Genomic DNA, 72,089 nt, shown 5'->3' on the forward strand with positions numbered 1-72,089 from the left:
TTTTCAGCTGATTTGGCAGCACTGCCACTTCTGCCAAATCTTTGAACAATAGAAAAAAATGTGTACTGACCAGTTCACTCGAAAGGAGTGCATGATGTTTCATGATGTTGATGCAGATATGCAGTTTTATGTTTCATGATGATCATGCATTATGATTCAGATTCGATCAGGGGACATGTTTGTCGATAGATGTAAAAGAATAATATTTTCATATTCTGAATCATCCAGAAACACAGGAAATTTGAGAGACAGAATCAGGTCAGTTAAATCTAGGTGAAAATCTTCTCTTTGTACAGGTACAGGTACAGGTTAAGGCCAGAGAATGTAGGTTACTTCCTCAGACTACTGATGTGGTAATGTTGCTGTGCATGAGGCTATCAGTATTGCTGCATTTGTTTTCAGTGAGTTCAGAAATGTATGCCATTTGATATCCTCTAGATATCAAATGTAGAGGTGAACTTACTTTTCCTTCAGCCTGAAGTCTATTTATTTAACTTTTGGTATGAAAGGGCTTTTACCGTCTGCCAAAAACAGTACTTTTTAAATTGAATACACATACAAGCATGCCCTGCCGATATTTAAAAAGTAGCGCAAAAGTAACGTAATGCATTTATTTCTATAAAAAGAAACCGAGTAACGTAATTAGCCACTTTTTTAGGGAGTAATGCATAACTTTTTTGAAGAAAAGACAACACTGATACATTTAATAAAAATAGTTTGAAAAGGTTCAGAAATGTTTTTTTTTTATCAAATCCAGATGACAAATATAGCTCCTTTGCATTTATCCAGCTGATCGTAGGTCCAATTTGAATCATGATTATGTTTTCTTTGACGTTCAATTCAATTCAAGTTTATTTGTATAGCGCTTTTCACAATACAAATCGTTGCAAAGAAGCTGTACAGGAAATTTAGGTTTCTGCCATACATTTAGTAGCTTACTAGTGGTGAGTTTTTGGTGAGTCGTGAGTTTTGTTCTTGTAGATTGATACAGCAGCTATATAAAGTATATATATAATTATTTATTTTATTTTTTTGCTGTATTTTCTTGCTGTCATTTTTTTGTAAAAATTAAATGTTTTTATTTGTTGTATTTCTTTTAGGCAGGAGAGCATGTGAACAGCTCTATGGCTGCACTTCAGGCAGAAAAGGAGAGGCTAACACAGTCTGTAAATAAGAAAGATGCCGAGCTATCCTCACTGGTGAAGGAAGCTCAGCTGAAAGAATATACTTTACAGCAGGAACGAGAAAGGACCATCAAGGAGCTGGGAGAACTACAAGGAAAACTCAAAGAGAAGGTATGGGCAGATCTAAATCTACAAACAGTAGTGGGGAAAAACTGTGAAATAAATTAAGCTATTGTCCAGACACTCTTGAAACCACCTACAATAGTAACCACCCAGAAAATCCTGGCCACTGCATCTATCTATTTATCTACTTGTTGAATGGAGGTGAAAAATGGTCCAGTCTTCCGTCCTGATTCTTTCTTTAACAATTGTAAATCAACCCATTGAACAACGGGAGTTTATTTTACCCACGACATGTACAGTATATGAGTTGTTGGCTCATGGGAGACCCAGGTTCAGTTACAATCTGCAGTATTGTTACTCTTTACTGTCCTGTTTGCAATTTAAAAAATTATTGGTCAAGCAGAAACAACTTAAAATATGTGACCAAATTGATGGGTTTTTTTTTGGTCTGGGGTGGCAATATCACACTCATTTTCAATAAGAGTAAGCATTGCAGAAATGCAACATCAAAATCAGTTTGGCATTATTTCATCACATTTGTTAATGCGTTGAATGGTAACGGTCTATTGTAATAATGCAAAATATATCCCTTTTTTGCTTGTATGGCCTACGGAATTTTTTAGTCAAAGTTGATGAAAATCAAACCAACAGTCTAGGACAAGCAAGAAAAAAACATTACGACATTACGGCCAAATATGGCATAAATGCTATTACTGTTCTCAGCATGACCAGTGGAATCTATTAAGACCAATGTCATGACAATAGGCAAAATTAACCAAAAGTTATTAGCATTTTTTTTCATAGTAATAGTGAGTCATAAAAAACTTTGAGTACCTGACAGAATCTGATCAGTCTCCTGATATTTGATCATACTTTATAGAAGTTATAAGCAAGAAATTTAATCATTGTGTGTGTTGTACTGAAAGCCCTTTATCCATTTGTTTTGGTGCATGGATACATGTATTGTTGCAGCCGTCGCTATTACTTGTATTTTATTTTCTCCACATGTACACTGCCACTCAAACGTTTAAAAAAAGAGTCTCTTATGCTCATCAAGGCTGTATTTATTTGATCACAAATACAGAAAAAGAAACAGTAATATTGCTAAATGTTATTACAATATGTTTTTTTCTAATGTACTTATATAATAATAATATAATTTATTCCTGTGATGCAAAGCTGAATTTTCATCAGCTGGTACTCCAGTCGTCACTCTCACATGATCCTAAATCATTCTAATATACTCATTTATGCTTAGAATTATCTAAGTTGGCAACAGTTGTGTTGCCAAATATTTTTTTGAAACTTGTGATACTTTTTTCAGGATTCTTTGATAAATAAAAAGTTAAAGAGAACAGCATATATTCAAAATAGAAAACTTTTGTAACAATATAAGTCTTTGCCATCTCTTTTTATCCATTTAACACATCCTTGCTGAATAAAAGTATTGATTTCTTTCAAAAAAAAAGAACCCACAACATTTGAGCGGTAGTGTATATTGTTAAAAAAGATTTCTATTTTAAATAAATGCTGTTATTTTTGAACTTTTTATTCATCAAAGAATCCCGAAAAAAATCACAGTCCAAAAAATGTTAAGCCTCACAACTGTTTCTAGCACTGAAAATAAATGGGCATATTAGAATGATTTCTGAAGGATCATGTGACACTGAAGACTGGAGTAATGATGCTGAAAACATTAAAATTGATTTTAATGTATGTTAAAAAACTAAACATTATTTTTTATCGTAATAATATTTTACAATATTCATTTTTTTCCTGTATTTTTGGCAGAATAAATGCAGACTTGATGAGCATAAACAAAACATGAAATGTCTTACTGATCTCAAACCTTTGAACGGTATATCTGCAGTACTATTGTTACTAAGTGCAAATAGCAATAGATTCTATTTACATTGTTAAAACATTTCAGCTATTTATATCTGCAGCTCAGCATTGTAGTACATTATAAAACAGTATGCAGTAATAACATATTGAGTGTAAATTACAATTTTCAAATTGTTAAATGGATGCCACCTTATTGGGACAATATAGCCCTCCCTACACCTGTCCTAATAGATACTACCAGTGTCCTACCAGGTACTTTATTTTCAACTTTTTGATTATTTCCTGTATTTGTATTGAAAATAAAGGCTTTTCCGATGTGATATGAGATTTGAAAAGGGAGAAAAAAAATTCAAACTTAGGTCGTTAACTTCAAAAAAAGGCTAACGCTTTACCATCTACACCACTGAAGCTCATGTTTGACAGTTGTCTTTTTTGTAATATTGACTAAGCCAATCACATGTTGTTCGATGTGTTTGTAGTTAAGTCATGAAGAGCAGCTGCAGCAGAAGCTGCTGGATGAGCAGTTTGCACTACTGCAGGCGACAGTCACTGAGGCTGAGAACATCATTCAAGATGCTGTTTCTACAATAGATGACCCACTGCACCTCAGCTGTTCCAGCTCCCCAGGTAATGCCACTCTTAAAAATAAAATTATAATTATTTAACAATTTTTTTCTTTTTATTAACTGGATGATCTGCATGATTTTAGTTAAATATTCTCTACTTGACTGTCACTAGATTACCTTATTAGCCGAGCAGAGGCTACGCTCGTCTCCATTGATAAGGTGCAAGCGGGCCACTCCGAGTATGCGAAGACTATGAGAGGTATGCTCTGTCTCTTCCTCTCTCTCTCCTTCAGCGTTTTGTTTGTGCGTATGTATGCATATTCTTTTTATGCTTGTATTCAATATGCTTATTTCCTTTTTTTTTCTATGTTTTTGCTTCAGATGCTGGGAGTCTCGTTAGGGCTCTTACTAAGTTTTCACATCTTACTGCTGACACAATAATCAGTGGAAGTGCGACAGCACACATGGCCCCTACTGATGACGCTGACCGTAAGAGCACATACTTATAAAGCTACTTTGTAAGCACTTTGTAGAAAGATTATGTGCTTCTTTTGCACAAGTCTTACAAAACCTGTCAAGAACGTGTTCAAGTGACATTTTACTCCAAAATAAAAATATTCGATTTTATTTGATTTTCGTTTATAATACAGGGCTCTACAGTGTGACCGTTTCACTTGCATTTGCGACTGAACACTACTACGTGCGACTATGAAAAAATATTTAGGAGCACCATGTGTGACTGACCCGATCAGCATATTTGTGTTTGTGCTAAGGGAGCTTCAAAGGTTTCTACGTGTTTTTGCAAGGTTGAGTAATGTATCACAGACATATCTCACAAATCCTTTCATAAACAAAGTGTAGAGAGAGTGTAAATAAGAGACTGATTGTGCAGTACAGAGAGCTTCGTTGATTATAATAGAGCTTTGTGAGATCACAAACTAAGATGAGTGACAGCTTTTAATCATTTTTAAGGTTTGTAAATGAGATATTGATTTAATACAGTAGTTAAATAAATAAAAAGTTATTATTAAGTGACTTGATTCGCCTGATTTCATTGTCAAAAGTAGTCTGAAGCAAGTCACAACTGAGCCACTGCACATCTCCATTCAAACACAGCGGTGTTTAATTTATGAATGTAGGGTGACCATATTCTGAGAATCCAAAAAGAGGACACCCTCCCCAGGATGCACCCCCCCCCCCCAATAATAGAAATCACACATTTATTTAAATTCTTATTTAAATTGATTTGCCTTTATTGAGAATTGGCAACAGACACATACTGCCCTCCAAAGGCAAAGTGCAGTAACTACGCATTTGGTCAAAATTGAGGCTTAAAATGGACTTTATGAAAACTGTTTTGTCTTGTGGCAAAGTCTCCTGATCAATTTTGTCCCAAAGAAACGAGAGTGTTTCCGAGAAACAAGAGTGTCAACATGTTTGACTAGCTGGCCTAAAAACTTTAAAAGGCATTTTTCTCTGTTTCAGTGTTGGTGTAGTTACTGCACTTTGCCTTTGGATGGCAGCATAGGTGCAGATGGTGCACAATGCTTCCCATTTATCATGACCACGAATGAACATCGGGGTTTTTTTTTTTTTTTTTTTTGCAATTCGTCTGTGAAACTAGTAAACTACATTTGCGTTTTGGCATGTTAGTGACACACAGCACTTGCAGCGCAGCTCCTCGTTTGTTTTGTTTTGACAACTGGGTCTTTCACGTCATCATACAGGTACCTCAGAATAATGCCGGTGGGCAGTGGCTGCATTTAAAGTGTTCAATTAATGACGGTCAGTGAAAATGAGGTAAAAAAAAAAAAAAACCCGGACATTTTATGATATTTTACAAAATCCCCCCGGACATAATTTTATAGCCAAAAAGGAGGACATGTCCGGGTAAAAGAGGACGTATGGTCACCCTAATGAATGAGCATGCGTTTTTAAACAAATCTAGTGAAATGATTCAATTTCCCATTCATAAAGTCAGTCACTTGCTTTATTCCTGAATGAACCAACTGTTCAAACGAATCAAATTAATGATATGATTCAGTAATTAAATCAGTGTCTTGCCGCCACCTGCTGGCAGTTTTTCAGATATTTAAATCATTTAATATTTCTGTATTCAAAATTTTATATTTAAAACATTAATCTCAACATTAATTTGCCCTCATTAAACATATGAAAAGGTACAAACATGGGTAAAAACTAAATTCCCCTGTAAGTCACAAGTGCTCCTAACAATATTATTAATTCTAAAATAATTCAATAATTAATTGAGTGGTGTTTAGTTCATGCAGCATTCCATTATTTCATGATGATTCACATAAATTCCTACACATTTGCCATCGATATGGATTTAATAATGTTTTTGTAAGGCATTGAGCTATATTGATTCATCATAAAATAATGATGCATGTCAAGCTTAAAACTGGCTCTCTATGAGTCAACAGCTCCTATGTGTCTCCTATGTGTAACAGAAATAACAAGCTTCATTGGTTAATGTGTGATGTGTTTGTGTGTGTGTGTGTGTGTTTTTTTTCCCTTTTTGGGTGAAATGTGAACTTGAACATTTTCATGAGCTTCCCACTTATAGACCTGCCTAAGGTGTATATTTTTATATTTGTGTCAGCATATCTTTATATGCATGTCTATTTATAGGTTTGACAGACCAATGTAAGAGTTGTGCCACCCAGAGCCTGCAGTATCTTAGGAATCTTAAATCAAAAGCATCTCTAAAGGGCGCTGATCCTACCGCGATTCAAGCAGCAGTTCAGAAGATTCTTAGAATAGGAAAGGTGAGGAAATGCAAGCAGATACACAAGCTTAATTCCAAAACTTAGTGAGCTGTTTTGCTGTCTACTGTCTATGTAGGCAGCTACTTTAGGCTGCATTTTGTTGCTGTTTTTTACTGGCCCTTCTCATTGGGAAAAATAAATAAACCATTTCAGAGTACATATATATATTATATACCAATATGCAGTACTTTTATGTTTATTTCTCTGTTTTGTTTTGTTTTCCACCTTTTCCCCTTGTCTAGGATCTGAGGCCAAAAGGCTTAGATGTTGGTAAGGATGAGCTGGGTGACATGGTGGATAAAGAAATGGCTGCTACCTCTGCTGCTATTGAGGAGGCTGTTAGGAGAATTGACGTGAGTAGAAAGGGTACAAAGTAATTTATTAGGTCAGCACCTGACTAGATACTAGCACTAACCTATTTTATTCTATTCTTTTTTTTTCCTAATATTATTATTAATATATATATATAAACTTTCTATGTGTACTGTGCTAGACTAAGATTTGTCACAGCACCGTTTGCCACTGTTACCCTTCTGCTGGCGTGATTGTTTCTACTGTTCTCATTTGTAAGTCACTTTGAATAAAAGTGTCTGCTAAATGGTTAAATGTAAATGTAATGTAAATCTTTTTAGACACAGAAAAACAGCTGGTGTGAAACCTTTGTGGAATAGGGTACCTATTGTTCAGGTTTCCTCATATTCTATTGAAAATTTAAACCATGTTCACAAATCTCTGCCTACAGTGATGTTTTAGTCTTTTGTCACTGGTCATGTTTAAGTTTGAATTAAAAATGCAAAATATGCAATCTAACAGATTCGATTTCGAGCAGCAAGAGAACTATTTACGCCTGAAATACACCACTTTTTCTAAAGTAAAATGTATCAATCAGCCTTCATTAATCAAAGGTTGTTGTTATACCAATGAGCAGAATGGGTCTATATTATATATTTTGGCTTTTGCTGTTGTGTTGATCTTGGTCTTAATTTTTTGGCTCTATAGGAAATGATGAATCAGACCAGGAAGGACAAAACAGGAGTCCAACTGGAGGTCAATGAGAGGTCAGTGTTTTTTTAATCCTCTAACCAGTTGACATCGTGAGACCAATTTTTAATTAATTTTTGATTGTGTTTACAGAATTTACACAGCATTTAGTATACAGAATGCAGTCTTGTTTTAATTTATATGCATTTCTCTTGTAATATTTTTTCTTCAAGAATCCTGAATAGCTGCACTGACCTTATGAAGGTAAGCCTAACACATAGTGAATTTACTTTACTATTTACTAATTACTTTATTGACATTATTATTCAATGAATTTAACAACTTCTATCTGTGTCAGGATATGTTTAATTTTAAAACTTTATTTGGTAGCTTTGTTTGTTATGTTGTAATTAGAGTAAATACTAAGTAATATCACTTAGAAAATATACTTAGAGAAAGATTACAATTAGGGTTAGGTTCAGTTTAGTTGCTTGTAATTATGTGTGTATTTATATATATTGTTAATGTCTTGCAGGCCATTCGTCTTCTGGTGTTGGCATCAACAGACTTGCAGAAGGAGATTGTGGAGGGTGGAAGGGTAAAGCCTTTTTAAAATTTATCCTTGTCATCTTGGTAACAACAATTTGTACGTTAAAATCAGTTTGTTTCTGATATGTATTTTTTGCTTGTGTAATTTCTAAACACAAATACTCAACATGCATTGCCCTTATTTATCTTTGTAGGGCGCAGCATCGGTGAGAGAGTTTTATGCTCGTAACTCTCGCTGGACAGAGGGTCTTATTTCTGCTTCCAAAGCTGTGGGATGGGGTGCAACGCAGATGGTGTATGTATCTTTGCTGCTGTTTATCAGCCTCAGTCCAAACTAAAAATTGTTTGTTAGCTGCGTTATCTAATATTTCAAAAACATTATTTGTGTTTAAAAGCAAAATTTGCATATCAACTTGAGGGAATGCATTAGAGTTATGTTGTTGTTGTTAATGGATCTATACTTTCCCTTTACAACAGTGATTCTGCTGATAAAGTGGTGTTGCACACTGGAAAGTATGAGGAGTTGATCGTCTGCTCTCACGAGATTGCTGCCAGCACTGCACAGCTTGTTGCAGCCTCTAAGGTTTTACTTTTATATCATAATATCTATTCTAATATCAGAACAGATGCTGCATTCAGTTCATAATTCTTTTTAATGTGTTTCAAAAAGATAAGCTGTTCAAAAGTTATACATCTGAGCTATGAATTACAAATCAGTAAATTGTGCCAGAATAAAAAGATATAAATAAGAGTACAAAAATATTAAATGCCCATGAGAAATACTCAAAACTAATGCAATACAGAACCTGCTAAATTAAATCATGACCATTGGACAGTGAAATGCTCATTGGGTCAGCAGGGTCAGAAAAAAGGTGGAGAAGAAAAGATGCATGTTAACACCAAAAGACATAAGGAAAGGAATTAAGGTGAAGATTTAGGTGTGAAACCTCCAGGACAGTTTTAATTTAGACTTTAATTTAGTCTTCTGACTAAAATGCCATTTAGTTTTAGTCATATATTAGTCATCTGAATTGTTTTTAGTCAGTTTAGTGGGTTTAGTTAGCCTGGAAAAATCCAGACCCTAATCTATTAAGATTAAGGGTCTGGCATCGAGCAATGAAAAGGGCCTAACACGCAATTGGATAACACCACGACCAATCACAACAATACATGGTGTGACGTATCCAGAGCGACGGTGAACATATAAGAGTGGATTTCAATGTTATGACATAAACAATGTGACAAGATTAATAACTATTAATTACGACAGCCGAATCAACCTCATAAAACAATTAGGTCCGATCAAACTATTCATTAACTATCAACTAATATGTGGATGGACGCTAGCTTTTCATTCAGCAGTGAGACATATCGTCCTGTTCAAGTTAGGCTACTGTATTACTATTGAATAGTTCGTTTTTTTGTTACAGTAAGTTTACCAAGTGACTCTTACCATTTGTAAATGAGATGGACCTCATCCACCACAATCCCGATCAGATTGTCCCGGTAGACCTTGTTCGTTAACATTTATCGCCACTTCTTTTTTAACAGGCAGGACTCGGGGCTGCCTAATGCTATCTGGCATTGCCCGCTTCGGATCTGTTCCTCTTCGTGGTCGCCCCATACGCTTAACTACCAGCGGAGCTAACTGATAAATTAAACTCTTGCCGTATCCAGTCGGCAAAACAGCAAAAACGTCCTTGCAAAGGAACGATTCGAGCGCGGTTTTCTGTCCCTCTTTTATATGAAAAGCCAAGTCTAACTCGTTCATTGTAGCGGCCAAAGCCGTTTCAAACAACTGGTGTTTATCTGTAGCCATCTTTCAATGTTTACTAAATGATCCGGACGTCGCAGTGCTGTCGTCATCAGCTTAGCTCGCCTCTGGCCCGCCTACATCAGATACACCGATTTGATTGGTTCCCAGAACTGCTTACGTATTGCGGTAACCTGCATCATTGCTCGATGCCAGAGTGTCTTGCAGAGACAATTCAAATTGTGCTCTCGCGAGACCTCTGGATTTACAGGGTAGGGTTTAGTTACAGTACACTAAAATTACCAAACTCATTGTAGATGAAGATAGGTGTGACATGCGTTCTTTTCGGTTCATTAAAGGTTGTATCAGCGATTTCTAGCCTAAAACATAAAGTGTCAATTTCAGCTGACCTTTCTTCACGATCCGCTCGCTGCCTGCCCCATAAATTGTCTGTGAAAAAATCGCGTCTCTCTGGTCAGCCTAGGGTCCGAGATATGCAAAAAAAACAATCAGCGCTATCAACTATTCCACAGATAAACAAACAGTGTTCCAACCAATCAGCGTCAGGGGTTTGGTGTTGTGGACTTTCCTACTGGTGCAGGGATGTGAGGGAGGCGGAGCGAAAGTCCACAACACCAAACCCCTGACGCTGATTGGTTGGAACACTGTTTGTTTATCTGTGGAAAGGTTGGTAGTGCCGATTGTTTTTTTGGCATATCTCGGACCCTAGGCTGACCAGAGACAATTTATGGGGCAGGCAGCGAGCGGATCGTGAAGAAAGGTCAGCTGAAATTGACACTTTATGTTTCAGGCTAGAAATCGCTGATACAACCTTTAAAAATTTATCTTGCAGTCATTTTCTGGATTAATTGTAAAGGTTTGATAGAACTGGCTAGAAGACCTGCCAAAAGAGCATTGCAATAGTCCAGCCTGAACAGAACAAGAGCTTGAAAAACGAGTTGTGAAGCATATTCCGAAAGAAAGCGCCTGATTTTCCTGATGTTGAATAAAGTAATCTGCAGCACCGGCAGTTTTAGAAATGTGGTCTGAGAAAGTCAGTCGATCATCAATTACAACTCCAAGGTTTCTGGCTGTTTTTGAAGGAGTGCCTAACTGGATGGTAAAAACTGGAACAATCTGGTTTGGTGAAAACATTCCAAACCTGGATAAGTATAATGATCTACTGTATACTGCATTGTCTTAACCAGTCTTGCGAACTATTTTGTAATATTTGCTTTGGTTTACCTGTGTAATTCCTCACATTGTTACCTTTCCATTTAAAGGTGAAAGCTGACCGTGGCAGTAAGAGGCTCGGTGTTCTTCAGCAGGCCTCACGCCATGTTAATGAGATGGCTGCTAACGTGGTGGCTTCCACCAAGACTGGACAGGACCAGATTGAGGATAAGGGTCAGTGTCATATTACAGGGCCTTTTCGGTCAGAGTCCAGATGATTTTTTTCTTCAATAAGAAATTGGTAGTGATGCTATTTATTGACAAGATGACACTGCTTTTTGTGTTTGTTTTTCTTCTCGTTTGCATATTAAGACACCATGGACTTCTCTGGCATGTCTCTTATTAAGCTCAAAAGAGAAGAAATGGAGTCACAGGTTTGTTTCTTTTTTTGTCACATCCATACAGTAATTAAAAATGTAAAGTAAATGTGTTTATGCATGTATAACTTGAAATACTTTTTCTGTGTTGGGGAAATAAGAGATGAAAAGTTATGACTATGTTTGGTTAAAAAGATTTGTCTTTAACAAGAACAAAACCTCTAGAAAATCTGCCCTTGATAGACCGGACTCTGTGGAAGTGCTCGGACAATGCTCCATTCTCCTGGGCCTTCATTGTTAAGCTGCACTAGATTTTATCACCTGCAAGGTGCCCCAGCTCAAGACCATTACTCATAACAGGAAGAAGCTTCTGCTTTTTCCCATTCTCCCAGCTGCCGTACTGAAACAACATGCTCACTTTATTAGAGCCAAAGAATTACTTAGAAGCTTATTTTGTTCTCTATCCTTGCTATTATTGAATTTCTTTTACCTACTTACCTCAATGGTGTGATGTTCACATTGTGTAATACTAGTTCGCTCCATAATCTGAGTTGCGTAAAAGATGAAGCTGTCTGTTTATTCTACAAATTACCTACAACATTCAGAGGACTTACCTCCGGTCAATTGAACAATCAGTTCTTAACTTAAAGCTTAATATAAAAGGGTTGATGGCTTATCTTAAAGGAGTAGTTCACTTTCAGAACATGATTTACAGATAATGTACTCACCCCCTTGTCACCCAAGATGTTCATGTCTTTCTTTCTTCAGTCATGAAGAAATTATGTTTTTTGAGGAAAACATTTCAGGATTTCTTTCCATAAAATGGACTTCTATGGTGCCCCCAAGTTTGAACTTTGCAGCTGAGGAAAGAAGAGTCTTATCTAGCAAAACAATCAGATATTTTCTAAAAAAAAAAAAAAAAAAAAAAGTTACTATTTATATACTTTATAACCTCAAATGCTCATCTTGTCTAGTGCTGTGTGTACTCTGTGTAGAGATTAAAGAGTATATAAATTGTAAATGATTTTAGAAAATAACCGATTGTTTTGCTAAGACCCTTCTTCCTCGACTGGGATTTAGGGCCCTTTAATGCTGCATTTAAACTGCATTTTGGAAGTTCTATGGTGGCACCATAGAAGTCCATTATATGGAGAGAAATCCCGAAATGAAAGAAAGTCATGAACATCTTGGATGACATGGGGGTGAGGTCCACATTTATGAATGTGGTCATAAAACAGCATGCAATAATAACGTATTAAGTGTAAATTACCATTTTAATTCAAATCATTAAATGGATGCCACCTTTTTAGGACAATATAAGCCCTCCCTACACCTACCCTAACCTATCCCGACACTTTATGTTCAACTTTTTTATTTCCTTCATTTCTATTGAAAATAAATACCTTTCCGATGCGATATGAGATTTGAACCCGGTCGATTGCATCAAAAAGGACTATGGCACACATTTTATCGTCTACACTGGAGATGTTGTTTTACTAACGTCTTTTGTAGTGTTGATTAGCCCAATCACATGTTGGTGGGCGGAGTTTGTGTAAATGGCCTCTGCCAACAAGGCAAGCTATTTGTACTTAGTATAAGGAGACACTCTGTATAATATAACTTTGTTTTTTATTTCTTCTTTCAGGTGAAGGTTCTAGAGCTTGAATCCATGTTGGGTAATGAGCGTCTGCGTTTAGGTGAACTCAGGAAGAAACACTATGAGATAGCAGGTGTTCCTCTAGAGCAACCGTCTCAGGACAACGGCCTGAGAGCCTCTCCACTAATGACCGCTGCCCCGTCCTCTCCCAAACCTTCTAAACCCTCTCTAATGAAGAAACCAGCTCTTGCACAAAAACCCAACATCCCACCTAAAAGCACGGTAACACTTTTTTTCTTTCTAAATGTTGCACCACTTTTCGTCTATTTAGGTTTTTGACTGGAAGTTGTTTTCATGTTGCATGGAGTCACCAATAGCATGGTTAGTTTGATTTCAAATAAGTAAAATTAAAAAAAAAAAAATCGTAAAATAGCTTCATTTATTTTAGTAATCATTTTGCAATAAAGCATAGCTATGTTTAAAATCATCACAGACATTCTAAATTTCTATATACTTATACTTCTATGAAGAAGTTCCAAATATGCTGGTCATTCATTTGCATTACACTTGCAAATACAGACAAATTATTTCAAATTGTCCTGTGAAATTTTTTTTTTTTTTAAATGAAGCCATTCTCATATCTAAATATCAAATGTGACCCTGGACCACAAAACCAGTCATAAGGTTAAATTTTACAAAACTGAGATGTATATATCATATGAAAGCTCAATAAATAAGCTTTCTATTGATATATGGTTAGGATAGGACAATATTTGTCCGAGATAAATCTATTTGAAAATCTGGAATCTGAGGGTGCAAAAAAATCGAAATACTGAGAAAATCACCTTTAAAGTTCAAATTAAGTTCTTAACAATGCATATTACTAATCAAAACTTACATTTTGATATATTTATAGTAGGAATTTTACAAAAAAATCTTCATGGAACATGATCTTTACTTAATATCCTAATGATTTTTGGCATAAAAGAAAAATCTATAATTTTGACCCATACAATGTATTTTTGGCTATTGCTACAAATATACCCCAGCGACTTAAGACTGGTTTTGTGGTCCAGGGTCACATATGTGAAAGTCACGAATGGTCATTTTCTTGAAGCTATACAGTCAAGTTGCTATTTAGAATTCTTAGACGCTTCAAAAATGAATGCACACTCAATAAGTAATAGATTTTTTCGCGCGGTTATTTTTGCTCTGCCATAAAAAAATGTGGTTTGTTTTTATAACATATCATCTACTAAAGCTGTCCTTTTTTTACAGTTGAGGTGAGCACATCTGGATGAAGATATCTGAAGACTTATTGAATCTCAAATCATCACACATCCTTGTTAAATCTTCCTATTATCTTTCTTTTTTTCCACATTCTATGTTTGATCACTCAAATGTTTTTTCCATATCTTCCATGTAAGACCTTTGCCTTTTTTCCATTTGAGAGTGCCTTAGAGGCTACAGATTATTTTTAAATTATATCTTAGATATAGAGCTATAGTACTGGGTGTTCATCATTTGTGTACAATTTCAAATCATTTCCTTTTTAAATTACAGATATTTCGTTTTATTTACATAACACATAATATGTAATAGGGCAAATAATGAATAACGTCTGGCTTTAAGAGACAGTTCGCCCAAAACAGTGAAAATTCCAACATAAGCGTACTGAAAAATAACGTATCTGTACATACAGTTTACTGCAGTTTCCAGCTGAAATGCACACTAGAGGCAGCAAACCCATTTTGATTTCTTTTTACACAATTTATGATTGCAGGGGCAGATTATTGATCAATAAAATCAAATATATGGGCAGTTTCTTGCACAATACTATGTTATTATTACCTCAGTGGTACCATAGTTAATAAATAGATTTAGGTGAACTATCCCTTGAAGGTAAGAGATGACGTTATTGTAATGGATTTTTTCCTGTTCATTCACAAACATTTTATGTGTGATTCTTTTAAAATATATTTCAAATGTACTCCATTTTATGATAAACAAAAGGGTATTATCATGGTGGAAAATAATTGTGCAATGTTGTGCATATCTGTCACGTACTGTATAAGCAGAATCTATTTAATTGGGTTTTTTTCTTTAAATGATTGTCTTACAAAATGTCTTTTGCTTTTTCAGTCCGTCTGTCTTAAAATGTGTCAATGTCATCTATATATTAATAACATATTTTAGTCATGTTTGACTCTCCCTTGTGATATATATTAAAAAAGAACAATACATATTTTAAAGAAAAGATTTTAAGTTTGAAATTAAATTAAATTACATTTCTTGGTCATTTATTATTTATATTGTATGATTCATCAGTGATGGTTTGTCTGAAGGCAGGAGAGGAGGCAATAAGGCTGGAACTAGTCTACTTTGTGCGGTATAAATATTTTTGTGAATGTCCCACAATGACCTGAAATCAGCTACTGTACTGTAAATTTAAATATCAAAAAAGTACTCTTGGAATTATTAAAGACAAGTCTCTAACAGTCTGTAAGTTAAAAAAAAAAACTAGGGAAGTGTGTGCAGCCAGACTGAAGAAAGAAGTAAACTGAATAAACTAATAAACCCGTTGCCTGCTATCTGCAACCAATTAGATAAAAGGAATGTAACGGAACGCCACTGGACTGGAGAAGTGGAATCATGTTCTGGGGAGTGACAAATTACGCTTCTCTGTTTGGCAGACTAAGGGGCGAGTCTGGCAGATACCAGGAGACTGATACCTGCCTGACTGCATTGTTCCAACTGTAAAGTTTGGTGGAGGAATTCCATACACCATAATGGTGAAGCAAAAACGGGTTTTTAACATCTTTGCAGATTTATTAAAAATAAAAAACTTAAATGATTCCATTGCAAAAGTATTCACACCCTTATATGGGAGAGTTCAAATTTAGCTCAGGAGCATTCATATTGCTTGTAGATGTTACCACACTTCAAATGAAGTTAACATGTGGCAAATTCAAATGAAGGGGTATGATTTGGAAAGGAACACACGTCTGAGGTTCACTGAAGGTTCACAGAAGCATGTAGTCTCCATTACCCTTAATGGAAGAAGTTTGAAACCACCACAACTCTTCCTAGAGCTGGCCTCCTGGCCAAACTGAGCAATTGATGGAGAAAGGCCTTGGCTTGAGTCGTGACCAAGAAACTAGTTGAGCTTCATGATCATGCAAACAACAAACAAGACGACACTGCAAAACTCCACCGATCTGGGTTTTATGGTGGTGTGGCAAGACCTCTCTTTAGTGAAGACACATGAAAACACATTTGGAATTTGAACCTCAATTCCAAGCATCATGTTTGAATGAAACCAGGCACTGCTCATCAACTGCAGAGTACCATCCCAAAGGTAAAATGTCTTGGTAGCAGCCTCATGCTGTGGGGCTGTTTTTCAGTGGCAGGGACTGAGGGACTCGAGTAGAAGAAAAGCTCAATGCACCAAAATATTGAGAGAGCCTTAAAGGAACACTCCACTTTTTTCGTAAATAGGCTCATTCTCCAACTCCCCCCCCCCCCGAGTTAATAAGTTGAGTTTTACCGTTTTGAAATCCATTCAGCCGTTCTCCTGTTCTGGCGATATCACTTTTAGCATAGCTTAGCATAGATCATTGAATCCTATTAGACCAATAGCATCACGTTCAAAAATGACCAACGAGTTTTGATATTTGTCCTATTTAAAACTTGACTCTTCTGTAGTTATATCGTGTACTAAGACCGGTGGAAATGCAAAGCTTCAATTTTCTAGGCTGATAAGATTAGGAACTACACTCCCATTCCGGCGTAATAGTCAAGGAAGTTTGCTGCCGTAATAAGGCCGGAGCAGGAGCAGTAATACCACGCAGCACATGTGCAAATGCTAAACTAGCTGGGAACTAATTTCTGATAATACTCCGCCTGCTTCGGCCATATTACGGCAGCAAACTTTCTTGACTATTACGCCGGAATGGAAGTAGTTCCTAATCTTATCAGCCTAGAAACTCGCAGCTTTGCATTTCCACCGCTCTTAGTACACGATATAACTACAGAAGAGTGAAGTTGGAAATACAACAAATATGGAAACTCGTTGGTCATTTTTGAAGGTGATGCTATTGGTCTAATAGGATTCAATGATCTATGCTAAGCTATGCTAAAAGTGATATCGCCAGAACAGGAGAACGGCTGAATGGATTTAAAAACGGTAAAACCCAACTTATTAACTCGGGGGGAGTTGGAGAATGAGCCTATTTCCAAAAAAAGTGGAGTGTTCCTTTAATGAAAACCCAGTCCAGAGCATCAGAACCTCAGACTGGGCAGAAGGTTTACCTTCCAACAGGACAATGACCCTAAGCACACATCAAGAATGGCCTCTGTACAATTCTGTAAATGTCCTTGAGTGGACCAGCCAGAACCTGGGCTTAACCCAATCGAAACCTAAAAAATGTCTGCCAGACCCCATTCAAGCTGAAAGAGCTTTACAGGTGAAGAGGTGAGGTGAAGAATGGCAGATGATTGCCAAATGTTGATGTGCAAATATTGTTGCATCATACCCAAAAAGACTTGAGGCTGTGAAGGTGTTTCAGCTAAGTATTAGGTAAGGGTATGAATACTTATGCAATGTACTTATTTCAGTTTATTTTTATTTTTTTTAAATAAATGTATGAAGTCGTAACAGTTCTTTTTTTTCTTTGTCATTATGGTGCATGGAGTGTAGATTGTTGTGGGGGAAAAACTAATTTAAAACCATTTAACATAAGGCAGCAACATAAAACGTGAAAAAAATGAAGGGGTATGAATACTTTTGCAAGGCACTGTTCTCTTGACTTTAAAGCTTTAGGAAAATGTATTTTGTCTAAAAATAAAATTAAATCAATAAAAAATTAAAAATTAACAGATTAAAATTTAAACAATCATTACACTTTCCAAATCATAGAACAATTGTTCACCAGTTTCTACATCCAGTTTGCATATTTGACAAAGATATGATTTCTCCCACATTAAATTTTATTATTACAAATGTTTTCCTCAGCTAGCCCCATGCATAAATGTTTTAAAAGTGAATCTCTCTAAACATACAGCGGCAATAGGAAATCAGTTTACTCTCAATTTCATTATTTTCACCCCATTTTACTCCCTTTTTCTACAAACTTTGTAAGTGCATTTTTTTTTGTTTCTCTGTAAAGTTTATCTATTATGATTAGTAGATTTTAAGTTTTAGGGGATATTTAAGTTGTATTTACTTCAAAATGATCTTGAGCTCATACATTTACACAGGTATTCATATGCAACTGACCATATTTAAAAAATTTTAAAGATTTGTTCAATTTTGCATGGATTTGTTTTTCCTTTTTCACTTCACTCTCCATCCAGTTGGTGGCAGAAAAGCAACATTGAATAGTTGGCCAAGCCCTATTTAATCAAAAAGACATTTCACTAGCTGCTATTATACTATAAAAAGATTTTCAAACACAACTTTAGCAACTAATAATAAATGTGTATTAGTGAACAGAAAATCTTTATTACTTGCAGAATGGTGGCAGATAATGATTTGGTCAGATGCATCTGTTGAAGTTGTTTAGAGCAAAAACAAACAAACAAACATACAAAAATTAAAGTATATTGATGCACTCAATGTAATGAAAAGTCCAAAAGCAAAACTATTTGTTTGTATTTTGTTTGTATATTGGTTTATTATTATATTATTCTGGACAAACACAAACTGCAAACCAGGAATCATGTTGCAGACTAAAAAAATAGCTGATTTGCACACAAATATGCTTTGAAAGATTGTGGTGAATCTGGTTTATTAGAAGTTCGTCATCAAGACATTTCTCTCTGATAATCAAAGTCTAGCAGGGATACTGACACAGGCCTCATTTACTGATACTATAAATACATGAGCCACATACACTACAAACTGTCTTACCTTACACACACACACACACACACACACACACACACACACACACACACACACACACACACACACTCCCACTCTTTTTTGCCTTTCTATTTCATTGTCACACACTCTTACATGTTTCAAATAATCATGTCATACAAATCAACATGACAGGGTTCTGCTTTTCAAATCACAATAATTGATACCACAGAAAATGTATGTATTTAACAGAACATTAATCTTAAAATAATGAAGATACTTCTACCTCGGTCTCTATATTCTTCTCCCTTCACTGTTTCTTTTGTTATTGTTTGTCAGCTAAAGCACAGATGTTTGGAGTTTTTGTAGGTCACAGTTTGAAATAGTAGTTTATTGATTGTGAGCGCTCATGTGCATCCACATGGACACAGATGCAGTGATTGTACTTGTGGAAAAGCCCAACTATCCATCTGTTGGGACAAGGTGGAGTAAAAGCTAATGGGCCTGATTAAACAATTTAAACAGAAAAAAAAAAAGATTCAATTTGAATAAATTTTTGGTTAGTTATATTACATTTTATCCTATTACAGTGTCTTGGGCAATAGGCATTTATAATTAATTTTAAATATAATTTCAAATAGTGTATTTTTTTAGGCTATAACCATATTTTTAGCTTTTTAAACTAGTTCCTCTATGACCCAGATCTGTAGTGTGGATCACAGCTGGTGTCGGGTAGGTTGGCCCACAGTGAATGTAATGCAAGGCGAAAATTGGCATCTGGCATTGCACTGGACACAGAATTCCATTAAAAATTTAAAGGCCAGGGACAACTGATGGGTCTGTGATCAGACATACGATCCAGTCTACTACTGTTCTCTGCCTTACTGATAATGCAGTTTCACATTTACTGTAAATATAGCCAAATTTAATAGAATTAAATATGCATACTGGTAGTTCTGACATCACTTCTTTTTCACTTTTTTCAGCCGCTCAATACTTCTGAACTTAGACTATGAAAAATCAGGCAAACCTGATAAAGCAGAAAATAAATAAACAATAAGTAAAAATATAATGGACTTTACTGCTGTCACACCCCATTCGACTGTCTGTGTCTGGTTGTCCACCTGGAACTTCCGTCTCCGGCTGCCCAGTAAGAAGCTACTCCCCTCCGTCCATCCATGTCCTCTTTTCCACGGCGCGAGGTCGCGCCTTCCGGGAGGGGGAGTAATGTCACGCCCCGTTGGACTGTCTGTGTTGGTTTTGCTCATTGCCACACCCCCTGGACTGTTCATGTTGGTTTCTCCCTCTTATGCCCATTTTTGGTTGTTCCTGTCTTTATAAGTTATCACCCACACCTGTCTGTCTGATTACCCTGTCTACATTAGTTGTTCTCTGTTCAGTGTTTCTTTTTCCGATCACAAGGTTATTTTGATGTGTGTTCACCTGCCGTACTTTACCTATTTGGATTCATTAAAAGACCTGTTTTTGCATTCTTCCTTTACACACACATCAGTGAAAACTGCAGAACCTATTGCCTCTATCTTGAGATTAGCTTCTTATCCCATCCCACATAACTGGAAACTGGCAATTAAAGGATAACCCTCTAAAGTGAATAACTACCCTACTGAAAAAACAGTATATGCTGGTTAAGTATGTTTTGGTGCTGGGATGCTTGTTTTAGCTGTTTTATGCTGGTTTATGCTGGTCCTTTGATGGTTTATGCTGGTCCTTTGCTGGTTTATGCTGGTCCTTGCCAGCAACATGACCAGCATAAACCAGCAAAGGACCAGCATAAAACAGCTAAAACCAGCATCCCAGCACCAAAACATACTTAACCAGCATATGCTGTTTTTTTCAGCAGGGTATCGTCCCATTTCCAAATGTTTTGGAGTCGCTTGTGAGAAATCAATTAAAAGACTATTTTTTCTCAGCATAAGTGAATTCAGATTTTAGATCAGGTCATTCCATCATAAAATCATTTGATAGGAAACAGCCCTGTCCAGCTTTATTTGTTAGTTTGTCTGAACCATTCGACTCTGTAGATCTTAAACTGTTATTGCATAGACTTTGCAGAGAGAAAAGGGTTTGAACTGGTTTAATAACTTACTCACTTAAGATCTCACTGAAACAACCAAATGAGTATCAGTATTTTCAATTTTGTAAACGATCTAGTATAAGGCAGAGTTACATTTATATGATGAGGACATATTTATTTATACAGCTGCACCTACTTTGAATCAAGCCATAGCACTTCTTAATGATTTTGGTTGTGTTGGTTCTCACTTTGCTCCCAAAACAGCCCTGACTCGTTGAGGCATGGACTCCACTGAAGGTGTGCTATTGTTGTTATCTCGCACCAAATATTAGCAGCAGATCCTTTAAGTCCTGTAAGTTGCGAGGTGGAGCCTTCATGGAGTGGACTTGTTCAGCACATCCCACAGATCCTCCATTGGATTGAGATCTTTGTTGTGCTCCTCAAACCATTCCTGAACCATTTTTGCTTTCTAGCAGGGCGCATTATCCTTCTGAAAGAGGCCACAGTCACAGGGTAATTACGTTTCCAAGAAAGGGTGTACATACTCTACAACAATGCTTATGTACACTCTTAAAAATAAAGGTACTTTAAAAGGTTCCCCACAGCGATGCCATAGAAGAACCATTTTTGGTTCCACAAAGAACCATTCAGTCAAAGGTTCTTTAAAGAACAATCTCTTTCTTACCTTTTTATAATCTGAAGAACCTTCTTTCGCCACAAAGAACCTTTTGTGAAACAGAGAGGTTCTTCAGATGTTAAAGGTTCTTTATGTTTCTTTAAGACGAACCATTTAGACAAAAAAGGTTCTTCTATGGCACCGTGAAGTACCTTTATTTGTAAGAGTGTAGGTGGTACATGTCAAAGTAACATCCACATGGATGTCAGGACATGGCCGGTTTTCCAGCAGAACATTGTCCAAAGCATCACACTGCCTCTGCCAGCTTGCCTTCCTCCCATAGTGGATCCTGGTGCCATGTGTTCCCCAGGTTAGCAATGCACATGCACCTGGCCATCCAAGTGAAGTAAAAGAAAGCATGTTGATGTAGTGACAATGAGAATTGGTGAGTGGAATTTGCACCTGCATCTCTCATACATGCATGTATAAAAAGAGATAGCATGCTCCACTCATTCAGGTTTGTGCAGAGGAGACGAGATCTCGGCCATTTCAGGAGGCAGTCTTGTGGCAGAAGGGACACAACATCCTGTTCTCTTCATCAGGGAATGGAGGTTACCGCAGTAAACAAAATGTTTTCTTATCTGTTACTCACTCAGCGTTTTGCCTTTCGGGGTTTCTATTCCAATACAGTTTTGGTGGTGCAGATGCTGTTTGCTGTGTGCCTAGTAGCAATTGCACTCATGCCATGTTGTAACCCTCCCAATGCCTATAGTAAGTTAACTATAGTCCCTGTATTGCAGGGGCTTGAACTCACAGATGGAATGGTTCACCTTAGGCATGTCTTGACCTTTTCTTGAGTTTTTTTTTTTTTTAAATCAAAAACAAACAGCAATGCAGACCCAGAGTTTTCACTGGGTAATTGCTATTTTCCCTGTACAAGGAAAAGGACACTGTAGAGATAACATTCTACATAGAGGGGAGATAGTATGTGGAGAACACATGGACTTGCCAAGACTTATGACTATATGCCCTTGTTGTATGACAAACTGCAGCAACTTTCAAAAATCATATGTGTTTGGAGTGACATGAGGGTCAGTGAGTAATGTCAGTATTTTCTTTTGTGGTTGAACTGTCTCTTTAACTAATGAAAATATACCCTTATGAAATAGAGCCAAGAACTGCACCACTGAACCACTAACCCCACACTATAAATGTTTCAGATGCCTTTGCCCATGGAGGAGAATTCCATTTTCATAAGATAAGCAGAGTGAACAGTGTTCAGCTGGGCCCAGGCTAAAATGCAGATTTAAACACTTGAGTCTCATTGTAGAATATGGCCTTACCCAACCTCAAAGTTTTATTTCCACCCTCCATCTACCTTATTTACTTTTCATTGCTCTCATTCTGTCTTTTACTTGCATGTTTTATTTATTTTCTTTCACTGTGTATTGTTCTTTTTTTCATTCCTAACTCAAGATTGCCTGACTCCCAGCCTAGTTGTGTGAATGACATTATTGTTTTTCTTAACCATGTGAATATGTATGGAGATAATTTTAAACCAGCCTCCGGTCTCAGTGAAACCAACTGAAGTCTGTGAATGAGAAAGTGAGGGAAACACTGTCTGTGAAACCACAGGAACCACATCCCTAGTGAGACATTTTATTCCGTACGGAAAACTCTAGCACCAGCCCAGTCACACATCAACCATCACAGGCCTGACGGCACATTACATGTGACTAATAATGGTACATTTAGCTTTCTTTTTTCCCCTTTGCCACAAAATTGTTTATCACTGTAGACAAATATAAACTTTGGGTGTGGTCGACTTTTTAGACTCCTGAATCCTTGCAGAGTCCAACAATACCAAACATGCCAAGTTTTACCTTATTGTTTGTGCAATGTTGCATTTTAGAGCTTAAAAAACATTTGCCAATATCTTAGAAACCATTACTCCGATCGACACAAAACCACTGTAGGAAATTCAGAAACATAGTGTGCCAGGTCAACACTAATGCCCAATTGCCAAAATTTATATTAATAATAGTAAGTGGTATAAAAATGCAAGCAAGTCAACTGTCGGCCATTTTTTCCTCTGTTCATGTATAAAAATGTCTATAACTCCAAAACAAAATGAGATATTTTCACCAAATTTCACACACATATGTATGGGCACACTCTAAGGACACACACAAAATTAGGTGGGATTGTGCCTCTTGGTGGCGCTATAATTGAACAAAACATAAATTTTCCATTGACTACAATAGAGTATTATGATATAAAATGTTACATTTTTACCAATGCATTGCTGTATAATTACAAAACTTTGTATGTACCATTGAGACCATGACCTGAAAGCATTCAAAAACGTTTTGAGACAGTGCCACCTTGTAGTCGAAAGTGATAACCAATTAAATCGTATTACTAGTGGTTGTTTTTCACCCATTTTGACTAAAATCACCTTAAAATAGCTTCAATTACTCATTGCTGCACTTTGTCTGATGCTTCCCCTGCCTAGTGCTTGGCCCCGTAATTGCTGCTTGCAGCTACGGTATATTTATTATTATTCAGGCACATGGAGAGGGGTGTGCTTTGGGGGATCAAGCCCCTGCCGTTTTTCCAAAATTAATCAAAATGCCCCTCTCTCAACAATTATCAACAATAATATTGTGGTCAATAAAACAAAATGCATTTGAATAATTATGAATTATGTATACAAAACAGTAACGAATGGTTCAAAATTCTTAAAATGTACCACAGTAAAAACATTTAATTTACTGTTACATTCTGCCCATAATAATAATACTTTTGATCCAGCTGCTTGTGCTTTGAGAAGCACTATAATAGAAGTGCTGTTGGAAGGCTGGGAAAGCATCAATATCTTTTCTTACCAAGAAATAGAAGAAGAAAAATATAAGAGGAAAACAGTATAAGCTATTTTGTTATTTTAGATGAATCACATCATCTCCCCAACACATGCTATATAAATGGCCCTATTGGAGTCTTACATTCTTACATTCCTTTAACAGTGGCTATTTTGGGATAGAGAACCAGTGGTGGGGGAGGGGTGGTGGCAAAAGTGCTTGACTTTCTAGAGCAGTGCTTTTGAAACCTGTCCAGGGATCCCCAACTAGTGCACATTTTGGATGTCACCTCACATCATCTAACACATCTCATTTATTCTCTGCCAACTCAGGGTTTGATCCAGAGTTAATTCTTAATGTAAGTATTTTACTCGATTTCGAGACCCCCTAGTCCACAAATCCTGGTGCGGTCACAGAGTTTACAGGTGGCAATGCATATAAGCGTAGGCTTAAACCAAATGCTCTACCATCGATTTTCCCAACAAAGAGTCTAAACACACCCGGATATCCAGTGAAATCCGTGCTGAGAAACTTCTTCAATGGCTGCAGGTCTTAAGAGAGTTTTATTCGTCCATAGGCATCTTCCCCTGTCTTTTCTGAAAGACTCTCTGAAAAGTTCCGAACTCTCTGAAAAGTTTAGCATGGTAATGGATATGACAATGTCAATATATTTGGTCTTGGCGGAATAGATCTGCTACGATGCTGCTGCTGAATTGCTGCTGTTGTTGGTTATTGCTGTAGTTGTGGATTATTGCTGCTACAGCTACAAGCAAGTACAGAACTTGCTTCTGCCAAAGCATGACTTCAAACTCAGGGGCACCATAGAAGTCCATTATATGGAGAGAAATCCTCAAAAAGCATCATTTCTTTAGGAGTGAAGAAAGAAAGACATGAACATCTTGGATGACAATGGGGTGAGTACATTATCTGTAAACTTTGGTTCTGAAGTGAACTACTCCTTTAAGCCTACAATTATATCCATTGCCACCTGTGAGCTCTTTCAGTAGCTGTGATCATTGTATCAGTATTTTATTTTTCGAGTTGTGGATTCCGAGTTGTGTTGCGGTAGAAATAGCTCTTTATACCCAGGGATCCCTTTAAAAGGAAATATTCAATTTTAACAAGTTTAAAAGCTTTATACAGGGGTGTCCAATCCTGATCCTGAAGGGCCACTGTCTTGCAGAGTTCAGCTCCAACACAACAAACCTAGCTATTCAAGGTCTTGCTAGGCTAGGTATACTAAACTTATCGAAACTTACAGGTGGGTTTGCTAAGGCTAAACTCTGGAGGACAGTGGGCCTCCAGGACAGAGTTTGGACACTGCTGTCTTTATATATTCTAAAGTTTGTATTGAAATGTACACTACCAGTCAAAAGTTTGGACACACCTTCCCCTTCAGTGTTTTTTTTATTATTTTTGTTTATTCTTGTCAACATTGTACAGTCGTGGCCAAAAGTTTTGAGAATTACATAAATATTGGAAATTGGAAAAGTTGCTGCTTAAGTTTTTATAATAGCAATTTGCATATACTCCAGAATGTTATGAAGAGTGATCAGATGAATTGCATAGTCCTTCTTTGCCATGAAAATTAACTTAAACTGAGGATTCAGCTGCGGGATCGGAGTGCCACCAGTGCAGAGCTTGCTCAGGAATGGCAGCAGGCAGGTGTGAGCGCATCTGCACGCACAGTGAGGCCAAGACTTTTGGAAGATGGCCTGGTGTCAAGAAGGGCAGCAAAGAAGCCACTTCTCTCCAAAAAAAAACATCAGCAACAGATTGATCTTCTGCTAAAAGTATGGCGAATGGACTGCTGAGGACTGGGGCAAAGTCATATTCTCTTATGAAGCCTCTTTCTGATTGTTTGGGGCATCTGGAAAAAGGCTTGTCCGGAGAAGAAAAGGTGAGCGCTACCACCAGTCCTGTGTCATGCCAACAGTAAAGCATCCTGAGACCATTCATGTGTGGGGTTGCTTCTCATCCAAGGGAGTGGGCTCACTCACAATTTTGCCCAAAAACACAGCCATGAATAAAGAATGGTACCAAAACACCCTCCAACAGCAACTTCTTCCAACAATCCAACAACAGTTTGGTGAAGAACAACGCATTTTCCAGCACGATGGAGCACCGTGCCATAAGGCAAAAGTGATAACCAAGTGGCTTGGGGACCAAAACGTTGACATTTTGGGTCCATGGCCTGGAAACTCCCCAGATCTTAAAACTTGAGGTCAATCCTCAAGAGGCGGGTGGACAAACAAAAACCCACTAATTCTGACAAACTCCAAGAAGTGATTATGAAAGAATGGGTTGCTATCAGTCAGGATTTGGCCCAGAAGTTGATTGAGAGCATGCCCAGTCGAATTGCAGAGGTCCTGAAAAAGAAGGGCCAACACTGCAAATACTGACTCTTTGCATAAATGTCATGTAATTGTCGATAAAAGGCTTATGAAGTGCTTGTAATTATACTTCAGTACATCACAGGAACAACTGAAACAAAGATCTATAAGCAGTTGAGCAGCAAACTTTGTGAAAACTAATATTTGTGTCATTCTCAAAACTTTTGGCCACGACTGTACATTCATACTGAAGAGCAGTGGCTCTGATTCCTGGTCCTGGGGACGCCCTGCTCTGCACATTTTGCATAAAACACACCTGATTCAGATTATCATTAAGAAGCCATTAGGAAAGAACTCCATGAACTGAAATGAGTTTGTCAGAAAAGGGAGACATACAAAATGTGCAGAGCAGAGGTCCTCAGGACCAGGATTAAGAGTGATAGAACATAAATTACGTAGTAAATAAAAAAGTGTTAACCCTGAATGTGTTTTATATTTAGTGTCTAAAGTAGCTATATTTACAATACAGTATAGTTTATTACATTTATAGTACAGTGTATTAGAATTACCAGCCTCAGAATCCACCTATTGACAGCACCCAAGAATACAGCCTACATAAATGCTTCTTGAAGATCAAGAGGCTGACAAATTTTAACATCCACTGTTCAGAGCACGCTATGTGAGTCAGGCCTTCATGGTCGAATTGCGGCAAAGAAACCATTACTTCAGAAGAACAACAAGCAGAAGAAACTTGCTTGGGCCAAGAAACACAAGAAATGGACACAAGGAACGGTCTGATAGGTGCAAATGTGAGATTTTCTGGTTTTGACCGCCGTGTCTTCGTTACACGTGGAGAGGGTGAACAAACACAAAACGGTTTCTGAATGTGTGGTTTCCACTGACACACACATCTAGGTAATATAATATATATTTAACCAAGAAGAGTGATAGAGTACTGCATCAGATGACCTGGCCTCCACAATCACCCAATCTAAATCCAATTGAAATGTCTTGGGATGAATTAAACTGGAGAGCGAAGGAAAAGCAGCCAACACGAACTCCACACCTTGTGAGAATGACTGAGCGACTGCAAAAAGTGTGCAAATCTGTCATCAAAACAGATGAACTACACAGAAAATACAACATATTTTAGGTTATTTAACATTTTTGTTGACTACATAATTCCATATTTGTTCTGTCATAATTTCAGTATTAATATACAATGAATATATGTGGAAAATGTTAAAAATCAAGAAAAACCACTGAATAAGAAGGTCTCCCCAAACGTTTTACTGGTAGTGTATTTATTTATATTCATTTAAAAGTAGAATATTAATAATCAATGTAAGTATATAATTTAATTCATTATATATATATATATATATATATATATATATATATATATATATTCATTATACATTCTATGTATATATATATTTAATTCATTATATATATATATATATATATATATATATACATTTTTTTTTTTTTATTCAATCTAATTAACAAATATTTGTATATTGTTTTCTTTTCTTGTTACACATGTTAAACATGAAACATTTGGAGTCAATTGTAAGCCGAGTCTTAGTTTTTTCTACAGCGTGTTTTATTTGATTTTTTTTAAAACAGAGAAAGGAAACCGATATGTTTGAGCTGTAAAGCCTCAACAAATGCCTCCTACTCAAATCGAGTTAGTATTTCAAAATCTGCAAATATCAAATAACATGACATAAAATATATCCTTTAAATCCAAACATCTGAATATTATAAACACATTACCAAGATAGCACAACACAAGAAATATACAAAATGGTAAAAGCAACTATATATCGGATATTTCTTTATAAAGAAAACAATCCCTCGAGAACCTGCTCCATTCATTTTTCTTCCTTATGGAAGGAGATCCATGGGATATGCTGCTGTAATGGTTAAGAGCCAAACCAAGTGGGTATGGCACATGCATATCTCTATAAACTGAATTCTTGCAGTCCAGTTCACACAGCTGTTCTTCATACTTCATCGTCATCCATTCTGAAGCTTGTAACAAGAGCCTGTCATGCTCAATTTAGGCTCTCACTCTCTACATGTTAGAGTGAATGTGTACTTGTTTATGGCTGCGTCCCAAATCGCATACTAATGAATATGTCCCAAATCACAGTACATTGAAAACAGTATAAAATTAGCCCTGACTGCATATTATTTCTAGTGGATTTTCAAAGTGTGCATCAGTGCATACTTTCTGTTTTATAATTGCTCACAACCCCATGCAGAATGGAAACACAGGCACTCTCACGTGAGTGTTTCAGTTGTAAAAACATGTCAGAGGTAAAGCAGCCACAGCATTTTTTAAATGTATTAAACTAAAAGTTTTAAAAGGTAAAAGAAGTATTTAGCTATATGCAAATGCCAACAGCTTTTTAGGATAGCATAAGCTTTTGCACTGGGAAGCAGCCAACACAGTCCCATGACATTGTTTTAAGCATTTGGTTGTAAATTTGCATGAATTCATATGATCTGTAAAGCCCCCTTCTGGTTAGGTTTAGGGGTCAATCTTCCTGTCTTCCAATCTTCCCTACACATATGTTTTACGAATCAGATCAAACAAATTTATACAATGCTTTGAATTCTCATATTCTCATGACATCGGGTTGGACATAACCTATGTTTGTGTGTCTTGTGAATTTGGAGTATGTCTGAGTCTCTGAAATGTGAGTAGGCTGTGTGTGGCCATGCTGTTCTTGATGTAATAGATACTGCTTGATTGTTACTTGCTTGCTTTGACAGTTGTAGTGTTTGAGTCTTCTGAGTGAACACGATCATGTATTGGAGCCCTTAGTACATGGCATCTTCATACATATCTGTTCGAAGGCATAGTAAGATTCCTCCACCAAGCATAAAGATGGTGGCACCCCAGCCCAACCCATAGCCCCAGTTGAACTCATGATATGTTTGCAAAACTTTGCCATCGATGAATTTGATTGGGTAGAGAACCAAAGCACATGCCTGGAGGACCACTGTAAGAGAAAAAGACAATATATTAGAATACATGAATAACACAGGTATAATTAATGAGAGGGTTTAAAGTGATTCCCAAGTTAAAGGACTAGTACACCCAATAATGAATATACAGAAATGAGAAACAAGAGTCCAAAAAATGCAGATGAGCTAAAGGCCACTGTCAAAGAAACCTGGCTTCCATACCACCTCAGCAGTGCCACAGATTGATCACCTCCATATCACGCTGAAATGAGGCAGTAATTAAAGCAAAAGGAGCCCCTACCAAGTATTGAGTACATATACAGTAAATTAACATACTTTCCAGAAGGCCAAAAATTCACTAAAAATGTTTTTATTGGTCTTATGAAGTATACTAATTTGTTGAGATAGTGAATTGGTGGGTTTTTGTTAAATGTGAGCCAAATCATCACAATTAAAAGAACCAAAGACTTAAACTACTTCAGTCTGTGTATTGAATTTAATACAGGAGTTTCACAATTTGAGTTGAATTACTGAAAGAAATGAACTTTTCCATGACATTCTAATTTGTTGAGATGCCAGGACAAGATGAGCTATTTTTAACTTATGTGGTCCTCAAGATAAGGGAAAATTAGGCAGAAGTACAATGAAATTGTCTAAAGTAATTTCAGTAGGTTTCCTACGATTTTAAATGATGTTCCCGTGGCTCACTTTGCCTCAGGTTAGGGGTAAGTTGACCTGAGCCAGTGGTTAAAATGCATGTGAAAGATTATTTACTTCTTTTAAAAACCTAATTTAATAATCAAATTTATTTTATTTAGCTAACTTCCCATATACTGTACCAAAATAATTAATTTAAAAATTAAAATAAAAGTTTGTTGAGTTAAATTGCATAAAAAATGAATTAGAATGGAGGAATAAATGTTCAAATTTGGGCTGAAATCTACAAACCATTGTTGTAATGAACTTAACCTCTTTAGTTTTATATTTGATCACAAGTCAAAATTGTAGAATTAAACAAACAAACCAAATCTATTTGAATTAGATTTTATTGGACAAATAAAAAAAATGCTATTCCTATTCATTTACTATGGGTGTTAAGTTAAGTATTAATGATATAATACTGTTCAATTTGTTGCACAGACTGATTATTTTGTGTCTTAAGACCTCAATGTATCGTCACGAGCTGCAGAGTTTAATTTGGTTTTGTCTGTGTATGTTTTTTTTTTTACTCTTAAAGATTTGGTGCCCATTGACTTCCATTATATGACTAACAGACTGCAACGGTTTGAGTCAAAAATCTTTGTTTGTGTTCTACTGAAGAAACAAAGTCAACTACATCTTGGATGCACTGGGGGTAAGCAGATAAACATCAAATTTTCATTTTTGGGTGAACTATCCCTTTAAGGACCTTTGAAATGACTAAAATCATTTGCAGAAGTGATATGGACATGTAATGCGGTCAAGACCTGCCTGGAACTACTTTGGCTGTGCGTTTCCTTGAAAATAATTGCAAACCATAGAATGTTCGTCAGCCAATCAGATTCAAGCATTCAACAACACTGTAGTACAACAAGTAATATTAAACCCAAAATGTACAATCATACAAATCAATGCACTTTATTACAACGCTGCAGTTTTCACCTATAAGGTAACACAGCCACATGTGATACAAATTTGTAGTTAGAGTTCACCTAGGTAAAACTTGGAACACAGTAAAATGCAAAAATTCTGGCATTGTATTGACTGTAAGGTGCTTAAGATAAAAATGTCAACTGAAAGCATATATGTTGTATATAAGTAAACTACCCACAAGTTTAATTCTTCTTCAGTTTGGAAATTTGTGTAAAGGCCTAAGCACAATAATGATAGTGCCAATCAAATAAATATAGGGCAATGCTGTTTGAGTTAGCACGTCTCCCTCTGTAAACAACAAATTAATGAGAGAAATTGTGCATGCTACCATGCTGCAGGGTCTGGCACAGTATGTGTAGAAGACCTGCCAATATGACACACACACACACACACACACACACACACACACACACACACACACACACACACACACACACACACACACACACACACACACACACACACACACACACACACACACACACACACACACACACACACACACACACACACACAGACTCCCACAGAGGCTCAGTCCCTTAAGGCCTCTTCACACACCTCTGCTTTTCTGTGCGAGACTGAAACAGCTTCTTAGTGCAGCTGAGCATACCATAAAGCCGCTATGAATATGTTTAATATAAATATCAACCAACAACTCCAGAACAACACACTGCTTAGCCTGACACATCTAAACCAGAATGCATTATAAGCAGTTGTAATTAGTATCACAGCATATATTTTTAAATGTAAAAATATAAATATCATCAGATGGATTAATTAAATAATTTGGTGTTTTCTGAAATTTGAAAACTCATGGCTGGAACAACAATTACTATAATTGTAATTAAAATAAAAGCTATTAAATTAACATGCTATATGTGCACTACTCACCAGCACGACAAAGAACAGAGTGGTACAGAGATAGCATGATCCTATATTGAAACACTAAAGGATGCTGAATATAGGATCATGCTATATATATATATATATATATATATGTGACCCAGGACCACAAAACCAGTCTTAAGTCGCTGGGGTATATTTATAGCAATAGCCAAAAATACATTGTATGGGTCAAAATTATTGATTTTTCTTTTATGTCAAAAATCATTAGGAAATTAAGTAAAGATCATGTTCCATGAAGATTTTTTGTAAAATTCCTACTGTAAACCTATCAAAATGTAATTTTTGATTAGTAATGTGCATTGTTAAGAACTTAATTTGGACAACTATAAAGGTGATTTTCTCAGTATTTTGATTTTTTTGCACCCTTAGATTCCAGATTTTCAAATAGATGTATCTCGGCCAAATATTGTCCTATCCTAACAAACTATACATCAATAGAAAGCTTATTTATTGAGCTTTCATAGGATGTATATATATCTCAGTTTTGTAAAATTTAACCTTATGACTGGTTTTGTGGTCCAGGGTCACATATATATAGTTAAAACAATGAAGAACAAAAAAAGTAAAGTGATATTGTACATTCTGGAGCAGAGATTTCAAAAGTACACACATCCTTCACTCAAGTAGAAGTACAGATACATAGACTCTGGTTAAAGTAAAAGAACAGACTACACTTTTTTACTCAAGTTAAATTAAAGAAGTATGGGCTCTGACATGTACTTAAGTAAAAAGTACCCATTACTACTGCCTGTTTTAGTGTCACACTTTAACTGGACCTCATATCATATTGACAAATTAATACAAAATAACTTACATTTAAAATTAAAGGGCAGAACTGTGACAAAATTTAAGGCTGGGAAATCTCACACTCATCCAGGCCATTCCATAGACCTACAACAAATTTTAAAACCATGAACAAGCCTATTTTTTGAATGGCCATCACATTTAATAAAAAGGTTTTAATAAAAAGGTTTTTTTAATAAAAACCTTAGGCTGAGGCCTGGCAAGGTAAGTAAATGTTCTTTCTTGAACTGCACCTTTACTTCCATTTTCCTTTTTAGTCTCTTCATTTTCCATGATATCTGTATCTCACTTTGTGTGCATTTCCATCAGCCATCTACTGTTATGAACAGAATTATCTCCACCTTGTTGCATCCATCTCACTATATTCATTATATATAACAACCATCTCATTATATTCTGTTTGCAATAACACAACATTATTTTAGTTCAATTTAAAGCATCACGTTATGGCCATTTGTTGTTGTTTTATCTTAAAGTTACTTAACTTACAGATTTAACAAAACTATATTTTCTAAATTGCCTACACATCAAAATAAGTACAATAATAATTACATCATGCCACTGTAAAAAGTTCTCACCAGATTCAACTTAAAAACACATTTAAAAGCTGCCGTAAAATTTTAAGTTGAATCAACTTAAAACTAGAAATCATTTTAACTCATTACAATAAAATGAGTTGGTTTAACTTGTGAGTTGAAATGACTTAAGTTGATTCAACTTAAAGTTTTAAGGCGGCTGCTAAACTTACATTTTTAAGTTGAAACTGGTGAAAGCTTTTTACAGTGTGGTAAAATCTTAACAGAAATATCCTAATACTGAACATGTTATTGCATTATCATTATCATATTTTTCTCTTAGCAAAATTAGTCATGGTTTATTGAAGTAAAAGTATAGTAATCTTTTTTTTTGGGAGGGGGGGTGGATTGATTACAATCTGAATTTGAACTTCTCCTTTAACATTAGTTAATGCACTGTGAACTAACATGAACAAACAATGAACAACAGCATTTTTATTGGAGACTGAATTATGACAGGTTGTTTTGTGGTTATTTAAAATGTATGTTTCTATATCCATCCAAGTAAATATTAATGCGTGTAATTATATTTCTCATCTCTTTGAGGGGGTTGTGACTGGACCAAAAAAAAAAAAAAAACTGTTTTTCAGATATTTAAATCACATAGTCATAACCTGGTCATACAAATCTAAATGAATATCATTAACACCCACTGATGCAGTACCACTGGAAGAGAAATGGAGAGATCAGTATCACGCTTCTGAGAATATTTATTTAGGATTTTATTTCAGAACAGGATATTATAGCCCAACTTCACTTCCCCTACTAAATGCATGGAATGCCAAAACTTACGAGGTCTGTTGTGGAACACATTCAGTTATGCTGTACTTCCAGAATATACATGTATTCATTCACATCCAGATTTTCAAAAAAAAGGGAAGAAATAAGGTTTGCATGGTCCACACAAAACCTTGTGACTAAAATATTCCTAATGGTTTGACTAAAATGTTCTGGAATTCGTTCCATTCAAAACAGTGCCTTGTGAAATCACTTCACAGAAAAGAGATTCCACAATGTAGAAAGAAGACATTTAGGCACCAGTCAGAACACATAACTAACTTTTTTTGATTTGTTATCATGTAATGTGACATCTTGGTTTCCAAGTTAGAAGTCAAGCTGGTGTTCATTGCACTTTCTGACTTTCCATGTAAACCAGAAATGAGATGTTTTATTTCTTGAGCTTTCACTAAGAAACATCTGTTTTGCTCCTAACAAACAAATAAATGTGTCTGTGAACATTTGCAAGATTGTTACAAAAAATTAGGCCTCCTTTCCTTTTTCCCCCATGGGTACAGAATCAATATACACACACACATACTTTTTTAATGATCCTCCAGAAAAAAGCAGTAACAGAAAATGCAGCTATATAACAGCATCCACAGCCACAACATATCAACCAAATGTCTCATCACTTTATTCATATTTGAATTAGATAAATAGATCACTTTTGGCCTATAGATTTATAACAAATAGTGATGTCTGGCCTAAGAAAACTGGCTTCTTTGCACTTTATTTAAACTTTTGATTCATTTGTTTTAAACAAATTTTGTAGGCATGTTGTGCCGTGCTTAAGATTGATTGAGATTCATTGTGCGGTGTAGACAGTAAAAGTAAAATCTTATATCAAAAGTCAGTTTGAAAAGCCTGCTCTGAAACTGCAACTTATTTACCAAAGAATGCACAGGGAAATGTACTGGACAAACAAATAATACTATTTTAATTTTGAAATCAGCTGTTAATAATTAAAATGCAGCACAAATTTGTTGCTTTCAGTGACATGAGGATGAATTGAAGATCAGATTTATATTTATTGTGTGGAACTGGAGACCAAGTGTAAACTGATCCACAAATCGATAGCCATTAATGTTTTAACAAATCAGATAGCTATCTGATCAAAGAGAACACTTTAAGTGACAAGTGTAAATAGAGCCAAAATGTGGGCTGAAGACCACTGCAGTGGTCCATGGCTCCAACAAGAATAAATATTACCATTTTCAAAATACAGCTAAAAATGTCAGGAGTTGGAGAGTATAAGACAGAGAGATGGAAAAAGTTCACAGAAGAGCAGGAGTAAACCGCCATACTGCAGAAAATAACTCTATTTATCCAGACAGTGGAGAGAACTGTCTGAAATTTGACTTATGTAAGAGGAAATACGTCTTACATAATGGTAAAAGACAAGGGAAGTTGAAAGCAGAATCCTTTCTTAGCTGTTTGGAGATACATAGGTGTGTCCGTTTGAAACTCATATATATTAACCACTGAGAACAGCTATAATCCTGGTCAAAAATGAACACTTGCCAAGAGCCAAACGAGCATAAATAAAAGTGTAAAGTACATAAATTGTACGAAAACTTTATAGTTAATTAATAGTTTATTAACTGTAGTTAATTAATTATTATAGAAATAGTCAGTCATTGTCAGTCTAATTAACCAAATTATTATTTTTAATTAAATCATATGTAAAAAGTTAGATGATGGTTTGTTAACAACTTATTGAACATAAATCGTGGTCACTATTTTCACAAAATGGGAAAATGTCATTGATTAGGTGCTTAAAAAAAACTTTTACTTTTCAAACAATACTAGGTGTATTTGACTTTTTTTCCTTTTAGACAAATACAAATGGAGTGATATTTATATATATATATATAAAAAATCCTGGCTCTTTCAGGATGCTTTATAATGGCAGTGAATGGGTGATAATATTCAATAGTTCAATGGAACTTAAAAGCTGCAGTGCTATTCAATATATTACAACTTTTATAAATTAAAAAGAAAAGCATAGATTTTTTTTAATAAATCCCTCTGGCATAACTGTACAAGTGTCTATTTTAGTAAACGGCAATAATTTTTTTTCTTCCATATATTTTTGATAGTTTGATGCATTATTTCAAAACCATATCCTCTGGTGTGACTCCACATCCTGATATTAAATCAGCCAATTCCAAAAACAAAATTTAATTAGTTGAAGGACCCCTTTCATGAATTGTTCAAATATTTTACTTTTTTGGAAACACTACAAAAGTGTTACGTTTTGGTGTCCTGTGGTGTGACACCAGTAAATTATATATATTTAAAAACTATATTAAAATTATGCAAATGTATTTAGCTCAGAATAGCAAGGGGGTTTCAGTAACATACTGATTGACTAAGAGACTGAATTTTGTTGATGAAAATAATTAAGTTTTGTTTAAAAAAAAAACATGTTGATATTGTTTGTATCAAAATTAAACTTTATAATTTAATATTAAATAAATACCACTATATGAAAATAATTGTCCAACAATGAAGATAAATTTCTCTCGTGTATGTATATTATTACGAGTTTTTTTTTCTGTTTTTTTTTTTCTTAATTTTTGCTATGTCATATCACAGGACAAATGTATGTTTGTGATGTTGTATATCAGTTTGCACCTTCTTATCTTCTTTCTTCCTTAGACGCCGTTTATCATGGTGCTCTAAGGTTCATATCAGATAGTAAACCTTCAACTCATCATTGCACTTTGTATCACAGAGTTGGGTTGGCCATCTCTGTCCACCAGAAGAAAAATGCACTGGTACTTATTTATTTACAAAGCCATCTTGGGGTTGTAGCCTTCTTATCTCTGTTGTTTTATGCAACAGAAAATTACCAAAAAATATTTTCTTCGTTTACAAAACTGTTATACTCTTTGTTCCTTTTACTCGAACTGAGCTAGGCAAGAAGTCTTTTATGTATGCAGCGCCATTTGACTGGAATTTCCTTCAATCTAAATTAAAATTAGAACATCTGCTGCCTCTAGATCATTTTAAATCAGTTATCCGGCAAATGGAAGTTGATCTAACAATATGCAACTGCTTTTAAGTGTTTTTAGTCTGTTTGTGTGATGTTTATCTGTGATGTAATTGATTGTATTGCTGCCCATTTTGGCCAGGACACTCCTGTGAAAGACATTTTTAATCTCAGTGAGCTCTTTCTGGTTAAATAAAGGTTAAATAAAAAAAAAGTATAGTACAGTTCAGTAAAAATGTAAAATAAAATAAAAATAAAAACAATGAAAGAACTGACAAAGTTAGGGACCTTTTATATTTTTTCTTAAAGATCAGACTTCACACTTCATAAATATATGATTTTTTCCTAAACTTGTATTTTACAAAATTAGCATTTTTACTGCTTATTCGTCAACTACCTATAGTGAGAACTATTTATGGTTAATAAGTTGCTAACAAAGCATTATATATCTCTTTACATATGAACTAATTAAGCAATAATAATTGTTTAACTTACAGTGAAAATGAATTAAGAGCTCACTAGAGCCTATTATTGTATTAACTACAGTTTAGAACTGTTATAGTTTGCAAATGATTTGTAACTACTTTATTAGTGTATACTTGTTATAAATTGTTACCAATATGTAAAAAACATTGTCTGTATAAAATAATGACCTGTATTATTTATTTATATTATTTTAAGTTTTTGTGAGGTAAAAAGTTAATTTTGTACTCTGCCAGCACTCTAGTCAGTATAATAGGGTGCTGACTTCAGATCAGATTGATTTTGTCCTCTGCCCCGTGCCGTCACCTCATTGTTAGGATTAAACTAACGGAGGTTCTGGAACAGCATGTGACTATTCACATAGAACATGCATTCCTGAAGCACACACACACACACACACACACACACACACACACACAACACATACACACACACACACGCACACGCACACGCACACGCACACACACACGCACACACACAAAAAGATAGAGAGGGTTTCATGGGAGCTGCTGCTGCTCTCATCTAGAGCGTATTTTATTTGATGTAGAGTCAACTGTTTCTGAGGGTAATTTTCTAGCATTGCAAGTCAAAGCCACTAGAGATGTTGCTCAAGGCACATCAGAAGCAGCTTTTAAAATCCTTAACCTCCCTATTCTCTCTCTACCTTATCCCTGCACTCTGCTATAAGGATAATCCTCATTGTGCCAGAATCTACCCAGAGCTCAGCTTACTGAGGGTACAGCAAACTCCTGAATGAGAAAGTCAGGGCTGGGAAGAGGGAGGAGGAGAGGGTAGTTTTTACTGAACACATTTGTTAAAGTATTTCTTAATGCATGCAAGTAGGTTCTTGTTGAGAGAAACAGTAGGGGGAAGACATTTCTCTTACATCGTCCCTCTCTTTTCTCAGTTTATGCACCTTATATTTGCTCAAAAGCATGCCTAAAAATAAAGTGAACATTCTGTCATTGTTTACTCATATGTCATACGTTTCAAAATTTCTTTCATTTAACACAAACGGATAGAAGGCTGTTTTCCAGATTCCAATTAATTTAAGGGATCATGAGTTGAAGAATCAAATTGCCTCCGATCTTTTGACATATATGAGGTAAAATTACATATGTGACCCTGGACCACGAAACCAGTCATAAGGTTAAATTTTACAAAACTGAGATGTATATATATAATATGAAAGCTCAGTAAATAAGCTTTCTATTGATGTATGGTTTGTTAGGATAGGAGAATATTTGGCCGAGATACATCTATTTAAAAATCTGGAATCTGAGGGTGCAAAAAAATCAAAATCCTGAGAAAATCACCTTTAAAGTTGTCCAAATTAGGTTCTTAACAATGCATATTACTAATCAAAAATTACATTTTGATACATTTACAGTAGGACAAAAAATCTTCATGTAACATGATCTTTACTTAATTTCCTAATGATTTTTGGCATAAAAGAAAAATCAGTAATTTTGACACATGCAATGTATTTTTGGCTATTGCTACAAATATACCCCAGCGACTTAAGACTGGTTTTGTGGTCCAGGGTCACATATAAAAACATCCTTCAGTCCTCAAAATGCAAATATGAATGCTTTACGTTGCACCTCAGATGACAAGAAAATGTTTAGATAAATACACAATACTGATGGCTTGGGTATTGCAGAGTATATATTTTCACCCAAAGCTGCTCAGGTTGGACCTCAGGTTTTTAAAATCCAAGTTGACTCGTAAAGCTCTCTACTGTTAAGCTCCAAAAAAGACCACATTGATGTGTGCGTTAGAGTGCAGTAAAGTCAATGGATCTCAGGAGAATTCGTTTCGACTTTTTCCCTAATTTATTTTATTTCATAGTATTTTCTCTTCAGGAAATTTAAAGGGTTTAGATTTAGCCATTTTTGTTTGTTGTTTATGCTTGCCTGGTCCGCTCCTGAAGCTGACTCCCTTCTATTCTTGCAAATAAACCTATTAATAAACCTATTAACCCTATAAATCCCTCCAGAAATTGAGTTTGACACCCCTAATTTACGATTGATTGGACAGCACTGAATGTGTCTCCAAGATAAACTGGTCACTTGCTTCTTAGATGTTAAGCCAGTTGTCAACAGGTGTCACCTACAAAACCATTGTAGTCCTGCAAGATGTTGGGTGTCTTACCTGCTGAGAAGAGGAAAACAGCAACCATACGATAGTGCTTCCTGTGTGTGCCTTTACACAAAGAGATCAGTGCGATTAGAAATGCCACTAATGTCACAGATGCTCCGGCTAATAACAATACCAGCGTTGCTATCTGCCAATCTGAAAGAGAGCGAGAGACACAGAAAAACATAAGTTAAAAGATTTTCCACTGACATAGTCATGGCTGTCATGATTGTGTTAAAATAAAAAACAACAACATACTATTCTTGCACTCAAAATAGTGCACCCATGTGCTTTTCTTTGGTGTGCCAGAGTGTACTTTTGTTCTCAAACATTCTAATGCACAGAAGACCAATGGTGATAAACCACTTTGTTATGCTAAAAGATAGACATGTGTTTCACCTTCATTCAAGTTTGTTATCTTTTTTTTAAGCATATTAATGTAAATAGTTTTGAGGTGAAAATCTGCTGGTCATTTGCAACACTTTGTCTTCGTATGAATGTTTGACTTGGCTTAGGTGTTAAGACCAATCTAAATATCTCCAACTCCAGAAATTATCTGTCTATAATTGTAATGTTTATTTGAACAGTGAGAAAAAAAAGAAGAAAAAAAAACGCATTTAAATCATCTGAAGTTTGCCAATGAACATTTGAACTGGGTGAAAGTGTTGTGGTCAGAAGAGACCAAAATTGAGCTCTTTGGCATCAACTCAACTCGCCTTGTTTGGACCCCAAAAACACCATCCCCACCATCAAAGATGGAGGTGGAAACATTATGCTTTGGGGGTGTTTTTTTTTTTTTTTTTTTGCTAAGAGGACAGGACAACTGCACTGCATCAATAGGACAATGGACGGGGCCATGTTCGTCAAATCTTGGGTGAAAACCTCCTCAGCCAGGGCATTGAAAATGGGTTGTGGATGGGTATTCCAGCATGACAATGACCCAAAACACACGGCCAAGGCAACCAGTGTGGCTCAAGAAAAAGCACATTAAGGTCCTGGAGTGGCCTAGTCAATCTGTGGAGGAAGCTGAAGGTTCGAGTTACCAAACGTCAGCCTCAAAATTTTTGACTTGGAGAGGATCTGCAAAGAGGAGTGGGATAAAATCCCTCCTGAGAACTTTCGTAATAAAAATGTCCTGTGGTCTTTATATTAGAGCTTTATATGAAGTAAATTATCAACTACGATCAGTAACTACTGAAATATTAGGTGCATTTTATACAGTTGGGGCCAGTTCAATGAACACCAGTTAAGAAAATAGTCCACAAAACAATTACTACAGTACTACAGTAGTACAGATTGCATATGAATGATGAACTGTTTTTGTTGGTTTTGTCTGTTTCTTAAAGGAACACTCCACTTTTTTTGGAAATAGGCTCATTCTCCAACTCCCCCCGAGTTAATAAGTTGAGTTTTACCGTTTTGAAATCCATTCAGCCGTTCTCCTGTTCTGGCGATATCACTTTTAGCATAGCTTAGCATAGATCATTGAATCCTATTAGACCAGTAGCATCACGTTCAAAAATGACCAACGAGTTTCGATATTTGTCCTATTTAAAACTTGACTCTTCTGTAGTTATATCGTGTACTAAGACCGGTGGAAATGCAAAGCTTCAATTTTCTAGGCTGATAAGATTAGGAACTACACTCCCATTCCGGCGTAATAGTCAAGGAAGTTTGCTGCCGTAATAAGGCTGAAGCAGGAGCAGTAATACCACGCAGCACATGTGCAAATGCTAAACTAGCTGGGAAATCATTTCTGATAATACTCCGCCTGCTTCGGCCTTATTACGGCAGCAAACTTCCTTGACTATTACGCCGGAATGGAAGTGTAGTTTCTAATCTTATCAGCCTAGAAACTCGCAGCTTTGCATTTCCACCGGTCTTAGTACACGATATAACTACAGAAGAGTCAAGTTTTAAATACAACAAATATGGAAACTCGTTGGTCATTTTTGAATGCGATGCTAATAGGATTCAATGATCTATGCTAAGCTATGCTAAAAGTGATATCACCAGAACAGGAGAACGGCTGAATGGATTTCAAAACGGTAAAACTCAACTTATTAACTCGGGGGGAGTTGGAGAATGAGCCTATTTCCAAAAAAAGTGGAGTGTTCCTTTAAAAGAAAGGAATTTATATGGAATTGAGGTTGACATCATTTTAAAAACTGGACCATTATGTATATTCATTAAGGACTGATATATCAGCTGTCTGATTTGAAATCGTATTATTATCAGTCTGTATTACTTTGTTACAGATGTGACTAGTTTCCAGAAGACAGATTAAGCTCAGTCCATCAAGTCTGATATAGAACTACACCACACTGTAACTAACCATGACTAAACTGTAATCCTGTTCACAAAGACCCAGAGAAAACCTTACGGCAAAACTCTGTGTGGGAGAGAAAAGTATGAAGCACTTCTTTTTATTTTATTTTATTAAAGATTTATTTTTTGGCATTTTTGCCTTTATTATGACAGGACAGATCAGACATGACAGGAAGCGAAGTGGGAGAGAGATGGGGGCAGGATCGGGAAAGGTCCTCGAGTCGGGATTCAAACACGGGACGCCCGGAGCGCAACGGTGCTGTATGTCGACGCGCTGCCCACAAGGCTATCGGCGCCAACTGAAGCACTTCTTATACTTATAAACATTGATGGTGTGGGATTACAAATTTAATAATCTGTTTTATATCTACAGATCCTACATGAAAAACGAAGGTGATCTACATTGTATTAGGCATTTAATGTGAACATAGTGGCATCTGTTTACTGATACTAAATTCAATATAATTTCTAGTGAGGGGTTCTGCTGGTCTCTGATCTTTCAACTGAAAGATAACTAGATTTTTACATCTCTCTAGTTCTTGAAGCCAGTTGCAGCTTAAACCATTTGGGTACTGTTATCCTTGCAAGTATGTTTGCTGAAACACAGTCGGGGGTTGATTTCCTGTATTGTCTTTAGATGGTTTGGTTGAGTGGTCAATTCTAAGGCTGTGTAAGGTCAACACTTTTAAGGACTGCCCGCTGAATGCCTATAAAATACAATGATGACTGCAGCGCCACACAGCGAGGTTCTCAATAAAGTACTCTGCTCAGAGTCTCCTGGTCATTCGCTTCTGAGTTTCCAACAATGGTCAGTGTGGCAAGTTCATGTCAAGTCAAGTCACCTTTATTTACATAGCACTTTATACAAAAAGATTGTGAAAGCAGAACATTTACAGAGCATTGGTAATTGTGCGTGCCTTTACCTTTATGAAAACCTCTTTAGAATGTAATGTTAAATTCACATTTTTACTCACCCTTTGACCTCATATAATAAATATTAGTTAAATCACACACTAAAGAATTAAATCACAAACAGTGGCATCCTGAGATCTAATTTTTGAACCAAATCTCAAAATTGTCCAATGGTGTGACTGTCTCATTGTTCAATAAATTACAACTTCTATAAATTAAAAAGAAAAGCATAAAAATATAAATACCTCTGCCATAATTGTACAAGTGTCTATTTTAGTAAAGGGCAATCATTTTTTTTCATCCATAAATTTCTGAAAGTGTAGGAAACCATATCCTGACTTTAAATCAGCCAATTCCAGAGAAAACTTTAATTAGTTGAAGGACCCTATTCGTGATCATGTTACTGAATCCCCCTGTCAACAAGATATATTAGATTGTGTACATTGTGTTCATGCCAGTGTGAGTGCTGCTATCATTTGAGCAAACAGGACTAAAGACATTTGTGTCAGTTTTACGATGCAAATTTTACAATCATTTTAAATGCATTTTCAGTAGTGCTCACAGGCTTTTAGACCACACAGCGCATCTGTTTTATTTCAGTTCAGGATTTTTTTACCAGAGCATTCTGTGCTGAGAATGTGACCATGGGTTTGAAAGGAAGGGGTCGCCACACTATGTTACAACATGAACTGACCTACATGAATGAATCACAAAGGGAGACAAAGTGAAGCAGGTGTGTCCTCAAAAAGCACACTTAACTAATAGCCACATAGGCTATATAGGCTTTGTTTATTTGATCTGGTTCTGTTCTGTTGTGTAATTGTCACATTTGACAGTCCAACAATTTCTGAGGGATAAAAATCATGTCTGCTCTACATTACATTCTCTTTGAATATCAAATGTCACATTTGCAAAATTAAACTGGGTTGCTTGCATGTTAAAGATGATCCTTATAAAAAGGATTAACTGTGTGTATCTCACAAGAAAACCTCTTATCTCTGTCCCACAATACACACAACAACCTCAGCCAGGCTAAGACTCTATCCTCAAGATTTCCTTTAGAACAGATCTGTACAGAGAGATAGGCTAATGATTAAAAAAGATGAACTATATAGCAATACAGCCATATTTGCACAGAAAACATCTCTAGGGTTCTACATCCATATACAATCTCCATCCCCTGTGAGGAGCCTGCTGTAGGCTCATTATCATCAGAAGCTGCTGTGGGATTCTTTAGAGATTGCCATCTTTCTCAGTAGCGTATAACAGAAGGACAACAAGAGAGCCAGACGGAGAACATAAGAGAGAGAATGCACCAAAGAACTGTTTCAAGATCTGCCAGGGACCAAACTGCAGCACAGCGGGGAGAAGAATTTTTTTCTATACTTCTTGCAAATGTATTCTCAACAATTGTGGTACACTAATTTTTAGACCTAACAGGGGAACTGTACTGTTTTAATACAAGATCTGGTTCACTGCAAAGTTTCCCTTGAGATTTGAGCCCTTCAAACGCTCTTGAAGCAGTTCAGCTGATAAATGTGAACAAACTCTAACAATACAAAACAATTCTGTTGTCATTGTGTCATATGTAATCCACAGCTATCTCTGGATTAAATGCTTTAATGCATGATGGAGGCAAAGAACCACCCAATGCACAACAGAGATCTAGCATCCTGCCCACTTTAAATTAGACACTAAGATGAAGTTGTGCAGTAAGATCACGTTACACATGTTATATATGTTAATGCATGAAATACAGTACATTTTATATTAATATCCAATGGTGATTAAACTGACTTGGAAATACCTGCACTGTAAAAAATAAAATGGTGTTTTATTCAATAGAGTTGATATTTTTAGTATTCCAGACAGGAAAATGTGTATTATTATGAATGTATGCAGAAAACCATGTTAGACCAATGTTTTGCATATCAATGATGTGTAAACATGTTTTTGAGAATAAACTGAACATAGAAAACGTATTAAGCACAACAGCCAATTAGAATGAGTAAAGCGCATGCGCATGTTGCCTGACATCCGGGGTTTCAACATGGATCTCAACGCGGGCTTTCCTCTGTCCTCTCCCTCTCCTTTTCATCTGCAAGTTATCCAGTTAGGACAATCGGGATTGACGGCGTAAAAGTAAGTATTAAATTACGTTTTAAAACTACACCTTAGTTGTGGAGTGATTTAGAAGAACTGGATGATTTTCAAAAAATGCATTTAATCGAAAATATTTCGTCAGAAGATGTGCTAGTTTGAATTGCACTGCCATCGTTGTAATACTAGCAAGTTTACTTAACATCCCACCAAAAAATATTTCGGTGTAATTTAGAGTGCTACCATTAAAGTGTGGTGTTCAGATGTTATATCTATGTGGCCAGAAATATATTGTAGCCTATTGTTTTAGTACATTTCGTCTAATTGTAGCACATTCTAAGTTGATAATCTAAACTTGATGAGGTAGCCATGCCTGTCTATCAAGAACTAAAACATATTGTCTAACTGGCAGCTAGATACTAACAGCAGAGGTGGTTTAGAAATCATAGCACTAGATTAGCTAACTAGCACGAAATCAAGGATCTTTGTTAACAGATAGCCCAGCATCCAGCTATTTTGTTCGGAGTAACCTATGTTATATGGCTAGTGAAAATATTTTTTCAGCTAACTTGTCACTGTAATATTCTATTAGTGGTTTTACTCTTAATCTGATTTACACCTTAAAACATGATTAATGGCCTTACATTTTGGTTATGGTATATATCGTTTTATGGAACTAAAATCACATTATTTACTTGTAAAAAAATGCTATGGAAACACACTTTATTTAGCTAAAGTAAACTGGCAGTTTAATTATTTCCTTGAATGAACAATATAGCCTCTGGCTTTATGTAACCTAAGCAGTTTTTTTTGCATTGTGTGGGTCCTATGTAATATTACGTCTTTGAATGTCATAATTATATGTTTCAGGTGAGAGAATTGGCACCACATGCATTGCAAGTTTTGCTATTATTCCGCAGATCAAGACAGTCTCATCAGACATCACCAGCTTAACCACAGAAGACCAAACCATTGGCCATGTGTTCACCCCAACTGTGTGTGTGTCTTCAAAACTCAAGGAGCTTTAAGGTCACATCTTTCAAGAAATCATCGCAAAGGTGCATCTGTTCACCATCAATCTAATTATACGTTCAAATGTGAATGTTGTGATTTCCAAGAAATATGTTCTGAAAGAGATTTTTTTAACTCTTGTTATTTAAACAGCTGTAAACTTTCATTTACATGGTAATATTTGGAGCAACACTATTGCTTTACTCACTGTTCTTCTGTACATGTTAACAGGATGGTGAGGAGTTTTTTCGCATCACCAATAATAACTTACTGGGGACATTTAGAGCTGCAGTGGAGAAATACACTCCGAAACTGCTTCGGCTCTACTGTTCCCGGAAAGCGTCCTTTGGAAAGGACCTAGAACACATCCTGATGAAGCTTGATGATGAGGTATGAGCTATAGTATAGAGAAAATACCTCTGCTCACTGAGGTGAATGTTTCTTTGTCTGATATAAAGACATTTTTCCCCTGTCTTGTGTCTTTTTTGATAGACCTCGAATATTATCCGGCACCGCCAGGATGCTGCACTCAGAGGACTACCCATTTTTCTCCGTGAGGAACCTGGACAACTTTTCAAGCAATGTCTTGTAAGTGTCAATTATCATAACAGAATAACCACTCATCATTCCAGAAATACATGGAGAAAAAAAGTAACATAGAAAGATGGGATGGAAGAAGATTGCCTCAGCTACTAGTGAACACACAGAGTGAATCGAACCTGCAAGCCTTCGATTACAAGCCCAAACCCCTAGCCAGCAGGCCACGGCTGCCCCATTACAATTACAAGATGAAGATGATGTGTGTGTTGTGTGTACTTGAAAATCACCATTGAATGTTTTGTCATCTCTATTATAGGAAACTGATCCAGATGATGTGGCCGTAAAGGGAGTGGCTGTAGTGTTGCTTTATGTCCTCGAGGACTGTGCTGTGGAAACCTTCTCTCCAAAGGTGCAAATCATTTCATTGATTGTGGAGGAATCTGTAGTTCTACAGGACATTGCTGATACTCCCACTTCTGTGGCATACCTTTCTGGCCTTTTATACGCCCTCAACATTTCCTACCCAAAAGATCTCAAGTACACTTTTGATACTCTACAGAGCGTCTTTATGGAAATGGGACCTAAATGCACAAAGCCTGCCCGATCACTTAAGAACAAACTTGCATTGTGAAACACTGGAAAATGAGGCCAAGGGCAATTTCTGTATAGGCCAATGGTAATATGAATGTACTGTTCTTATTGAGTAGCTCATGTTAACAATAGTTTGCACCTTCATGTGTGGTTGATTTCAATGTTTGTTTGTTTTTTTTTTTGCACAAATGCAAGAGACACTTATGGCATTCTTAAGGATATCGTTAGGATATCTTTCAAGTTTTTTGTTTTGTTTTTGGTGTATGGGGCTTACAGTACCATACAATATCCCAGATCTCTCCTGCCTTGGCCTTCTCTTCTGTGTTGCTCCTTGGCAACTCTAATGCTGATGGACTCTTCTAACCAAATGTTCAACAAACTTCCACACATCCCAAGAGGATTGGTTACAGTTGCTCACTAACCATCATAATACATAAGATAATCACAGACAAACATTTACATTAAACACACAATCATGATGCTCTAACGCTACTGTGGATGGGCTCTTTTAACCAAAATGTTTTTTGCCCATTTTTTTTTTTTTTTTTTTTTGCCCAAACGGTTCTTCTGTGTAAGTTTCAGGTTTTTGTGAGATGTATTTGATGTCAAATTTTATGTGTATTAATAGTTTTTAATTTATGGTGGTTGTGTTTGTTGCATATTTACACTTGTTTTCACATTTTAATTGTAATTTGACCTGTATAGGCCCATGTTTCTGAGCCCCAGAAGTTCTGGATTGTAAACCTCTTAAGTTGGTATCCTTTCTGTGGTTTCATTTTGGAGTGATATGGTATGTCATTTGACATGCATTTATAGGCTTTGTATGTTGGTTACAATGGTAACATTTACTCCCAACACGTTTTTATGTTCAGCTACTATGAATTAGGGCTGTTAGGGCCATGTTCTGAGTGCCAGAACACTGTGACAATGTCTACTGTGACATTTATCTTAATTGTAAACATTTATGTGGCCATTCTGTGTTTATTTTTCATTAATATTATTTTGAAGAGGTTTAATTGCATAGTGCCACTTATTTTTTTTGTCAGTGTTTTAATCAGTGAAATACACCCTTGGTCACAGTGAAATAAAATACTTGAAATGTACAACATTGTATGTTATGGATTTATTTTAGTTTGTGAATTAAAAAAAATTATGTAGGCCAAAGTAAAATAAGTGAGTTTCCAGTATAGTGGAAAGAGAATCAATATATTCTTGATAAACATTTTCTAGTGCTGTGAACGAGGCTATTGACTGAGCAAACATATATTCATTGGTAGAACGAGGAATTTAAAGTGCTGTTCATCAACAGAACTAAATAATATTAGTAAGGACAACAACATTATTGTTGTTGGGGTAATTACATTGCTAATCGTTGGGAAAACATAAAAATGTGAATGCAATGTGTTGCCTTGAAATTTTCAATATTAGCAATGATTTTTTTTTTACAGTGTGTGCATGAAATGGTTTTAATCCCTACTTACCAGCCAATCAGAATTGAATATTCAGACAGACCATGGTATGATATTCTATAATTCTTTCGAAAAAAGCATTTATAATAAAATTGTTTAATTTCTCTTTTGAGTTCACAATACTGTGAACGCCATAAGGACTGAGGTCACTTTCGGCTGGTTCCCTTTCTGGTTCACTTTAACCCTTGTGCTAACTTATGGACAATTTTGTCCATTTCAATTTAGTTTTTTGTTATAATTGTGCCTGTGTTAATGCCAATTGCATAAATTTTGGCTCAGGTGTTTATTTTTATTGAAATTTTAATATTTCATTTTTATTATCATTTCCTTCAAAAAATAAATTTTACCCTCCGTACAAAAAATACTCACACTCAGGACCTTAAGGACAAAAATGTCCACATTGAAACCCATTAAAACTGCTTTTTTTAACCCAAGGCCATTTGACTTTAAAATTATGCAATAATTGCTAATAGGCATTCATTATATTGGCAAGGCTTAAAATGTTACATTTTTACCATTTTTACTAGATTGTGAAGGCATTTTTATAAATTTGGCATATACATTTTTTTTTTTAAATCTAACACTACAATGCCTCAAAGTTAATGTTGTTCTTCAATGACACACCCAAGAATCTAATAAGCAAAGAAAAAAAATCTGCTCAGCATTTAATATATGGAAATTACTACTATTTTAAAAAAATTTCATAAAAAAAAAACACCCGTGGCATTATGCAAACAAACCAGCATTTAAAGGGTTAAAATTTTTAAAATTAATGAATGTTTGGTATCTTTGAATAGAACAGATGCTGGTTAAAAAAAAAATCTACATCAGTGAAAGTGGAAAAAAATATTAATAAATCATATTTTTATGAGAGATTTTGGGCATGGACATTTTTGTCCATTTTGCACCCACTTTTTTTTTTTAACGCACAAGGGTTAAGTGAAATGGGTTTGGTTGTTTTAAAATGGACTATATGCGAAAACACCCAAAATACCGATTCAAAAGACTTATAAGCCTAAGTCAAACTTTTGTGGTGTTCTTGTGCTTCAATCACTGTAAATGCATGGAAATGTTGCAAAAAATGTTAAAAACGTCCAAAAACATAATAAAATAAAATAAAAATATAAGTAAAAAAGAAAAAGAAAACAAAAGCAGAAAGAAAGAAAGAGGTGGGGAAGAGTAGTCTAATTAAATGATTTAAAAAAAATTCAGTGAAATATACTTAAATGAACTAATAAATGAATTAACCTTAGCACGTCATGTTGCATTTGGGCTCCAAAAGAGGCATGAAAACAAAGACATTCCTGCCATCTAGACAACAATAGTGAGGAACACGCCCACCCCAGCACAAAGCACACGGGAGTCGATGCAAAACCTCCCAGATGGTGAATAATTGCTCATCAACATGAAGAAAAACTCACACAGCAGAGGAGCGTAAAGGGACAGCTATAAACATCTGTCTAGTTCAAATGATAATGGTAGAGCTCGGCTAGGAAGAACAAGGGACGTGAACTCATTTAAAGTGCGCCCAAGGAGAATAAAGCAAATGAACTACTACTCTGATAGCCTATGGGTGTAAAAAGAGAGAAACTGAGGGTCAACTCACTAACAATGACCTATTGTTTGATTTAGTCATCCGTGATGTTACCCATCGTAAATTCCGCACATTTCCAAATAGGAAATGTGATAAGCGAAGCGGCCGATTGCCAACATTATACGTTTGTTTTTGCTATTTTAAACATCTGTCTACAGAGTTTACGAAAGAAAAAAAAGCAGAAAAAACATGGCTATAAAATGCGATTAAGTCAATTGTCACTACTGAGAGAATCAAGCAATAATAGTCATTAATATATATTTTTTTGTTTGTTTTGTTTGTCAATGACCTATCCACCACGTTGTAAAATCGTTTACAATATTTACAAGTGAACACCAGTTTACACTATATTTTAACATAACGTTACCTCATCATATTTTTAACAGCATGCATTTCTCTCCTTCAAATTCATTACAGCCCATATTGGGCTTCTTACCAGACTTGAGGGTGGAGATGCAGCTCCAGTCTGTCTCGATCTCCCTGCATGACTCCCATAACGACAGCGCGTAGCCATCCGCCGTCACCCACGCGGGGCTCAGCAGCGCGATAATGTCCAAGCAAAGTGCGAGAAACACGCAAAGAAGAGCGATCAGTTTGAACGGCCGGAACACGTATACTTCGTTCACGGACATTTTCTCATACCAGACTATTTCTGGTCTCGCTCACTCGCCTTAGGACAGGGAGTACCAGGACGCCGCAGCTGTGTTGCGCTGGCACTTCGGCAGTTAAAGTTTGTCTAGCTGAGCTCTGCGTGCGTGCCGATGACACTTCACTGAGCACTTAAAGCGCTGCAAACAGAGGAATGCGCCACCCAACGACCAATCGACAAAAAAACAAAAAACACCAAACATAATGGGAGGTGGATGTCAATTCAAGGGAAACGCGTATATGGTTAAAGGATTAGTTCACTTCCAGAACAAAGATGTACAGATAATATCCCTTGTCATCCAAAATGTTAAGGTCTTTATTTCTTCAGTCTAAAGAAAATATTGTATTTGAGAAAAACATTTCAGGACTTTAACAGTGCCCGTGAGTTTGAACTTCCCAAATGCAGTTTAAATACAGCTTCAAATGGCTCTAAACGATCCCAGCCTAAATTAATTAGTTTATACACTTTTTAACCACAAATGCTAGTCTAGCTTTGCGATGCGCATGCCTACTCTGTGCGCTCCAGTTCAAGACAGATATGTGAAAAACTCCCATCTCATGTTCTCCTCCAATTTCAAATCGTCTTACATCGCTGTTTTTCTTTTCTTTCTTTCTTTTTTTTTTTTTTTTCTAAAAATGTGTTTAATTTTCTTTTTGATTCACTTTGTAAACACTTGGTCGGCGATGTAGGACTATGGCAAGCCGTTTTAGCCTAAAACATACTAAGTGTTACTCATCGTAATTGCATTTTTACTAGTAAGAATTGAATTAGAGAGCTCTATAATTTAATTCCTACTAGTAACAATTCCAATTACAGAGCTCTATAATTCAGTTCTTACTAGTAAAAATTCTAATTAGAGAGCTCTACAAATGAATTTTTAATAGTCAAATGTCACCATTGACTTTCATTCATTTTTAATTACAGAGCTCTCCAACATCATTTTTACTAGTAAGAATTACAATTAGAGAGCTCTACAACTGAATTCCTACTAGTAACAATTCCGATTAGAGAGATTTCTAATTTAATTATTACTAGTAAAAATGCAATTACAGAGCTCTATAATTCAATTTTTATTAGAAAAAAAGCCACATTAAAGATATTTTTGATTGCAGAGCTCCGTAATTGAATTAAAGAGCTCTCTAATTCAGTTCTTACTAGTAACAATTGAATTAGAGAGCTCTTTAATTGGAATTATTACTAGTAAAAATTGATTTAGAGAGCTCTCTAATTGTACTTGTTACTAGTAAGTAGGGATGCACCGATCCGTATCGGCCGATCACTTGCGCGTTTTGTCAGTAAAGCCGGTTCTGTAATCAGCGGTAAATGCCATCAGGTGCGTGATTTCACGTTGAGCCGTATATACTACACACAGCCGTTGTTCACTGACGAGCTGCGCACTTTCACACTGATAATGAACATTGATTTGCACAGCTCGCCGGTAAACAACGGCTGTGTGTAGTATATACGGCTCAACGTGAAATCACGCACCTGATGGCATTTACCGCTGATTACAGAACCGGCTTTACTGACAAAACGCGCAAGCATGATCGGCCAATTCGTATCGGTGCATCCCTACTAGTAAATTCAGTTCTCTCTAATTGTAATTCTTACTAGTAAAAATAATGTTGTAGAGCTCTCTAATTTAAAATGAATGGAAGTCAATTGAGACATATGACTAGTAAAAATTAATTTGTAGAGCTCTCTAATTGGAATTTTTAATAGTAAGAATTTAATTAGAGAACTCTGTAATTGTAATTGTTACTAGTAATAATTTAATTAAGAGAGCTCTCTAATTGTAATTGTAACTAGTAAAAAATGATTTAGAGAGCTCTATAATTGGCATTGTTACTAGTAGGAATTTAATTAGCTCTCTAATTGAATTGTTACTAGTAAAAATGCAAGTACGACAAGTAACACATATTTTAGGCTAAAACGGCTTGCCATATAGGACCAAAGAAGAAAGAAAGACAGGAACATCTTGGATGACAAGGGGGTGAGTAAATTATCTGTACATTTTTGTTATCTGTTATATTTTATATTTTTAAATTTTTGTTCTGGAAGTGAACTAATCCTTTGTTTATTCATATGTATGGAATGCAAACAATACTCAAACATCAGACGTCACACAGTTTTTTGTCTTGAAGATCACAGGGAGCAAAGACTATGTTATTCCAATTACTAGAGTAGACCTACAATGTCAAATGCACAATTGTTGTATTATTGTTTCATTGAACCACCCTAGAATAATGATTTAGTGAATTTTATCTTCTAAATAAATTTATAAGTCTTCAAATATATACTGTGCCGCAGTAAAAAAAAAAAAAAAAAAACCTGGCTGCCCTCCGGATATGTGTGTTGTTAACTACTCACAGCTTTGTGTGTGCACATGGATGAGTGAAATGGCCACACGTCACATCCTTTCTTTTCCAGTATTGCCGCTCTCTATACGCAGAGTATGTAGTCTGCGTAGGGCACAATCCCAGCTTCCCCAAAAACATACAAACAAAAAAAACCTTTCATTCTATATTACATATATATTATGGACATGATCCAGATAGCACACGTACATCTGCAAGATGTCTGTTAAAGATGTCTTGATCTGGAAAGCTTCTGCTGTGTACAAACGTCTGGCAGACGTTTATAAGATGTCAGTTTTACATTCATTCTAAATCATAAACTTAAAGACATCTAATAGACATCTATTTGATATCTGATGTAAATTGTGCAAGCCACATGAAGTCATAGTTTACAGTGATATTAAAACAGTTAAGGGGATTTAACACATGACAACAGTCCTTTGCTGTTCTAAAATCACAATAAACCACAGGATTCACGCACTCCACTCCACGTCACACCAAACAACAGCTTTTTGCTGTAAATCACAGTAAATTATGGGGCTTATTGTTTTTTCAAAAAAGGTTAAGTAACATTTCTGACAATAACAATACAGCAACAAGAATCTAATAAATGTGTTGATAATTCATCCACCAAGTAATGTACTGTAATGTTTAGCAGAATGGTTGCCAAGCAACACACAGACACAGAAATGTAGCAACTGCAGTGCTGCAGTTATACTGATGTAATGAGGTCACAGGTGTGTATTTATAGATTATTTTACAATGTCTTTGAACGTGGGTCAGCCAATCATAATCAAAGACTGGAACTATCTGTTTAATGATTTGATTTAATTACATATCCATCTAATTAAACGTGAAAAATTGACTAATAAATACCACCAATAATTAGACTCCTTCACCTTCATTTACAAGGTTTAGTCATAGCTACTTTTCTTTTGCAGGACTACAATATGTAGATTAGATTCAAGGTTAGATTCAACCCCGCAAAGTGTTTTCGAATACCTTATTTTACTGGTTCAGGTGTGTTTGAGAGAGAAAATGGATTCCAGCTAGAAATGTTTCATGGTCTGGGAATGTTTTCAGCAGCAAGTTTTATTTTAGTTCCCAGAATGTTCTGCTAAATGGTTGGATAACATCCTCTAAAACATCCTACAAATGTTTATTGAAAACAGTGTTGGAACATTATCCTCAAACATTCTAATAAAGTTTTCCATCATGTGGACTTTACCAAAGATGTCAAATTTTGGTGGAAAGTGAAAACCCAACCTTTGTTTGATGAAGCTCCAGCTTCATTTAATGAATCCAAAAACAGCATTACCAGCTTCACTCATTATAAACCAGATTGACTTTATTTCCGTCATACATTTACACACGTTGTTATTGAGATTACCAGAGGTTTACTGATGTCTGTTTGAAAGTAATAGTTTAGTGCAATGTCCAATTGGAAGCTTCCCGCTTAAATCTTTATTAGAATGTTGGGGGATAATGTTCTAACAATGTTATCAATCAACATTTGTAGAATGTTTTTAGAGAATGTTATCCTACCCTTTAGGAGAATATTCTGGGAACCAAAAAAAAAAAAAATTAAAACATTAACAGAACATAGCATAATATTCTCTGAACATTCTTAGAACAATAACATTTCTAGCTGGGACGTTCCATATTTTTCTTGCTAAACATATTAAACTTGCTTTGTGTCTTCACAGGTACGTCTGGGCTTTCTTATGAAGAAGAATAACTGGCTGGCAGTTTTAGTGCATTGATATTTTTGTTAAAGAGGTCATCGCACGCCCATTTTCCACAAATTCATATGATTCTTTAGGGTCTTAATGAAAAGTCTATAATATACTTTGGATAAAATTTTTCAATAGAAGTGTAAAAAAAACACCCTTTTACCTTGTCAAAATCAACTCTGCAAAAACTAATTTTATTGCATGGTCCCTTTAAATGCAAATTAGCTCTGCTCGCCTCGCCCCTCTCTGATGTGGGATTATGAGCTGTAATGTTTACTTTAGCCGCATTTAACTGCGTTTAGCCTCATTTAGCTAACAAGCACATTATTAAGAAAGGCCATTCGCAAAGATGAATAAAAAACCTGTATACTCTATACTTTATAACCTCTATATTTTATGCTTTATAATGCTGTGGGTGAAGCTGCATCAGGAACAATTCACAGATATTTAAGATTGGGATCAGTGCTTTCCTTTTAAAATCAAAAAGTTACTTTTTCATCTGCATCTTCAGCGGCTCAGATGTCTGCAGTAAATGACGACTGCTGTGTTCATTATTACATCCAACAACAAAACACCTCAATTGCTCAATCTGAGACATTCTTGTCTGCACCTGAGTCACACAATAGCGATCAGAGTCGGACTGTTTCAAATCGGTGAGGGCGGGTCTAGGGTAAGACGCTCATGTCAATCAACTATCGTGGGAGCAGCGGCACACCGACAAGAAGCTGAGAATTATCTGATTTTAAAAAGGGGATATTACTTTTAAAGATTAAAAAAATACCACTGGGTGGATTTTTATCATTGTAGGGTGGCTGTGTACACAAACTGCCAACACACATTAATGTTCAAACAACATGTAAAAGTTAGTTTTGCATCCGATGACCCCTTTAACAATTTGTAAATGCGTCATAGTCATAATTAAGCTTGTGTTTATTGTAAAGTAATAAACTTAGTTTCAAAGTTAAAAATAACATAACTTTCTCTTACTAGAAGTCTACAAAGGAGAAGCAGAGAATATGTAGTGTAGTGCTTCGCAGTCAAATATGACAAGTCAATAAGGTTAAGTTGAAGGTGAGTATAAATACTATCCATGGTAGGGATGTGATGGGAAATAGGTGATGATTAATACTCTGGCAAGTGAGCTGGTACTGGCAGAGGAGAACCAGGTGAGACCTGATAGGTACAGACAGTAAAAAGAGAATAACACAAAACTTATTAGTGATGTGCCATTTTGAGCTATAAATTAACCTAACCCTTTTCCTAAGAAAGAGCTTTTTATGTGTTTTGGGATCTTGAAATGACATTTATGTAGATGCTATAAGAAAAAAAAACAACCTGCCAGTGCACTGTGCAGTATTATTCATATTGTATAGTCTCTTCTGACCTTGAAACATGTAACAGACATTTCTGTGGATCTCTGCATCTTTCTACTATTTAATAGGCTTGTAACAGGAGTATTTGGAAGAAAAAAAAGTATCAGCCTAAAAGTCTTAAATTGTTCAGCGTCTTCAATAATGTTCAGTCATGATACACAGTGTTAACTTGACAACACAAGGAGATACAAAAGTATTTGGATCTAAGGAGGAAGAAAGAGATAGGAATAGCTTCTGGGGAGAAAATCATAACATTGTTGTTATATGAAGGGAGAGACAGAATAAGCTTTAAAAAAGTTCTGCAGGAAGAGAACATCATCATAAAGGCACAGAGACACTCACAATTAAACAACACTTGCACATACACATGCGTATGCAAATAGATGCCTGAACTGGACATACCTTGCTTGCTCTGCCATCTGCCTACTCTCCTCCTTGTTTACTTGTCCTGTCTCCAGGTCTGACTTGTTAGCATAATTGCTATTCCACACTCTTTCACAGTTCATCTGTCTACCTTTATACAGACTGTCACATGTGTGTGTGTGTGTGTGTGTGTGTGTGTGTGTGTGTGTGTGTGTGTGTGTGTGTGTGTGTGTGTGTGTGTGTGTAGGATAGGATAGGAATACCAGTAGATTTTGACCTTGTGGGGACATTTCTCAGGTCCCCATGAGGAAACAGGCTTATAGATCATGCACAATGAGTTTTTTTGATGAAGTAAAAGTATGCACAATTTCCTGTGAGGGCTAGGTTTAGGTGTAGGGTAGGTGTAGGTCGATAGAAAGTACGGTTTGTACAGTATGAAAACCATTACGCCTATGGAATGTCCCCATAAAACATGTAAACCCAACATGTGTGTGTGTGTGTGTGTGTGTGTGTGTGTGTGTGTGTGTGTGTGTGTGTGTGTGTGTCTGTATATAATTAATGGTGCTTGCCAAGGTGATGAATATTATGCTATATGAATACCAGGGCTGTAGCCATGGGAAGTGGAAACCATATTGATAACCCAAATTGTGTGACTTAAAGGGATAGTTCACCCAAAAATGAAAATTTGATGTTTATCTGCTTACCCCCAGGGCATCCAAGATGTAAGTGACTTTTTCATCAGTAGAACACAAACAAAGATTTTTAACTCAAATCGTTGCAGTCTGTTAGTCATATAATGGCAATATGGGCATCAAACCTTTGTAAAAAAGAAAAAAGAAAAAAAGAAAGTAAGTTAAAAAAAAACATGCACAGACAAATCCAAATTACACCCTGCGGCTCGTGACAATACATTGATGTCCTAAGACACGAAAGTTGGTGGTTTAGAGGTATTGACAAGGTGTTTTATTCTGGTGAGGAAATAAGCTGCTAAAACTATCTTTCCTTAGAAAAAAAATCTTATCTGCCCACGCTCACCATGGCAAATACAGTGGATTTGATTAAATCTTTTTTAAGATTGAAAGAAATGTCATAAAAGAAACCCAAAGGGGGTTTATAATGTAAGATGACATTTCTCCACAATGCAATACAAAAGAGAAGCTTAAACTTAAGGGTAAATCACAATATAGATACGTAGCTGTCAATCACTCTTGTGAACAGGGCTGTTTCTAGCCATTTTGACGCACTAGGCAAAATCCCATTTGGGCGCCAGTTTCTTGTCCCTTATGGGGACCTAATTTTCCCGTGAGGTTAGATTTTACTGGTATTATTATACTTGTGGGGACATTTGGTCCCCATATACTACTTCAAACAAACACACCCTCTGAATATTCATTTTATTTTATGATTGAAATGTTACTGTATACATAGTGACCTAAAAATGGTGTACCCACTTTACTACCTTGTATATTTCTTAAAATGCTATGGCTTCCTTTTAACATTCATGTTAGAAAATATGTCTATTAATAATAGACAGTTGAAATATCACAAATATTTTTTTTTTACATAATTTGCATAGCATGTTTGTAAATGTGACTTTTAACCTATTATCATAACACTATACATCTAAACAGGATGTGACACAATAGGGCACCACATAGGGGTGTACAATTGATACACTGTGTCTAAACCATACCCTACTGACATACTTGCACATTTCTCTAGATTATCAATAGATCTTGCATGGCACAGTGTCATAAAATATGTCTGTTTTTAGAGCACAGAGTAACGTTTTCAATGATATTTGTTAAGTTTAACAATCATAAAAGAATAATAAGCTATTCTTAATGGAAGGGACATGGTGAAATGAAAATCTCCCTGGGGAAAAAAAAAACTTTTGTCAATATCTTCTGAGTGGAAAGATGCACACGTTTCAGATTTCCCACAATCAAAGAGAACACTAATACACATATGTGCAGCAAACATCATGATTCGGGTTTTTTATGCAAATTATTTAAGGTGTTTTAACTATACACATGTCTCAAATTTACTCAGTGTACCCTACTGTACATACAGACATATAGGGGAGAGTGGGAACAGTTGCAACACTTTTTGCATTTCCCTTAGTTTCTCAGAGACTGGTTGTATTAGAAAGCCGAAATGTTATTACAATAAAGCCACATCTGTCAGCTACTCACCCATATTGCTGCAACATGTGTACATATGATAATATACATACAATTTACACTTAAATAGACAAAGTGAAATGTTGCAACTGTCCCCTGTTGTGGACATTTTCAATAAAATGTAATTAAATCATTCTTAAATATAATTTAGCTTTTTCTTTATTTTATTTGTGCACAGTCAGGGTCTTTAATAAGGTAAATTGGCTGTATTAAAACAAAGAATAGTAAATGAAAAACATTCTTAAGTAACAAGTACATTTTTTCCCTATTTACTTAAAAAAGGAGAGATACCTAATTATTAAAGGTGTTCATTATTATTATCATTATAAAATTTCAATTATGTAATGTTATGGCAAGCTTTTAAATCAATGTTGTGGTAAGGGACAGCATGTTGGGACGGTTGCAACAGTGTGTCCCTACAGTGATAGCCATGATAAAATTGGTATATTGGCTTGACACAATATCATTGACACACATTCTAGCTATGCCTATTAGAAGCTCAGAAAGCACTGATTAAAATGTTATGTTTTTACAATGCTTCACACAAACAACTAAAAATCTCATCTTTATAAAAAATTCTTTTTTACCATGAAAATTATTTTTTTGTAAAAGGAATGATCACACATGGCTGATTTCTTAGTATGAGGGGCCAATAAAGCATGTGCAGAATGAATATCATCACTGTATCTTATTCCTGCTTAAAGAAATAAGCCATGTTGCAACTGCCCCTCTTCCCTACATATAGATATATATACACACTATCTATTCAAAATGTATTGTCCATAATTTTGTATGGATTAAAGAAAAGGTTGATAATTAAACCTTTACATTTTTACAGTGCGTGAAGGATATGTCATATAGAAAGCTATTTATAAGACTATTGCTGTTAAAAAGCAACAGTAGGCTATTCACTTTACAAGCATTATTCGGTGAACAGATTTCTAATAAAACACCTGAGGGTCATGGACTATGTATCGGTGTGATTCAATCGATTGGGGCTTTGGCAGATGAGAGACATCAGGCTGTATTTAATGAAGATGCACAGTCTAAAACAAGCCTGCGGTATCACCAACACGCGGAAGGTCATCACTGACATTTACATAAAACGGTGTCGTGTCTTCCGTTCATGATTTGTTAAACGTTTGTGAGACAACCCGAGGAAGGCGCGGTTTAAAGACGTCAATTCACGTTATTTTCGTGGCTAGGTGAAACAAACTGAAATTGCGTGAAAGCGATAACGTTTGCTGCTCATAGATCGAGTCTGTTGTGAAGATTCAGGCGCTGCCACTCTTGTGCGATACACACGACGTGGCACATAGCCTACATCTGTATTTTCTTCCTGGATACTCAAAGATGAAGGTATCGACATCTGCAAGTTCTGCTGATTTCGTGCGGAATTGTATTTGTTGTAGAGCACAATGGAGAGACAATAATTGCGAATAGTTTGATTTGATTATATTTGAATACCCCAAACGGACTATTCTTCTTTCAAGATGATAGATGAGCGAATTATTTGGAGGAACTTTCTGACGCCTACACCTGACAATCTCCCTAGACTTTTACAAAATGGGTCAACCGAAGGACCGATTTGGATCACCACCGTGGCACACATAGGACGTCCGGACCCCAGCCTGCCGAGTTTATCCACATATCTGGGACTTTTTGTGTGTTTACTGCTGTTTCTTCTGGCACTAATGATTGTGATGCTTTACCGGATGAAACACACTATCGCTCCGTTACCGTCAGATGTGGAGAGCGCGGGGCAAACAGAGATGTTTCCTGAGGTAGAGTTAAGCGCTGTCTGATGATGCGGATCCATCAGCCTCGCTGTCCGTTTTGTATAAAAAAAATCGATAATTGAACTGTTGACTCCCGCAATTGGTTACATAGATGTCGACATTTCATATACGTAATTAAAAATAATAATAACGTAATGGCGTAACATCCTGTGAGATTCTTTTGATCGCTGGATATACAAGCTACCTTAAGAATTACCATTTAATTAGTGAGAACCAATTAGATGGTTATGATGTACACCTGGTGAGTGTTTAGTGGAAAAACGATATTATTATTATTATTATTATTATTTTACGTTGATGTTTTGCTGCTTTACAGCTTTTCACTTTTTCAACTTAATTTTCTAACTGCTGTCAATTGTGCAGTTGATGCATATGCTAACTGCATAACAAACAAACACACCCACAAACATACAAACAGGCAAAAAAATAAAAATAAAAATAAAAAATAATGACATTGTGGTTTTACATCTAAAAATGTTGTATTGGACCAGATATAGAAGCATAAGTGAAAGAAAAGGAAGAATGTGTTGCTGTGTTTGAAAATGTTTAGTAGTTATTACACAGTATTCATAAAACAGGAGAAAAGTTCCTACTTTCAGCAAGTTTCAGAAGCATTCAATGGACATTTTCTATCCAGTGAAGCCACAGGAGAGGATTTGTGAATGACTGTTAAGAGCTGGTACACTCTTAAAAATAAAGGTGCTTCACGATGCCATAGAAGAACCTTTTTGTCTAAATGGTTCCATAAAGAACCTTTAACATCTGTTTCACAAAAGGTTCTTTGTGACAAAAGAAGGTTCTTCAGATTATAAAAAGGTATAAAAGGTTCTTTAAAGAAAGAAGAAAAAGAACCTTTTGGAAACAAAAATGGCATCGCTTCTGTGGCATCGCTGCGAAGAACCTTTTAAAGCTCCTTTATTTATAAGAGTGTAGGTCACATCATGACTACAACAACATGGCAAATGTAGTACATTTGGATTAAATTCATACTACACACTGTCATACTATATAAAACAAATTATTTTAATGGTCACAAAGTAACGTATTCAAAAGATATATGTACTCAGACAGTATGCAGTTTTGGATTTAGCCTTACTATGAATGTGCATGCGCAGTACAAACACAATCTGGATGCACTACATGTTGGCTTTGTCATGTGACCTATGACATCAATTGAAATTACTAGTCTCAATCTTATATTGAGTCACTTTTATCATACAACACTGATAAAATCATATCCCTGATCGCACACGTACATCTTGGAGACATCTATTTGATGTCTGCATTTACATCTGCAAGACGTAGTTTGCTTATCTGCAATAAGCAAAAATTGGACGTTTCCTATCAGATGTCAAATAGACGTTTTTTTAGATGTCTTTAAGATGTTTATGAATTAGAGTGTATGTAAAACTGACATCTTACAGGTGTATCTGCTTGTACACATGCAACACATGCTTTCCAGATCAAGAGATCTTTAACAGACATCTTGCAGATGTAGGTGTGTAAGCTGAGATACTATTATTATACCATTACCATTATTAGTATTAGTAATAAATAGTATATGTTTATGTTGAACTTTATTCTTGAACAGCTCTGTATTAAGCAGTATATAGAAAGTGTTTCTGTTGCTCATGAAAACGTTTCTGAAATGTTTGTGTATTTAATAAATTATTGCACTTAATTCATGTTATCTGTGACAGAATATGCAAACACTGCATCCTTGCCCTCCGCTCTGGGCTAATCTTGTTGACCGCCATCTGTAGCCGTGGTTCAAGTCAAACACATCTATTACATGCCATTCATAACTCCTTTCCTGTTGCCTCATGGAAGAGTGAAATGTCAATCAAATGCATTTTCAAGAATTTGGGCAAAACTTTTGTAATTTTTTGCATACTGTAATAGGGAAGTTGGCATATTTGGGTGCATAATGTGATTTTTTTTTTCTTCTTCTCCTAAACCAGTTAAGCACAAATTTCACCTTGTAGTGAATTTTACTGCTCAACTCAATCATGCAGTCAAAACAAAAAAAAGTTTTGACAGTACAACCTGCTGAACAAACTGCAGGCCAATTCGAAATTGCTGAAATAGAAAGTTGTTTTTAGATTTGAAAAGCAAAAAGTGCATTATAATGAGTGTTATTTGAAAACAACTAACACAGAGAATTGTAAAATGTTGACTGGTTAATAAGTTTGATTAATATTAATAAGAGGAAAATGTTCAGTATGTTGGCTACAGTGTATTTTCAGCCTATTTTTTGCAATTGGGTGGGTACTAGATGCATTCATTTTATGAATGAAAACCATCCAGCTAAAACCCAGCTAAAGATTTTTATTGATTAAGCAGGGAGACTAGTCCAAAGTAAGAGAATCTGAACATTATTCTGAATATATTTACAAGGATGCACTCATTGTGTGTTTGAATACAATGGGCTCATTCAGACTTTGTTGGTTTTGTGGTAAAAAAAGAAAAAGAATAATTAGCTAAATTATTTTTATCATTATGAATCAAGTCAACCTATAGCTACAATGGGTTATAGTGAAAATGATTTTAAGGGTCCGATCACAAAAACGGGTCTTAAGAGTAACATCTGTACATTTTCAGTTTTTACATTGTGACATTATATGAATATAAAGCATTAAACTAATGCACAAGGTTTGAAGCACACCATGCAAAACATGATACTCAGTTTATTATCCTACAAGTATGCAAAATCTGACAGACATTAGGAACACAGGTGTACTCCTATCATATTGTGTCTCATGTGCTAATGAAATGCTTAATTAAGGTGAGCCTCTGTGAAATTAATATTCAAAAAACAGTTGTTATTGGAGAGTGGGTGGCGAGTGTTTGTAGGGGTATAAGTGCTTCTGAGCTAATGGAACTGCCCTTTGTGCTCTCTAGAGCATGAAAGCTAATTGATTGAGAGTGTGCCTGGTTTAGCATCCCTCTTTCTTTGTCTTTCCCTTTCTCAGGATGGGAGCGAAGTATCTATCTCTTCTGCTGACTGATCTCATCCAACCCTCATTTGCTGCTAACATGTGTGAAAGGCATGTATTTTTTTTTTTTTTGACAGAATATTCGATTGCAAAACAAATGTAAAGCTCTTGGAGTTAGTTAATATCAAATATAATATTGTAATTCTGTTCTGTTTGTCCCGTTCTGAGTGGAGTATGTGAATGAGTATGTACATGTATATGTATATGGGTGAAAAAAAAGATTTGGGTCATATTTCATCCCATGAAAAAAGAAAATAAATTCTATTTTGCATTAACAAAATTACAGCCAATTTTATGAGCATTAATGTGAAAAAAAATTATACTCTTTCTTTTTTACTATAATACAGTGATTAAAACCATATGCTGACACAAGTATTTTTAGTAAAATTAGCATAATTTAAATTCAATACAAGCAAACACTGCAATTAACAAAATGTATAATTGCAATTGTGCTTTGCAAATGTACTTATGACACAATACAATGTTTTCCTTTCCTGATGTACTGTAAGTGGTGGGGGTAGATGGTTAATTGTAAGAAAATAATGTCACAAAGACTAAACTGCTGCCAGTGCCATCATGTAATCACACATATAATATGCCAACCACAAAAGTACATCAGAGACCAGTCTGAAGGACACTTGTTACTAATATTTAAAGGTGCCATAGAATGTAAAATTGTATTTACCTTGGCATAGTTGAATAATATCAGTTCTGTACATGGACATGACATACCGTGAGTCTGAAACACCATCGTTCACCTTCTTATATAAATCTGGTGTTTGCAAAAGACCACTGAAAAATAGGCTAATTCTAACATAACAGCGACTATGACGTTACAGTCGTGATCATTAATAGTTACGCCCCCAACAATTGCATAGCCTAATCATCAGAAGTTCTGCAGGTAGGCTATTGTGAAAAAAACTAAGCGAGGACAATAGCGAAAATGACAGATCACGGGAATAAATGTTATGTTCCAGGTTGTGCAGGTGATGTTAAGTGCAGGGATCGGTTCTAGGGACAAATCCTAGGGTTGTAAAAGGACTTGTAAAACCGTTTCTGGAGAGTTTTTTGCCTTTTCCTATGCCATATACCTTCTATGTAGATATCAGAGAACCATTTCAAATGTTGTATCAATGCTTTTCATCTGCGACATGCTGTCATATTTTCATTAATAGATTTTGAGAATCACTTACTCTTGCTTAGAACAATATCGACCAATATCTCTTTTTAGAACAATACCAGCCAATGTTTAAATCTCTTATGTTTTTGAACACTCAGGCATGTGACAACACTATAAATATTGTATAGCTAGATATGAATCTAGAAGATAATTTATACTTATATATTGTCATACTGGCCAGTCCTAAAAATGGCTCTGTCCTAGACATAACAGTATGTGTGTTTCCATTACAGATTTGCGCAAAACTTTGGCGCTGTTTTTTAAAATTGCCTTAAAAACCACCTTATGCGAGCGTAAAAACTGTTTTTGCGATATATTGGAGTTTTTGCGCAATTGATGTGTTTCCATTAGGCGGATTTTCAATTAGCAAGTTCAATTTAATAGAAACGCAGCTAGTACGCGCGTTTCCATTACAGATTTGCGCAAAACCTTGACAATATTTTATAAATATCGATTAAAAAGTATTGCGAATTGACAGCGTTTCCATTAACCGATGTTATGTGACTAAAACGTAATGCTTTCCTCTCGTGATATGTCATGGCAATGGATTTTTATGGGACTTTGGTTATATTTAATCGAATGTGACCTGTAAATGTGGAAAATACATTTCGATTGCTGTTTTGCAAAATATTCCTTTTTCAAATTGCCTGAAAAACCACCTCATGTGAGTGTAAACACTTTTTTTGCAATATATGGGATTTTTTGCGCAATTGACGCGTTTCCATTAGGTGTATTTTCAATTCGCAGTTTAATTTGCACAATTTAAGGATGGAAACGCAGCTACTGAATTTCTGTAAAGCTGTTTTGAAATGATGAGTACTGGGAAAAATTTACAGTTTTAAACATTTCAAACAACTGGTCAGTTGCAGCCTAAAAAGTTATGTGTCTAACAATAGCAGAACTTTTTTTGGTGCTGAATAGAAGCCATTTGATATAATTATTTATAGAACCTTATGCCAGGCACATGCTGCATGATTTCAGCACCGATTTCCACTTGCCGAAAGTTTTGTGGAAATTGCTGACAAATGCCTGAAATCAAAGGCAAATTGGTGCTTGTTATTGTAAGTGACAATCGTGTAGTGTGTTATAAAAGATGGGATCTGAGAAAAGCACTGCTTCTTTGCCAGTGCTCCGCCCAAGATGCTAAATGCTAAATATCTGAACCTGACTTACAGTCCTGCAGTTTGAAATGTGTTTTCACTGGAAATGACATTGCACTGCGAAAAATGCTTTTCTTACTTAGATTTTTTGTCTTGTTTCCAGCCAACATATCTAAAAAATCTTAAATCAAGAAGGATTTTCTATAGACAAGTATAAAATATTGTCTTGTTTTCAGAAAAAAGAAGTCAAAATTAAGTGAGTTTTTGCTTAGAACAAGCAAAATAATCTGCCAATGGGGTAAGCAAAATAATCTTATTTCAAGCAAAAAAAACAAGGCAGTGGCAGATAATTTAGCTGGTTTCAAGCAAAAACTCACTTAATTTTGACCTTTTTTTTTTTTTTTTTACTTGTCTAGAAAATCCTTCTTGATTTAAGAATTTTTAGATATTTTGGCTGGAAACAAGACAAAAAATTAAGAAGTAAGAAAAGCATTTTTCCTACAGCCAATGAGAGAGCATGATACAAGGCACCATATTTCCTGCATCACTTTTCGCATGTTTGTCGTGAAATGTAGTTTGTAGACCAGACAGTTGTCAGAGAATCTTCCTATTGAGAAGTTGTATAATGTATGAGCCCCTGTGGCCGATCTGACTTCGGCCACAAAATTGTGCAATGTATGGTTGGCATTAATGGGTGCTATAAAGATCCTTTTTTAATAATGGTTTATTTTTCTTAATTTTCTAAATTGTATTTATTAATATTATTGTTTTTACCCTCATATCTGCCTGGTTTTAAGGTACTCTTTTTAATTGTAGCAAATATGCCAGTGCTCTAAATATAAAGACAAAATAAATGTAATGAAGGCCATGTTTAACTTGTATTATGTCTTCATCATTACGTGTGTATTTTGGTGTAATTGGATGGCAGTTTCTCTCTTTAGATGAGGGGCGTGTGGGGTGTGACAGCATCCATCTGAGTATAAATGGGTTTAGAGTCACAGTGTGTCTTCCATTTGTGTAAGTAAAAGCTATTATGCTTATGAAGGCCAAAACTCACCATTGTGAATGGACAGCCTTCATAATGTGAAAAGGAAAAAAATAATAAAAAGTATGAAATAGCTTAATTTTTTTTTTTTTTTGACATGGACAGTATGATTGGTGGGAAACCAGTTGCAATTTGGAAGTCAAAAACCTATAGACATTTTAAAAGGATAAAAGAAAAAGGACTGTATACACTCTTAAAAATAAAGGTGCTTCGCGATGCCATAGAAGAACATTTTTGTCTAAATGGTTCCATAAAGAACCTTTAACATCTGAAGAAGGTCCTTTGTGGAAAACAAGGTTCTTCAGATTCTAAAAAGGTTAGCAAGAAATGGTTCTTTAAAGAACCTTTGACTGAATGGTTGAAGAACCTTTTGAAGCACCTTTATTTTTAAGAGTATAGTTGGACTGTTGAGCTCCAGAAAACTGGTAATGAAGTGTCCACTCTAAAGGCCTGTTAAGACCGAGAGCGATAACTATAACTATAACTATATTTGCGTGCACACCAGCAAACGATAATTGTCTGCTGCTGCTGCTTACGTTTTGCCTAGTGTCTTTTGAACTTTATTCATACTTCCATATCAATTTCAGGTTTGCTGTTCTTCCTGCATTTAAATGGTTTTAACCAGTAGATGTCCTCAGCATGCTACATTTCGAGTACATCTAAGTGAACTTAGCTAGTAGGCCTACAAATAATTTTATGTTCACTTCCAGAACAAAGATCGACAGATCATTTACTCACAACCTTTGTCATCCAAGATGTTCATGTCTTTCTTTCTGCAGTCATAAAGAAATTATGTTTTTTGAGGAAAACATTTCAGGAATTTTTTCCATTCAGTGGACTTCATCGGTGCCCGATGAAGGTTAGAGTTTAAACTTTCAAAATGAAGTTTAAATGCAGCTTTAAAGGACTCTGAACAATCCCAGCTGAGGAATAAGGGTCGTATCTAGTGAAACAATCTGTAATTTTCTTAAATAAATTAATATTCATACACTTTTTAACCACAAATGTGACACTGGACCACAAAACCAGTCATAAGGTTAAATTTGAGATGTATACATCATATGAAAGCTCAATAATTAAGCTTTCTATTGATATATGGTTTGTTAGGGTAGGCCGAGATACACCTGTTTGAAAATCTGAAATCTGGGGTGCAAAAAAAAAAATCAAAATACTGAGAAAATCACCTTTAAAGTTGTCCAAATTAAGTTCTTAACAATGCATATTACTAATCAAAAATTACATTTTGATATATTTACAGTAGGAATTTTACAAAAAATCTTCATGGAACATGATCTTTACTTAATTTCCTAATGGTTTTTGGCATAAAAGAAAAATCAATGATTTTGACCCATACAATGTATTGTTGGCTATTGCAACAAATATACCCCAGCGACTTAAGACTGGTTTTGTGGTCCAGGGTCACAAATGCTCTTCTTGTCCAGCTCTATGATTCGCGTGTACTTTGTGTGCTCTGGTCTCAACTTCAAAATAGCCCTACATCGCTGTTTGAACTTTTTTTGTAAAGGGCGTTTGATCTTCTTTGCATGTTTACTTTGTAAACACTTGATTGGTACTTTTGCAGCGATGTAGGACAATTTTGAAGTTGGAGGAGAAAATGACATGGGATTTTTTTGACATACCCTAACTTTATTGAACAGGAGTGCACAGAGTATGCATGCACATCACAGAGATAGACAAGACGAGCATTTGTGTTAAAAAAAGTGTATAAATATTAATTTAAGGAAATGGCTGATAGTTTCGCTAAATAAGTCTCTTATTTCTCTGCTGGGATTATTTAGAGCCATTTGAAGCTGCATTTAAACTGCATTTTGGAAGTTCCACTATATGGAGAACATTCCTGAAATGTTTTTTCAAAAAACATGATTTCTGTACGACTGAAGAAAGAAAAACATGAACGTCTTGGATGACAAGGGGGTGAGTAAATTATCTGTACATTTTTGTTCAGGAAGTCAACTATTACTTTTAAATGCCTTAGACATTTTGCTTTAAAGTGAAAAAGACTGTAAATGTGTGTGGGTGTTGTATATATGAGAGACATGTAAATGTTTATTTACAGTGAGATTTTTTTTTCTTTCAGGTCAGCTGCTCTCATGGCAAAACAACTACTCTGTGAAACGTGGAATCAGCAGCCAAAAAGATTGACTCCTTTTGCTGATTTACTAAATACAATAGCACACACTTGTCAATTACTGACATGTTCACTAGTTACCTGAGGACAAACACATGTTATTTAATCACAGACATCTGAAGGTAACTCTCTACCCTTTTAATGAGGTTTGTTACCACCAATAAAGAAAAATACATTTTAAATATGTACAGCAAAACAAAACTCAAGCATTAGTTTTTTGCACTTGTGTAGTGTGTTTTCAAGTTTATTTATGTATTTAGTATTTATTCAACTATGTTTATTGAATTATCTTGATCTTCTGTGTTATTTTTCCTTTTCTATCTTTTTTTTTTTCCTTATGGAATATATATATTATGTAAATTACAGTTTTTCCCCTTTTTTCTGAATTTAGATTTTGATGGCTTTGTTACCATTGTTTTTTCTAAATGCCTGTAGTTGGTATTGGTTATATACTGTGATGACATGTTTTCACAACATTGAAATTCTTTCTAGGTCTTACGGTTACCACAGCACTAAAACTGATTGTATGGACAACATGGTGTGTCTCCCACCTCATACATACAAATTGGCCATTAGATAGCATTGGTATTGTTTCTGTCTGCACTTTGGTTGTTGCTCTTCACCTCTCTTTTTAGATTTAGGGGTGCGAGGGGCACAAACTAATGCGGGGTTAGTTGTAACATGTGGTTTTGATATTTCCACACATGCTGGCATAATGTGACGTAGTCATGGAATCATCCGGAGACGTTGGATCCATTTGCAACAGCTTTATTCGTACACACAGAGTAAACAAGCAAGGTTCAATACCGGCTGACTGGTGTGGTGAAGATAATCCGACAGGGGTAATGAGAGTCCGTGCAAAGGGTCGAGGCAGGCGGCAAGACAAAGGGGTAATCCGATAAACAGGCGGGGGTCGACAATAGGCAGGCAGCAATGATTCACACACACGATAAACAGTCCGGTTTGTAACAGAAAGGCAGTCCGTAAAGAGAACGCTCAGGATTGGTAGCATAACTAGCAAAACTTCGCAAAGTCTAAGACGCCAAACAGCGCTATAAATGGCCGCCGCGGGAGAAGTGACCCGGGAGACCCGGAACCGGAAATGATCGTCCCAGGCACGGGGTTGTGGGTAATGTAGTGAGTTAGAACTCAGGTGAGAGTTCCCGCTGGCGGAGGTTGGAGGGAGCCACAGAGACCGCGCTTGTGACAGAGCCCCCCCCCTGCGAGTGCCTCCTGGCACGAGGAGGTAACCGACGCCGGGGTCTACCCCTTCCACGGGGAGCTGGTCGACCTGGGTGAGAGGAATGAAATTCGGCGGTGAGCGAGGGATCCAAGATGTCCTCGGCCGGTACCCAAGACCTCTCCTCGGGGCCGTAGTCCTCCCAGTCGACCAGGTATTGGAGTCGTCCGTTCCGGCGTCGGGAGTCCAGGATGGTGCTGACTCGATATACCTCCTCGCCGTCGATGATCAGGGGGGCAGGTCCCTGCTGGGCGGTCCCCTCTAGGTTCTCCACTCCTCCCGGGTCACCAGCGGGCTTCAACAGAGAGACATGAAAGGTTGGTGAGATACGGTATTCTGCAGGAAGTTCTAATTTAAATGAAACTGGGGTGATTTGTCTGATTATTTTGAAAGGACCCACGTACCTGGGACTGAGCTTCTTGCAGGGTAGGCGTAGACGAAGGTCCCGGGTAGATAACCAAACCCACTGGCCGGGCTCATAAGGGGGGTTGGGTCGGCGTCTGCGGTCGGCCTGGACCTGAGTGCGTCGAATGGCTCTTTGCAGATGGACGTGTGCTAGATTCCAAGTCTCCTCGCTTTGCTGGAACCAGGAGTTGACCGCTGGGAGTTCGGAGGGTTCCCCTGACCAGGGGAACAAGGGGGGTTGAAATCCTAAGATGCATTGAAATGGTGTGAGATTGGTAGCAGGCTTGCGTAGTGAATTTTGGGCATACTCAGCCCAGAAGAGGTAGCGGTTCCAGTCTTCCTGATGGTTTTGACAGTATGAACGTAGGAAGCGGGTCAACTCCTGGTTTAATCTCTCGGCTTGGCCGTTGGACTGAGGGTGGTATCCGGATGTAAGGCTGATATTAACTCCAAGCAGACGGAAGAAGTTAGTCCAGAGACGTGAAGTGAATTGCGGTCCACGATCTGATACAATGTCCTCGGGTAACCCGTAGAATCGGAACACAGAGTTACATAGAGTCTCCGCTGTTTCCATGGCAGTGGGGAGTTTGGGGAGAGGGATGAGACGGCAACCTTTGGAGAAACGATCGATGACAGTGAGAATTACAGTATAACCCTGAGAGGCGGGTAGGTCCGTGATAAAATCTATGGCGATGTGGGACCACGGGCGCTTGGGTGTGGGTAAAGGCTGAAGAAGGCCTGCGGGTAACTGATGTGAAGCCTTAGCAGTGTTACAAATGGCGCAGCTCTTGACGAACGTGACGGTATCTGAGCGTATAGAGGGCCACCAGAAACGGTTGTTGAGCAGTTGTAGCGTTGCCTCGATACCTGGGTGACCGGAACTTGGGGTGGCATGAACCTCGGAAAGGACTCGTTTACGCAGGTTTGCTGGAACATAGATGAGGTGGTCGGGACAGTTAGCTGGAGGAGGGTCCAGTAGGTGTTCCTCTGTGATCTCAGTCATGATGTCCCAAGCTACCGGGGCCACGACGACGGAGGTGGGTAGGATAGTTTCAGGAAAGTTAGTATGGAGGTCGGGTTCATGAATGCGGGAG

The 72,089-nt window shown here is 36.2% G+C and overlaps 2 protein-coding genes across 2 annotated transcripts in view; one reads left to right on the forward strand and one right to left on the reverse strand.

Moving 5' to 3' along the window:
* The window catches only part of hip1rb (huntingtin interacting protein 1 related b), a 45,492-nt gene extending 30,316 nt beyond the window's left edge, over positions 1-15,176 (forward strand). Inside the window, exons 18-32 of the mRNA XM_073839714.1 lie at positions 1,101-1,295; positions 3,572-3,719; positions 3,831-3,917; positions 4,040-4,147; positions 6,311-6,447; positions 6,690-6,800; positions 7,447-7,505; positions 7,662-7,692; positions 7,964-8,026; positions 8,172-8,272; positions 8,455-8,560; positions 11,014-11,137; positions 11,276-11,337; positions 12,926-13,159; positions 14,156-15,176. Of these exons, the coding sequence (XP_073695815.1) occupies positions 1,101-1,295; positions 3,572-3,719; positions 3,831-3,917; positions 4,040-4,147; positions 6,311-6,447; positions 6,690-6,800; positions 7,447-7,505; positions 7,662-7,692; positions 7,964-8,026; positions 8,172-8,272; positions 8,455-8,560; positions 11,014-11,137; positions 11,276-11,337; positions 12,926-13,159; positions 14,156-14,164 (1,575 nt within the window). The 3' untranslated portion in view covers positions 14,165-15,176. The remainder of the gene's footprint in view (positions 1-1,100; positions 1,296-3,571; positions 3,720-3,830; positions 3,918-4,039; positions 4,148-6,310; positions 6,448-6,689; positions 6,801-7,446; positions 7,506-7,661; positions 7,693-7,963; positions 8,027-8,171; positions 8,273-8,454; positions 8,561-11,013; positions 11,138-11,275; positions 11,338-12,925; positions 13,160-14,155) is intronic.
* Positions 15,177-28,169: 12,993 nt separating this feature from the next.
* LOC141335659 (transmembrane protein 47-like) lies at positions 28,170-51,183 on the reverse strand. Its single transcript, XM_073841189.1, has 3 exons — positions 50,860-51,183; positions 39,894-40,034; positions 28,170-29,599 (listed from the first exon to the last, which is right to left on the reverse strand). Exons 1-3 carry the CDS (start codon positions 51,053-51,055, stop codon positions 29,418-29,420), a joined length of 519 nt encoding a protein of 172 aa, XP_073697290.1. The 5' UTR covers positions 51,056-51,183; the 3' UTR covers positions 28,170-29,417.
* Positions 51,184-72,089: the final 20,906 nt, after the last annotated feature.

Source organism: Garra rufa, chromosome 5 (genome assembly GCF_049309525.1).
Source record: "Garra rufa chromosome 5, GarRuf1.0, whole genome shotgun sequence".
In the NCBI taxonomy this organism is placed as follows: Eukaryota; Metazoa; Chordata; class Actinopteri; order Cypriniformes; family Cyprinidae; genus Garra; species Garra rufa.

What these genes read in the sequence shown, in the direction of transcription:
- LOC141335659 (XM_073841189.1), bottom strand. Translation starts at nt 51,055, where the DNA reads ATGTCCGTGAACGAAGTATACGTGTTCCGGCCGTTCAAACTGATCGCT. An exon ending in CATCTCCACCCTCAAGTCTG is followed by an intron (nt 40,035 to 50,859) that starts GTAAGAAGCCCA and finishes GCTCTCTTTCAG; the next exon opens with ATTGGCAGATAGCAACGCTG. An exon ending in TGTTTTCCTCTTCTCAGCAG is followed by an intron (nt 29,600 to 39,893) that starts GTAAGACACCCA and finishes TTTCTCTTACAG; the next exon opens with TGGTCCTCCAGGCATGTGCT.